Source organism: Mustela nigripes, chromosome 5 (assembly GCF_022355385.1).
Source record: "Mustela nigripes isolate SB6536 chromosome 5, MUSNIG.SB6536, whole genome shotgun sequence".
In the NCBI taxonomy this organism is placed as follows: Eukaryota; Metazoa; Chordata; class Mammalia; order Carnivora; family Mustelidae; genus Mustela; species Mustela nigripes.
The window spans coordinates 54122080-54194168 of record NC_081561.1 but is presented as its reverse complement, the minus strand read 5'-3'; the positions used below and the strand labels follow the sequence as shown (position 1 = coordinate 54194168).

At 35.8% G+C, this 72089-nt stretch overlaps 2 protein-coding genes across 2 annotated transcripts; both read right to left on the bottom strand.

Annotated features, from left to right (window-relative positions):
• Positions 1-12869: 12869 nt before the first annotated feature.
• On the bottom strand, positions 12870-40559 carry LOC132017260 (cysteine-rich secretory protein 2-like). Its single transcript, XM_059399052.1, has 9 exons — positions 40353-40559; positions 40182-40218; positions 33184-33254; positions 28660-28776; positions 27185-27272; positions 22032-22177; positions 21480-21577; positions 18134-18222; positions 12870-13538 (listed from the first exon to the last, which is right to left on the bottom strand). The coding sequence occupies exons 1-9, from the start codon at positions 40362-40364 to the stop codon at positions 13411-13413; spliced, it is 786 nt and encodes a 261-aa protein (XP_059255035.1). The 5' UTR covers positions 40365-40559; the 3' UTR covers positions 12870-13410.
• A 25239-nt stretch (positions 40560-65798) lies between these two features.
• On the bottom strand, positions 65799-67052 carry PGK2 (phosphoglycerate kinase 2). Its single transcript, XM_059399051.1, has one exon. It carries the CDS (start codon positions 67050-67052, stop codon positions 65799-65801), a length of 1254 nt encoding a protein of 417 aa, XP_059255034.1.
• Between the last annotated feature and the right edge of the window lie 5037 nt (positions 67053-72089).

Below are 72089 nucleotides of genomic sequence, written 5' to 3'. Positions count from 1 at the left end.
AATTTAAAAATTCATGGAAAGTAATGAAAATGAAAACACAACTGTTGAAAACCTTTGGGATATAGCAAAGGTGGTCCTAAGAGGGAAGTGCATTGCAATACAACCCTCTCTCAAAAAATTAGAAAAATCTCAAATATACAACTTAACCTTACACGTAAAGGAGCTGGAGAAAGAAGAGCAAGTAAAGCCCAAGCCAAGCAGGTGAAGAGAAATAATGAAGATTAGAACAGAAATCAATAAAATAGAAATCAGAAGTACAGTAGAACAGATCAATGAAACTAGGAGCTCATTCTTTGAAAGAATTAATAAGATCGATAAATCCCTGGCCAGACTTGTGAAAAAGAAAATAGAAAGGACCCAAATCAATAAAATCATGAATGAAAAATGAGAGATCATGACTAACACCAAGAAAATACAAACAATTTTCAGAACATGTTATGAACAACTATTTGTCAACAAACTAGGCAATATAGAAAAAAAAATGGATGCATGCCTGGAAGCTTATAGCCTACCGAAACTGAAAGAGGAAGAAACAAAAAATCTGAACAGATTCATGACCAGCAAGGAAAGTGAAACAGTAATCATAAACTGCCCAAAAAACAATCCAGGGCCAGATGTCTTCCCAGAGGAATTCTACCAAACATTTAAAGAAGAACTAATACCTATTCTTCTGAAGCTATTTCCAAAAAAGAGAAATAGAATAGAAAGTTAACAAACTTGTTCTATGAAGCCAGAATCACTATGATCCCATAACCAGATGGATCCCATCAAAAAGAAGAATTACAGACCAATAACCCTGATGAACATGGATGCCAGAATACTCACCAAGAGAGTAGCCAATAGTATCCACCAGTACATTAAAAGTATTATTCACCAAGATCAAATGGGATTTATTCCTGGCTGCAAGGATTGTTCAACATTCACAGATCAATCAACATTAATAAACAACACATCACATTAATAAAAGAAAGGACAAAAACCATACGATACAATACATGTTGAAAAAACATTTGATAAAATACAGCATAATTCCCTGCTTAAAACTCCCCACAGTGTAGGGATAGAGGGCACATACCTCAATATCATAAAAGCCATCTATAAAAAACTCACAGTGAATATCATGCTCAATGGACAAAAACTGACAGCTTTTCCCCTAAGGTCAGGAACATGACAGGGATGCCATGCCCACCACCACCACTGTTGTTCAAGTACTACTAGAAGTCCTACCCTCAGGAATGTGGAATCCCCAAAAGACTCCACCCTAAAATTGTCAGAACTCATACAAGAATTCAGCAAAGTGGCAATATATAAAATCAATGCACAGAAATAAGTTGCATGTTTATACAGTAACAATAAGAGAGAAGAAAGAGAAATTAAGGAATCAATCTCACTTAAAATTGCACTAAAAACCATAAAACACATGGGAATAAACCTAACTGAAGAGGTAAAGTTTCTTTACTCTAAAAACTATAGAACACTTATGAAAGAAAATCTGTGCTCATGGATTAGAAGAACAAATATTTTTAAAATATTTATACTGCCCAGAAAAATCTACACATTCAATGCAATCCCTATGAAAACACTATCAACATTGTTCACAGAGCTGGAACAAATGATCTTAAAATTTGTATGGAACGAGAAAAGGCCCTGAATAACCAAAAAAAAAAAAAAATGTTGAAAAAGAAAACCAAAGTTGGTGGCATCACAGTGGCAAACATTAAGGTCTATTACAAAGCTATAATCATCAAGACAGTATGGTACTGGCACAGAAACAGACACCTAGATCAATGAAACTGAATAAACAACCCAGAAATGGACCATCTACTCTATGGTTAGCTGATCTTTGACAAAGCAGGAAAGAATATCCAATGGAAAAAAAGAAAGTCCCTTCAAAAAATGGTGCTGGGGGGCGCCTGGATGGCTCAGTGGGTTAAGCCACTGCCTTCGGCTCAGGTCATGATCTCAGGGTCCTGGGATCGAGTCCCGCGTCGGGCTCTCTGCTCAGCAGGGAGCCTGTTTCCTCCTCTCTCTCTCTCTGCCTGCCTTTCTGCCTACTTGTGATCTCTGTCAAATAAATAAATAAAATCTTTTTAAAAAAATGGTGCTGGGATAATTGGATGGCTACATATGGAAGGATGAAACTGGACTAACTCCTTTCACCATAAACAAAAATAGACTCAAAATGGGTGAAAGACCTAAATGTGAGACAAGAATCCATCAAAATGCTGGAGAACAGTACCCCTGGGGATAAAAATATATGTTTATAAAAAATAAAAAATTAAAAAATAAAAATTAAAAAAAAATGCTGGAGAACAATATATTGAAATAAAGGGATTGAATTAAAAAAAAAAATCCTAGAGAACACAGGCAGCAACCTCTGTGACCTTCAGCCACAGCAACTTCTTGCTACATATGTCTCTAAAGGCAAGGGAAAGCAGCAAAAGTGAATTATTGGAACTTCATCAAGATCAAAAGCTTTTGCATGAAAAAGGAAAGAGCAAAACTAAAAGGTAAACTACAGAATGGGAGAAGATATTTGCAAAATACCTTATCAGGTAAAGGGTCAGTATCAACTTTTATAAAGAACTTATCAAATTCAACACCTCAAAACCAAAAAATCCAGTCAAGAAAGGGCAGAACACATGAACAGGAATTTCTCCAAAGAAGACACTCAAACAGAACTGGAACAAATCTTAAAATGGCCAACAGACATATGAAAAAATGTTCCACATAACTTGGCATCAGGGAAATACAAATCAACTACAATGAGATGCCACCTCACACAGGTCAGAATGGCTAAAATTAACAAGATAGAAAACAGAAAATATTGGCAAAGTTGTGGAGTATCCCAAAGATACAGATGTAGTGATCCTAAGGGGCACCTGCACCCCAATGTTCATAGCAGCAATGTCCACAATATCCAAACTGTGGAAAGAGCTGAGATGTCCATCAAAAGATGAATGGATAAAGAAGATGTGGTGTATATATTCCAGTGTGTGTGTGTGTGTGTGTGTGTGTGTGTGTGCATGCACGCATGCAGTGGAATATTACTCAGCCATCAGAAAGGATGAATATTTACCTTTTACATTCAGATGGATGGAACTGGAGGGTATTATGCTTATTAAAATAAATCAAACAGAGAAAGACAATTATTATATGGTTTCACTCATATGTGGAATATAAGAAACAGCCCAGAGGATCATACTGTAAAGAAAGGGAAACTGAATGGGAAGTTATCATAGAGGGAGAAAAGCCATGAGAGACTCTTACCTGTAGGGAACAAACTGAGAGTTGTTGAAGGGGAGGTAAAGAGGGAGATCGGGTAATTAAGTAATGGGTATAAAGGAGGGCACAAGATGTAATGAAATTCTCAACTGATACATTTTTTAACTGATTTGAACTGATATATTTTGAATACCAAGTCTGAAACTAATGATGTACTATGTGTTAGCTAAATGAATTTAAATAAAGAATTTAAAAAAAAAAAGAGGGGGGAGGAGTCAAGATGGCGGAGAAGTAGCAGGCTGAAACTACTCAGCTAGCAGGAGGTCAGCTAGATAGCTTATCTAAAGGTTGCAAACACCTACAAATCCATCGGCAGATCGAAGAGAAGAAGAACAGCAATTCTAGAAACAGAAAAACAACCACTTTCTGAAAGGTAGGACCAATGGAGAAGTGAATCCAAAGCGATGGGAAGATAGACCCCGGGGGTGGGGTGGGGCCTGCTCTGGGCAAGCAGCAGAGCACAAAATCAGGACTTTAAAACTCTGTTCCTCTGAGAGACATCGCTCCAGAGGCTAAACTGGGGTGAAGCCCACGCTGGGTCAGCGTGGCCTCAGGTCCCGCAGGATCAGAGAAGGATTGGGGGTGTCTGAGTGTCACAGAGCTTACAGGTATTAGAACAAGGAAGCCAGCTACAGAGACAGAGCTGACAGTGAGCTCACAACTCGGGAGTACCTTGAACCGGTCGCAGGCTCGGTGAGCTTGGAGCGCGGCTGGAAGTCAGGCAGACGGGAGTTACTGAGCGCTGTTCTCTGAGGGTGCACTGAGGAGTGGGGCCCCGGGCTCTCAGCTCCTCTGGGCAGGAGGCCAGGAGGCCTCCATTTGTATTCCCGTCCTCCGGAACTCTACGGAAAGCGCTCAGGGAACAAAAGGTCCTGAAAGCAAACCTGAGCGGATTACTCAGCCCGGCCACTGGTAAGGGTGGTGCAATTCTGCCTGGGCCAAAGACACTTGAGAATAACTACAACAGCCCCCCCCCCCCCAGAAGATCAACAAGAAATCCAGCCAAGACCAAGTTCACCTACCAAGTAGTGCAGTTTCAATACCAAGGAAAGCAGCAGATTTCCAGAGGAAGAAAAAGCAAAGCACAGAACTCACGGATTTCTCCCTATGATTCTTTAGTCTTGCAGTTAACTTAATTTTTTTTTATTTTTCATTTTTTTCATTCTTCTGCTAAAATTTTTTAACTTTTACCCTTTTCTTTTTTAACGTTTTTAAACTAGTTTATCTAATATATATATTTTTATTTTTTATACTTTACTTTATTCGTTTTCTTTTTTAAATTCTTTTCTTTCTTTCCTTTTTTTTCATTTCTTTCTTTATGAACCTCTTTTTATCCCCTCTCTCCCCCCTCATGATTTGAGATCTCTTCTGATTTGGCTAAAGCATATTTTCCTGGGGTTGTTGCCACCCTTTTAGTATTTTACCTGCTCCTTCATATACTCTTATCTGGACAAAATGACAAGGCAGAAAAACTCACCACAAAAAAAAAAAAATATAATAACAAGAGGCAGTACCAAAGGCTAGGGATCTAATCAATACAGACATTGGTAATATGTCACATCTAGAGTTCAGAATGACAATTCTCAAGGTTCTAGCCGGGCTCGAAATAGGCATGGACGATATTAGAGAAACCCTCTCGGGAGATATAAAAGCCCTTTCTGGAGAAATCAAAGAACTAAAATTTAACCAAGTTGAAATCAAAAAAGCTATTAATGAGGTGCAATCAAAAATGGAGTCTCTCACTGCTAGGATAAATGAGGCAGAAGAAAGAATTAGTAATATAGAAGACTAAATAACAGAGAATAAAGAAGCTGAACAAAAGAGGCACAAACAGCTACTGGACCAACGAGGGGAGAATTCGAGAGATAAGAGACACCATAAGATGAAACAATATTAGAATAATTGGGATTCCAGAAGAAGAAGAAAGAGAGAGGGGAGCAGAAGGTATACTAGAGAGAATTATTGGGGAGAATTTCCCCAATATGGCAAAGGGAACGAGCATCAAAATTCAGGAGGTTCAGAGAACACGCCTCAAAATCAATAAGAATAGGCCCTCACCCAGTCCCCTAAAAGTAAAATTTACAAGTCTTAGTGACAAAGAGAAAATCCTGAAAGCAGCCCGGGAAAAGAAGTCTGTAACATACAGTGGTAAAAATATTAGATTGGCAGCAGACTTATCCACAGAGACCTGGCAGGCCAGAAAGAGCTGGCATGATATTTTCAGAGCACTAAACGAGAAAAACATGCAGCCAAGAATACTATATCCAGCTAGGCTATCATTGAAAATAGAAGGAGAGATTAAAAGCTTCCAGGAGAAACAAAAACTGAAAGAATTTGCAAACACCAAACCAGCTCTACAGGAAATATTGAAAGGGGTCCTCTAAGAAAACAGAGAGCCTACGAGTGGTAGATCAGAAAGGAACAGAGACAATATACAGTAACAGTTAACTTACAGGCAATACAATGGAACTAAATTCATATCTCTTAATAGTTACCCTGAATGTTAATGGGCTAAATGCCCAAATCAAAAGATACAGGGTATCAGAATGGATAAAAAAACAAAACCCATCTATATGTAGCCTACAGGAAACTCATTTTAAGCCTGAAGACACCTCCAGATTTAAAGTGAGGGGGTGGAAAAGAATTTACCATGCTAATGGACATCAGAAGAAAGCAGGAGTGGCAATCCTTATATCAGATCAATTAGATTTTGAGCCAAAGACTATAGTAAGAGATGAGGAAGGACACTATATCATACTCAAAGGGTCGTTCAATGAGAAGATCTAAAAATTTTAAATATCTATGCCCCCTACATGAGAGCAGCCAACTATATAAACCAATTAATAACAAAATCAAAGAAACTCATCCACAATAATACAATAATAGTAGGGGACTTTAACACTCCCCTCACTGAAATGGACAGATCATCCAAGCAAAAGATAAACAAGGAAATAAAGGCCTTAAATGACACACTGGACCAGATGGACATCACAGATATATTCAGAACATTTCATCCCAAAGCAACAGAATACACATTCTTCTCTAGTGCACATGGAACATTCTCCAGAATAGATCACATCCTCGGTCCTAAATCAGGACTCAACTGGTATCAAAAGATTGGGATCATTCCCTGCATATTTCAGACCACAATGCTCTGAAGCTAGAATTCAACCACATGAGGAAGTTTGGAAAGAACCCAAATACATGGAGACTAAACAGCATCCTTCTAAAGAATGAATGGGTCAACCAGGAAATTAAAGAAGAATAGAAAAAAATCATGGAAACAAATGATAATGAAAATACAACGAATCAGAATCTGTGGGACACAACAAAGGCAGTCCTGAGAGGAAAATATATAGCGGTACAAGCCTTTCTCAAGAAACCAGAAAGGTCTCAGGTACACAACCTAAACTTACACCTAAACGAGCTGGAGAAAGAACAAGAAAGAAACCCTAAGCCCAGAAGGAGAAGAGAAATCATAAAGATCAGAGCAGAAATCAATGAAATAGAAACAAACAAAAAAAAAACAATAGAACAAATCAACGAAACTAGGAACTGGTTCTTTGAAAGAATTAATAAAATTAATTATTGGCCAGACTTTCAAAAAGAAAAGAGAAAGGACCCAAATAAATAAAATCATGAATGAAAGAGGAGAGATCACAACTAACACCAAAGAAATACAAACAATAATAAGAAAATACTATGAGCAACTCCACACCAACAAATTTGACAATCTAGGGGGCACCTGGGTGGCTCAGTGGGTTAAGCCACTGCCTTCAGCTTAGGTCATGATCTCAGGGTCCTGGGATCGAGTCCCGCATTGGTCTCTCTGCTCAGCAGGGAGCCTGCTTCCCTCTCTCTCTCTCTGCCTGCCTCTCTGCCTACTTGTGATCTCTCTCCGTCAAATAAATAAATAAAATCTTTAAAAAAAATTTGGCAATCTGGAAGAAATGGATGCATTTCTTGAAACATATAAACTATCACTACTGAACCAGGAAGAAATAGAAAGCCTGAACAGACCCATAACCAGTAAGGACATTGAAACAGTCATTAAAAATCTCCAAACAAACAAAAGCCCAGGGCCAGATGGCTTCCCAGGGGAATTCTACCAAATATTTAAAGAAGAACTAATTCTTATTCTCCTGAAACTGTTCCAAAAAAATAGAAATGGAAGGAAAACTTCAAACTCATTTTATGAGGCCAGCATCACCTTGATCCCAAAACCAGACAAGGATCCCATCAAAAAAGAGAGCTATAGACCAATAATCTTGATGAACACATATTGAAAATTCTCACCAAAATACTAGCCAATAGGATTCAACAGTACATTAAAAGGATTATTCACCATGACCAAGTGGGATTTATTCCTGGGCTGCAAGGTTGGTTCAACATCCGCAAATCAATCAATGTGATACAACACATCAATAAAAGAAAGAACAAGAACCATATGATACTCTCAATAGATGCTGAAAAAGCATTTGACAAAGTACAGCATCCCTTCCTGATCAAAACTCTTCACAGTGTAGTTATAGAGGGCACATACCTCAATATCATCAAAGCCATCTATGAAAAACCCACCGCAAATATCATTCTCAATGGAGAAAAACTGAAAGCTTTTCCGCTAAGGTCAGGAACACAGCAGGGATGTCCATTATCACCACTGCTATTCAACATAGTAGTAGAAGTCCTAGCCTGAGCAATCAGACAACAAAAGGAAATTAAAGGCATCCAAATCGGCAAAGAAGAAGTCAAATTATCACTCTTCGCAGATGATATGATACTTTATGTGAAAACCCCAAAAGACTCCACTCCAAAACTGCTAGAACTTGTACAGGAATTCAGTAAAGTGTCAGGATATAAAATCAATGCACAGAAATCAGTTGCATTTCTCTACACCAACAACAAGACAGAAGAAAGAGAAATTAAGGAGTCAATTCCATTTACGATTGCACTCCAAACCGTAAGATACCTAGGAATAAACCTAACCAAAGAGGCTAAGAATCTATACTCAGAAAACTATAAAGTACTCATGAAAGAAATTGAGGAAGACACAAAGAAATGGAAAAATGTTCCATGCTCCTGGATTGGAAGAATAAATATTGTGAAAATGTCTATGCTACCTAAAGCAATCTACACATTTAATGCAATTCCTATCAAAATACCATCCATCTTTTTCAAAGAAATGGAACAAATAATTCTAAAATTTATGGAACCAGAAAAGACCTCGAATAACCAAAAGAATATTGAAAAAGAAAGCCAAAGTTGGTGGCATCACAATTCCGGACTTCAAGCTCTATTACAAAGCTGTCATCATCAAGACAGTTTGGTACTGGCACAAAAACAGACCCATAGATCAATGGAACAGAATAGAGAGCCCAGAAATAGACCCTCAACTCTATGGTCAAATAATCTTTGACAAAGCAGGAAAGAATGTCCAATGAAAAAAAGACAGCCTCTTCAATAAATGGTGTTGGGAAAATTGGACAGCCACATGCAGAAAAATGAAATTGGACCATTTCCTTACACCACACACAAAAATAGACTCAAAATGGATGAAGGACCTCAATGTGAGAAAGGAATCCATCAAAATCCTTGAGGAGAACACAGGCAGCAACCTCTTCGACCTCAGCCGCAGCAACATCTTCCTAGGAACAACGCCAAAGGCAAGGGAAGCAAGGGCAAAATGAACTATTGGGATTTTATCAAGATCAAAAGCTTTTGCACAGCTTTTCCTTGCACAGGAAAGGAAACAGTTAACAAAACCAAAAGGCAACTGACAGAATGGGAGAAGATATTTGCAAACGACATATCAGATAAAGCACTAGTGTCCAGAATCTATAAAGAACTTAGCAAACTCAACACCCAAAGAACAAATAATCCAATCAAGAAATGGGCAGAGGACATGAACAGACATTTCTGCAAAGAAGACATCCAGATGGCCAACAGACACATGAAAAAGTGCTCCATATCACTCGGCATCAGGGAAATACAAATCAAAACCACAATGAGATATCACCTCACGCCAGTCAGAATGGCTAAAATCAACAAGTCAGGAAATGACAGATGCTGGCGAGGGTGTGGAGAAAGGGGAACCCTCCTACACTGTTGATGGGAATGCAAGGTGTTGCAACCACTCTGGAATACAGCATGGAGGTTCCTCAAAATGTTGAAAATAGAACTGCCCTATGACCCAGCAATTGCACTATTGGGTATTTACCCTAAAGATACAAACGTAGTGATCTGAAGGGGCTCATCCACCCGAATGTTTATAGCAGCAATGTCCACAATAGGCAAACTATGGAAAGAACCTAGATGTCCATCAACAGATTAATGGATAAAGAAGATGTTGGTATATATACACAATGGAATACTATGCAGCCATCAAAAGAAATGAAATCTTGGCATTTGCGACAACGTGGATAGAACTAGAGCGTATCATGCTTAGTGAAATAAGTCAAGTGGAGAAAGACAACTATCATATGATTTCCCTGATATGAGGAAGTGGTTATGTAACATGGGGGCTTAAGTGGGTAGGAGAAGAATAAATGAAACAAGATGGGATTGGGAAGGAGACAAACCATAAGTGACTCTTATTCTCACAAAAAAAACTGAGGGTTGTTGTGGGGGGGGGGGGGGGGATAAGGGGGGGGGGGTTATGGACATTGGGGAGGGTATGTGCTTTTGTGAGTCCTGTGAAGTGTGTAAAGCTGGAAATTCACAGACCTGCACCCCTGGGGATAAAAATATATTATATGTTTATAAAAAATTAAAAATTAAAAATTAAAAAAATAAGAAAAAGAAAGTACATTTTGTTGGGGTGCCTGAGGTCCTCAGTCAGTTAGAAGTCTGCCTTTAGCTTAGGTCATGATCCCAAGAAGATGAAAAAGTTGACAAAAAACAAAACCCATCTATACACTGCCTACAAGAGACTGATTTCAGACCTAAAAACTCCATGTCAAACAGCATGGGCTGTTTGTTGTGCTTTTTTAAGGCCAAAGACTCAGGTTCCTACCTCTGGACTTTACCAGAGACAGAGACCACTGATTTCTAAAAATTCTACACTTCAAACACTCCTGCTGGTTGCAAGAATTCATGAAATCAGCTCCTCTTGATTTCAAAGGCAAATGCTGTGGGGATTTGTCCTCTGTATTCATGACTTCCCCAGTATGAAATGTTTTTGCCTTTCTTCATGTCACTGGCTCCCTCTTCATTGTGATCAGCCATGGCCCATTTCATTCACAAACCATGTCTTCACAAGTCTTATCTTCTTTGATGTGGTCTCATCTTTAGTTGTGGTGTTTGTTCTGCCCATTTTTGAATCATTTTCTGGGTTATTTACACTAGTGGGAATGTTATCTAGTTGTATCTGTGTTATATCTAAGCCAAATTTAGTCTCCACCTACCCTGCCCTATTACCCCAGGGTTAGATGCAAGCAGCCCAGTGGGGAGCATGACTGGAAGCTAGGTCCCTGAATACCTAAACAGTGCCCTTTTCCACATTAATTTTTTTTTCCCTTCTCTCATTCTCTCTCTCCCTCTTTTTTTTTTTTTTTTTGTTCCCTGCATTGGCAGTATACTTAAAATGTGAACAAAGTGGTGCAAACTGAGAGTTTTGCTTTATTCCTGAGAGAATCCAGATTGGAAAAATACTGTAATACTGTTTTCCTCTGTAACATAAAGAGAAAGCATTCATTCATTAATTACTAAGTAAAGAGTTAGCTGGAGAATTTTGTAAAATATTTCTTATTAATATGAAGAAGTTACCTTCTATTCCTAGCTTTTTGAAAATTATTTTCATTAAAGGTGTTGGTTTTTATCAAGTGCATTTTTTGTATTTTTTTTTTGATGACCACATGATATCTTTATTTTGATATAGTATATACATTAATTGATTTTTGAATACTGAAACATTTCATTCCTCACTTTGTCATGGTGTATAATATTTTTTATATGTTGGATCTATGTTCATGAAAAATTGTAGTCTATAGTTTTTTTTTTTTCTTATGATGTCTTTGTCTGGCTATGGTATAAGTTAATGCTACCTGAGTTGGGAAATAGTTCTCCTGTTTTCTGTCATGATATAAATAAATATTATCCTGAGATTGCACAATATATATTTTATATTTAAGGTACATCCATAATCTAGTAAAATTTAAGTCAACCTCTCTTCTACTCAAAAGTCTCTTAACTGGTTGCTTGCATTCTTGTTCTTTTACAATTTATACCTCATCATATCACCATCTTCTTGTTCTTTTACACTCTTGTTCTTTTACAATTTATACCTCATCATACCACCATCTTCTTTAATATATTCTCATGGCTTGTTATCCTACTTATAACAATATCCCAATTCTTTATGTGCCCTAGAGCACAGCATATGACTAAGTTTCTGCTTAACTCTCTGGCCTGCTTTCAAAATGATCTTTACCTTGCTCATTCTCTTCAACTATGTTAACTTTATTCCTACCTCAATAACTTTGTATTCACTATATTCTGTTTTCTCCTTTAAATCATCTTGTCCATTGTTCTCTTAACTTCTAGTGTGATTCTAACCCATCCTTAGAGAGGATGCACCTGACATTCTTATTAACATTTTCCCAGTCTATCCTCACTATTCTCTATTCTGTTGCCCATTTTAGTTCATAGCACTTACCACTTCCACTATTATCTTAAATATTTATTTGCAAAATAACTTACTATTTCCCTTATGAAAGTATGAACTCCATGGAGTTCAGAACTTGGTCTCTTTTGTTAATCACCTTATTTCAAAGGTCCCTAATTAAACACCTGAGACATTTTTCAATAAATATTTGTTGGATGCAGGAATGAAATGCATTACATTGTGAAGAGTATTATGAAAGAAAATACAAGGAGCTATGAGAGAGAATGGGGTGAATTCTTCAGATTAAATGCACAGAGGAATCTCTTGGATAAAATGACATTAAATGTGAAGAAGTTATTCTAGCAAATAATAAAAGGATGACTCGTCCAGACAGAGCTAATAGCAAACACAAATGCCCATAGGTAAGGAAAACCTTAAGGAACTTGAGAGAATTAAATAAGGTCGTTGATCATTATTGGAGCATAAGAACTAAAAGAGAGTGGAATGAAGTGGGATTAGAAAGGAGCGTTTAAAAACATCATTCTACTTCTTGCAGATTGGTATAAAAGTATAAATATTATCTAAATGCTTAAGAAGTTGACAGAAAGGTTTTGAAAGACTAATTAAGAAACATTTCTCTTTAGAGGATAGGAACTGTGCTCCAAAAATAACATCCAGGAGCTACATTGGTGGTCTTGAACCTCTCCTTGCTTTCCCTTTATCCCATAACTATACCTGCCCTTGATATAATTTGTGAATCCTGACACTGCATAAGGATGTGAATCTAATATGACAATCCAATTATTGGTGTATCTGAAAGGTCTATGAAAAAGATAAAATCAAATATTTAGCAATGAAATAAAGGAATTAACACTGGGTAAGGGAGTGGCTGAGAAAGAATAACCAGATAATCAGGAGAAAAATTTTCCAAGCATTATAGAGCCAAGAAAAAAAAAAAGGCGTTGTTGTTGTTGTTGTTGTTTTAAATGCATTTTTTATTTTGGAGTACTTTTAGATTTACAGAAACTTTGCTAAGATAGTACAGAGAATTCCCATATACCCTTCACCCAGCTTTAGTTTCCCCTAATAATCATCATCTTGCATTACTCTGGTACATTTGTCAAGGCTAAGTAATGGGTGTTACTATCAAAACCAATTCAGACTCTATTTAGATCCCACCATTTTTTCCCACTAATGACCTTTTTGTGTTCAAGGATCTGATCCAGGAGACCACACTCCATTTAGTTCTCATATTTTTGTAGTCTCTTCTGTCCTGTAATGCTTTCTTGGAATTTCCTTTTTGCTCATGATTTTTACATGAGCAACAGATAATCATGGATTATGTTATTTTTTAATCCTTTGTATGAAAGAGATTTCTGTAAAATAAAAAGTAGATCCAAGAGAAAAAGTCTTATTATTTGGAATAAAATTTATAGCTAACATGCTTACATCTGTGCTAATGTCAAATCTAAGTAGATGATGCCGGTCTGCTTCCCTTAGCCCTGCTCAGTCTGTATTGGCACTTAGTAAATTTTGTCTTCACATTCGCAGGAGGCCTTGCAATTTTTCTTGACAAAATCATGTTCACAGCTATAGTTTTTCTTCAAAACATCACAGTTAGAATATTCATTTTTATATTCACAACTGTTGGCTGGAATAAAAACAAAGAAATTAGTCAGTTCATTATTGTTTTCCTCCATAGCAACAATGCAAACAATAAATTCAATGCAAATGGGGAGAAGACAATTGAGCAAACAAGTTGGTATAACACTACGATGTAAAGGGACACATTAATCCGTCACTTCTTTTAAAATTTGAGCTTTCTGGAATGTTTCTAAAATGAATTGACATACTTTCTTTTCTCAGAAAATAAAGTAAAATAAACTTAAATGAGTTTCTCTACAATTACACTGTCCAAAATTATAACCTCTAGCCATGTGGTTGTTTAAACACAAGCTTAAATTAATTAAAATTACATAACATTAAAAAATAAATTTTCAGGTCATTGGTGATACTTGTTACACATCAAGCACTCAATGATCAATTTGTCTAGGGGTTACTTTACAGGACAATGGAAATATTGAATATTTCCATTATTGCAAAAGATTTTACTAGACACTCTTGCTCTATCCAGACTTTAGTGACATTAGTCTTTCTTTCAAGAGAAAGAAATCATTATGAGAAAATGTAAATGTAAAACAGGAAGGAATTTCACTATGATTATCAGATATTTCTACCTTGAAGTTCCTCATTGGCCACAAATTCAATAACTCTCAAACTAAATTCATCATTCTACTCCCAAGTGTGGCATTTCTTTGGAGTCACTCCCCAACTCCCAACTCAATTTCCCCAGTATCAGAGAAATGAAATTCCTAGTTACTAAATAATTCAAACCAGGAACTGGGAATCAACATGAACTCACTGCTTTTTACTTTTTGTCAGCATTTGCCAAGTACAAGAAACAAACACCGGGTTTGCTACTTCCTATGGCTCATTACTGTCCATTTCTCTTCATTAAGTTTGTCCTAATGCAGTAAATACATCCATTTGTTTTTTGAACCCCCATTTTCAACTGTCTCCAAGCTGGCTTCCATTCACTACTGCCAGATTTTCATAAAACACAATTCTGATCTCATTACTTTTTTGTTGAAAAATCTTTCAGTTGGTTGCCTCTTGCTAACAGGATAGATTCCAAACCCCTTAACAAATAGTATTCAACAGAGGAGTAATATGTTCTTCTTTAATGGATGTACAGCTTTAATATCATTCAATATTCTGAACTAGAGCTACACAATTCACTCAGAAAGAATGGTGCAGAACAATCTAGTGAATGCATTTGAAAGTAAAATTTCAGTTAATGGGTTAGCTGCATTATTCATAATAATTTTTTTCAACTTATTTTAATTTTAATTTCAATTAAATTTACTTTTTTCAATTTAATTTGTGTTTGAGGTCAGCTTTAGTTTTATTTATATTATAATATTTAATTTTAACTATTTAACTCATTGAATTTTACACATATATATATGTTTACATTGCATTCACACTAGATATATTCACTTTTGTTGGCTTATGAGGTTTTTTCTTTTTTAAATTAAATTAAATATAATTTTTTTTCAGTGTTCCAAAATTCATTGTTTATGCACCACACCAAGTATTCCATGAGATATGTGCTCTCCATAACACCCACCACCAGGCTTAATAATTTTGATAACATATCACAACTAAACAAAAATACCAATTATTTGTATTTAAATCCATAACACTAAACATGAAATATTATATGACACTAAATTTAATCTTTTGCTATAGTATTTTGAGGCTTCTGTGAGTTAATAATACTATATGCAGATTTGATTGTCATTTTAAAAGTATGTAAAAATTACTAGCAAACACAAGTGTGAGTGCTTATTAAATTAAACTTGAAAAAAATAAACTTGATTATTCTAAGTATACTGAGGGGAAATGAAGAATTTAGCATGATAAACTCATTAATTATATAAAGACAGGTGTCTGATCTGTGTCTGTTCTCATACTGTTATATCTTGTACATATTTTCTCTTTATAAAATCTTACTTTTGATTTAATTGCATTAACTTTGATAGAAAAAAAAATATTTAATTGCAATGAATTATTTCCACAGAAACATTTTTATATATGCCCATATGTAACAAGTGCTTATATACTGATGGTAGATTTTTTTTAGGTTACACGTGGTAACAGGAATTTCATTGCAAATAATACATAGATACTGTGTATCTATGTAAAATTTTTGATTAGACACATCTATTGCATACTTTTATTTTTGTCTTTTGCATGAAGACATTAAGTTGGTTACAATTAGAAGCTTTCCTAGTTCTTAAAAAAAAAATTTTTTTAAAAGGGTCTATGGCTTTTATGATATTGAGGTATGTTCCTTCTATCCCTACTCTGTAGATAGTTTTTATCAAGAAACAATACTGTATTTTGTCAAATGCTTTTTCTGCATCTAGTGAGAGGATCATATATGGTTTTATCCTTTCTTTAATTAATATGATGTATCACACTGATTGATATGCAGATGTTGAACCCTCCTTGCAGCTAAGAAATAAATCTCACTTGGTCTGGTGAACAATCTTTTTAATGTACTGTTGGATGCTATTTATTAGCTAAGGTCTTGGTAAGAATTTTTGTATCCACATTCATCAGATGATGCTCTATGTAGACAATCCAAAAGACTCCACCAAAAATTTGTTACATGTAGGAATTCAGCAAATTAACAAGATATAAAATACTGATTTTGTTGATTTATTATTCCTATTTCTAAGCCCTAAAAATGAGGCAGAGGAAAGAGAAATCAAGGAATTCATCCCATTCAACTGGACCAAAAAACCATAAGACATTTAAGAATAAACCTAATCAAAAGGTAAAAGCTCTGTACTCTGAAAACTAGAGAACATTTATGAAAGAAATTGAGGAAGACACAAAGACAAGGAAAAACATCCCATGATCATGGACTGGAAGAACAAATATTGTTAAAATGTTTATGCTCCCCAGAGCAATCTACACATTCAATGCGATCCCTATGAAAATACTATCAACATTGGTCACAGAGCTGGAGCAAATAATCCTAAAATTGGTATGAAACAGGAAAAGACCCAGATAGCAAAAAAAAGTGTTGAAAAAGAAAACCAAAGCTGATGGTCTCATGGTGCCAGACTTTAAGTCTTATTACAAAGCTGTTGTCATCAAGACAGTATGGTACTGGCACAAAAACAGACACCTAGATCAATGGAACATAACAGAGACCTCAGAAATGGACCCTCAACTCTATGGTCAACTGATCTTTGACAAAGTAGGAAAGAATATCCAATGGGTGGGGAGACAGTCTCTTCAAAAAATGTTGCTGGGGAAACTGAACAGCCACATGCAGAAGAATGAAACTGGACCACTTTCTAATACCATACACGAAAATAGACTCAAAATGGATGAAAGACCTAAAGTTAAGACATGAATTCATCAAAATTCTAGAGAAGAACATAGGCAACAACGTCTTCAACCTCGGCAACAGAAATTTCCTGCTAAACACATCTCCAAAGCCAAAAGAAACAGAAGCAAAAATCTATTGGGACTTCATCAAGATCAAAGGCTTCTGAACAACAAAGGAAACAGTCAGCAAAACTAAAACTGATGAAATGGGAGAAGATATTTGCAAAATATGTCTTATCAGATAAAGGGCTAGTATCAATATGAACTTATCAAATTCAATACCTCAAAACCAACATCCAGTCAAGAAAGGGCAGAACACATGAACAGATATTTACCCAAAAAATACATAGAAATGGCCAACAGACATGAAAAACTGTTTCACATCACTTGGCATCAGGGAAATACAAATCAAAACTACAATGAGATACCACCTCACACAGGTCAGAATGGCTAGAATGAACAAATCAGGAAACAGCTGATGTTGGCGGGAACTCTTTTTCACTGTTGATGGGAAGGCAAACTCTGGAAGACAATATGGAGGTTCCTTAAAAAGTTAAAAATAGCGCTACCCAATGACCCAGAAATAGCACTACTAGGCATTTATCCAAAGTCTACAAACATAGCTATTCGATGGAGCACATGAACCACAATGTTCAGAGTAGCAATATCCGCAAAAGCCAAACTATGGAAGGACCCCAGAAGTCCATTGGTAGATGAACTGATAAAGAAGATGTGGCATATATATCTATATTATGCATATAAATATCTATATTAGAATATAACCCAGCCATCGAAAAAAACAAAATCTTGCCATTTGCAACAACATGGTTGGAACTAAAGGGAATTATGCTAAGTTGCTAAGTAAGAGAAGTCAATCAAAGAAAGACAGACTATATGATTTCACTCATATGTGAAATTGAAGAAACAAAACAGATGAACATAAGGGAAAAGAAGGAAAAATAACATAAGTTGAAAACAGACAGGGAGGCAAACCATAAGAGACACTAAACTCTAGAAAACAAACTGAAGGTTCCTGGAGGGGAGGTGGGTGCAAGGACGGGGTAACTAGACGATGGGCATTAAGGGGGGCCCTTGGTGTAATGAGCATTGGTCACTATATGCAACTGATGAGTCACTAAATTCTACCCCTGAAGCAAATATAATGTTGATTAAATTGACTTTACATAAATAATTAAAAAGATAAGAGGTACCCATAGAGAAAAAAAGAGCCAGGTTATTTTATTATATATATTAACAAACAAATGACATCAAACTTACTGCAGAGTCCATTGACACAGTGATGAGGACAGCGGGCACAAGTTTTTCCTTTCAGGTAAGGGGTATTTATCTTGCTAATAATATTACCACTGAAATTTGAAATACAAAATGTCAAACATTTTTCATTTTTCAGTTTAGTTTATACTTCCAGGGTAGCATCTATCACCATATATACCTGAATATTTGGTCACTGTTTTTCATCATATCAAATAACTGAAAAAGTAAAATTCTCAGCATGTACTCAGGTATCAGTGTAAAGAAAAAAACTGACACATTCACTCATGTCCTTGACCATAATTTAACAGCCTGAACAACTGAAATGGGATTAATAGGGTCTAAAATATTCAGAGTCCATTTTAATATGACATTCTTTCTTCCCCAAAAGATTTGGTCAGATTGCTAAATTAGTGAACCCCAAAGTGATGGATAGTGATAAAACATATCCTTTAGAGAGAGATCACAACTTGGGAGCAAAAGGGTTGCAGTATGTAAATGCTTAAAGTTACATATAATTTTATATTAAAAATGATAATTTCTATAATATGAGCTAAGGAAGGCAAAGCCCCTGGATAATTTTGGCTTCAAGATGGTGGTATTGAGGGCACCTGGATGGCTTATTGGGTTAAGCCTCTGCCTTTGACTCAGGTATGCTCTCAGGGTCCTGGGATTGAGCCCTGCATTGGCCTCTCTGCTCAGCAGGAAGCCTGCTTCCCCCCTATCTCTGCCAACGTTTGATCTCTCTCTCTGTCAAATAAATAAATAAAATCTTTTTTTTTTCTTCTTTTCCTTGTTTCTTTTTTTTTTTTTTTTTTCTTAAGATGGAGGTATTGATTTGGGGTACCTGGATAGCTTAGTAGGTTGTCTGCCTTCAGCTCAGATCATGATTCCAAGGTCATGGGGTCAAGCCCCATATTGGTCTCCCTGCACTGTGGGGAATCTGCTTGTCCCTCCCTACTTCTTGTTCTCTCTCAGTCACTCTCTCAAATAAATAAAACATTAGCAAAAAGATGGAGGTAGTGATTTTAAAGTAGTTTTTGATGTGTGTTTTTGGTAGTAGGGATGCTTAAAGGTTTTTGAATGTCTAGAGGATTTGTGTGTGAGATTTTAATGCTTATGAAATATGGGAATGTTAGAAAAAACAGTTTTATTAACACTAATCACAAATGTATATTTGTCTTACAATAACTAACCTATATCTCATTGATGAATATTATTCAAGAGAGTCAAAGTCTCAATAGTACCAAGTGGGCCAAAAATACAAAGCCATGCACCTGAATCTCACTCCCGGCACAGAACATAATAACCATGTGTGAGTCCCTGGAGAATCGTGAAATAAGACACAAACATGTTCTGGAATTTCTCTCATTCCTGCTTTTCCTCATTATTCACTCCAACTCTCACTTCAGATGACTGGCTCCAGATCCTCCTCTCTTAGAGCCAGCCAGTGAGTTTGGGTGCCTTCTCCTAGGACCTTTCAATTCTTTTTCTTTTCTTTTCTTTTCTTTTCTTTTCTTTTCTTTTCTTTTCTTTTCTTTTCTTTACTTTTCTTTTCTTTTTCTTTTCTTTTCTTTTCTTATTTATTTATTTTAAATCTATTTTTACTAACTTATTTATTTATTTATTTATTATTTATTTGACAGACAGAGATCACCAGCAAGCAGAGAGGCAGGCAGAGAGAGAGAGGAGGAAGCAGGCTCCCGCCGAGCAGAGAGCCCGATGTGGGGCTCCATTCCAGGATCCCGGGACCATGACCTGAGCTGAAGGCAGAGGATTTAACCCACTGAGCCACCCAGGTGCCTGGACCTCTCAATTCTTTCTAGTAAACCTTAATAAGTGCTTGCAGGAAAATGATATTGGAGGTCATATTTCTCACCCTGGAGATTCATATGCTCAGGTTATCTACAGTCTCAAATAAATCCTGTAGGAGCCTTGGTTCTAGGGGTCCTCTTGTCTCCATTGGCAAGAAACGTCAAACATTAAAAGAAATTAATGTTAACAGAGATATTGAGATTGGATCATCAGTATATCCACAGAATTTATTGTAAGTTTAGACATAATCCTTGATGAAATAACATATTTCCTGCTATAGATCAAGACCTTAAAGTATGGTTCATTATAGAGATTTTATGAAAACTTCTGAAAAATAAAGACTAGATTTTGTTCTTTTCTGGACTCTGAAGTACATTAAGGATCTCTTGAAAAACCTTTGAGCTGCAAAAGAATGAATAATTTGTGAGGTAATAATGTGGTTGATTTTTTAGATAAATAGGACAAGGGATATTTTAGCAGGAGAAGCTAAAATCTCAATCTGCCATCCCCTACTTGCCATTCCACTACCATCACTTCTTAACCATCAAGTTGTCACCCTTCTAAAGTGTGAAGTTAGTGAGAACCGATGATATCAAATCTAGAGTATTGCTCATGGAATAGCTGTGGGCTCAAGGGAAGGGCAACTGATAGAAAAGATGCCACTTTGAAACTGAGAAAAGAGAGTTTCAGATTTTATACTTGGAATTGAGAACCTGGTCTCTTCCCTGAGAAGTTGAATGTATCTCAACTTAAAAGACATTTCCAAAGATGTATTGCTTCTGGATGGACCCAGAAGGTATTATGCTAAGTGAAATAAATTGAACAGATAAAAACAAATACCATATGATTTCACTTATATAGGGTTCTAAAAAAATAATAATAAAAAAATAAAAACCACAAATATACCATAAGTACAAGAACAAACTGATGTTTGACAGAGGGGTGGCAATGGGGGGGGGGCAAATAGTTGAAGGGAAGGGGCACCGGGCGGCTCAGTGGGTTAAAGCCTCTGCCTTCAGCTCAGGTCATGATCTCAAGGTCCTGGGATCGAGTCCCACATTGAGCTCTCTGCTCAGTAGATAGCTTGCTTCCCCCTCTCTTTCTGCCTGCCTCTCTGCCTACTTGTGATCTCTCTCTCTCTCTGTGAGATAAATAAAAAATCTTTAAAAAAAAAAAGTTGAAGGGGAGTGGGAAGTACAGGCTTACAGTTATGGAAAAGTAAGTCATGGGAATAAAAAGTAGAACATAGGGACTATAGTCAATAATATTACAATAGTTATAACAGCATTATATAGTGACTGGTGATAGCTACAGTTTTGGTGAGCATAGCATAAAGTATAGACCTGGTATTATGTCATATACCTAAAATAATATGACATTGTGTATGAACTATGCATCATTTAAAAAAATTAAAAAAAGGATTTATTCCTTTTCATTACTGAAATTTTTTATATTCTAGTTTGTCTACTATACAAGAATTTTTAAAATATTAAATTGCACATAGGATTATCACATGAACGCTAAAGTGTATACTTACGCAGGACAATATTGGCAAACATAGTAGTATCTTAGAGTCTCTTGATTGGGACAATAGGCAACCCCACATCCAACACGGTAAGAAGAATACCATACAACCTACAATTTCAAAAAGGAATATAGGAGAGTACATTAAGGAAGAGGGAAAATACTGCAAAAAATTGTAGCAACTGTAACACTGAAAAAATGATACTATCATAGTTTGTAGCCAAGTTCCTTTTGAAAATATTTGATACTATCATAGTTTGTTCCTTTTGAAAATATTTAATTCAGTTATTGAAGAAAATTGCAAATTTTAAAATGTTAAATCTTAATATATCTTTACTATTTTACCCATTTCTAATTTTGAAAAAAATATGGAGTATGCTTCCTTACCAAGAGTTTTGCAAGTGATGGAAAAAAAAGACAACTCTAGATGAAGTACCAGCCAATGCCAGGGCTATCATATCTATTCATGCTCTTACCCAAATTGAACATTGGACTTGATCATAATTTAGAGATGCTTTCATGTTAGAGCATTTGTGGTCAAAGTATTTTCATTTTTTTGTCTTACCTGGGTGTAATGTCCAACAACTGCTTTGGAACTCTTTGGTCCTACACCATAGACAAAATCATGGTACTCATCATACCAGTTTTGGATTGCATCTGACCAGGAAGCAGGGTAACTTGACATAAAGAGATTCTCACCACATTTTGTATCTAAAGATAAATGGATTATTCTTGAGGAAGCAATAAATCATGCAATGGCAAAAGAAATCAACTACATGGTTTCACTCATATGTGGAACATAAGGAATAGCATGAAAGACCAGAGGGGAAGGAAGGGAAAACTGAAGGGAGGGCCGGAGAATCAGAGGGGGAGATGAGCCATGGGACACTATGGACTCCAGGAAACAATCTGAGGGTTTCATAGGGGAAGAGGATATGGAGATGGGGTAGCCCAGTGATGGGTATTAAAGGGGGCACATGTTGCAATGTACACTGGGTGTTATATGCAAATAACGAATCATGGAACACTACATCAAAAATGAATGATGTACTCTATGATGACTAACATAATATAAAAATATATATAAAAAAAGGAATCAACTACACGCAAGGATGTTGCCCTTCAAATACAATGTCTGTATTTATAATTGTAATACATAATTAAAAGGGCTTCCGTCCTTCTCAGCTCTAAAGCTGAATGGAAGTCAGATCTGTCGGGGGCACCTGGGTAACCTAGTAGCTTAAGAGGCCAACTTTTTATTTCAGCTCAGGTCATGATTTCAGATCATGAGGTCAAGCCTTGCATCAGGCTCCCCACTCAGCAGGGAGTCTGCTTGGGGTTCTCTCTCTCTCTCTCCCTCTCTCTCCCCCTCTGCCCCTCCTCCAGCTCATACTCTCTCTCTCTCTAAAATAAATAAATGTTTTTAAAAAGATTTTATTTATTTATTTGTGAGAGAGAGTGGGAGCACAAGCAGGGGAAACTGCAGGCAGAGGGAGTAGTAAGCTGCCTATTGAGCAGGGAGCCCGATGCCAGATTCGATCCCAAGACCCTGGGATCATGACCTGAGCTGAAGGCAGACGCTTAACCAAATGAGCTACCCAGGTGTCCCTAAAATAAGTAAATCTTAAAAAAAAAAAAAGATTGGTCTAGGATGCAGAGACAGGCATCAATATGCAAGCTTGCATAGGTTACAAAGACCTTATTATTCAAAAATAAAAAAAATTATTAAAAATCTTATAACTCAAAAATATTGTTTTTAAAAAAGAAGGCTACTTCTCCACATTGTAATGATGCCTATGCTCTTAGCTTTGTACTGCAAATTCTCAAAAAGCAGTGACCAACTTTCCTTTGCACAGTGTTGCTCCCTGAGGGAGAGCAGAAATGGTAGTTTGTATTGATAGAAGCCATAGCTCTTCTTTTCAGTTCAGTATAGAACAAGCCAACACCACTGCTGCCTGTTTCTCCCTAGAGTGGGGCAGATTTGGTCTATGCATTCAATGTCACAGATTTTCCAGAGGCTACCCCAAAGACTGCCAAAAACTGTCCTTCCCTCTCTGAGAACGCTAATAAGATCTAGCATAATCTAGCTGCCTGGGGCAAATGAGAAGAGATAGAGATTTGGGTTCACAGTTGCCTCAGTTTCCCTTCCTAGTTCAGCACAGAATGAGCAGATTAAAACAAACAAACAAACAAACAAACAAACACAATTTCAGCCTCTTCCTGAATAGGAAAAGAGTTGAATGAAATGCCCAAAAATCTTTTTCAGGGGGCTGCCTGAGGAACTGACTATAGATCTTTTCTGATCACAATGAACTTGAACATATATTTCTTCAAGGAAGATGTACAACTTGAACAACAGGTATATAAATGGCCTTGGGTAATATGGACATTTTAACAACATTGGTTCTTCTCAATAAGCAAAAAATACTTTATTCAATAAGTGATGACGAGAAAATTGGACAGATACATGCAGAAGAGTAAATTTGGACCTCTATTTTATAGAACTCACAAAAATTAACTCAAAACAGATTAAAGATTTAAACGTAGAACTTGAAACTGTCAACCTCCTCCAAGAAAATATAGGGAAAAACCTCTTTGACATTGTTCTTAGTAATTCTTTCCTGGATAGGACACTAAACGTTCTAGCAACAAAAGCACAAATAAATAAGTGGGCCTGAATAAAACTAAAAAGTTTCTGCACAAAAAAGAAAAAATCAAGAAAATGAAAAGGTAACCTATGGAATGGGTGAAAATATTTACATAGCAACAACCCAATAGCCAAAATTAACCCCATTTTAAAATGGGCAGGGTTTTTTTGTTTATTTTTTCTATTTTTTAGTTACCACTTTTTATCTAGCATTTATTTATTATCATTATTTTATTTTATTATTTGTAATGTAGTTAACATACAGTGTTATATTAATTTCAGGTGTGCACTGTAGTGATTCAACAATATTCGACATCACTCTGTGCTTATCACTAATGCCCTCCTTCATCCCCATACCTATATCACTCCTCCTCCCACCCACTTCCCCTCTGGTAACCATCAGTTTGTTCTCTTATAGTTGAGTCAATTTCTTGATTTGTCGCTCTTCTTTTCCTTTGCTTATTTATTTTGTTCCTTAAATTCCAAATATGAGTGAAATCATATAGTATTTGTCTTTCTCTGACTGATTTTGCTTAGCATTATACACTCTAGTTCCACCCATGTTGTTCCAAATGGCAAAATTTCTTTTTTTTTTTTTTAATGGCTGAATAATACTTTATCATATGTTTGAATGTGTATATTCATTCTGTCCTATCAATGGACACTTGGGTTGCTTCCATAATTTGGCTATTATAAAATAATGCTGCTATAAACATAGGGGTGCATGTATCCCTTTGAATTGGTGTTTTTGATATGTTAGGGTAAATACCCTGTAGCACAGTTACTGGATTGCAAGATAGTACTATTTTTAACTTTTTGAAGAACCTCCATACTCTCTTCCACAGTGGTGGCATCAGTTTGTACTCCCATGAACGGTGCATGAGGGTTAATTTTTTTCCACATCCTCTCCAACAGTTGTTGTTTATTGTGTTTCTTATTTTAGCCATTCTCGTAGGTGTGTGATGATACACCTCACTGTGGTTTTGACTGCATTTCCATGATGAGTGATGTTGAGAGCCTTTTCATGTCATGGCTGGCCACCTGTAAGTCTTTGGAAAAATGCCTGTTCAAATCTTCTGCCTATTTTTTGAGCAGAAGACATCAAAAGGTATTTTTCTAAAGAAGATATACAAATAACCAACAGGTATTTGAAAAGGTGCTCAACATTATTAGTCATCAGAGAAATGTACATCAAAGTCACAATGAGATATCACCTTAAACCTATTGTGATGTTTATTATGAAAAAAAGAAAAAAGAGACAAGTGTGATGGTGAGGATGTAGAGAAATCAGAATCATGTACACTGTTGGTGAGAATGAAAAAATAAGTATAGCTACTGTGGAAAACAGTATGGAGTTTCCTCAAAAAATTAAAAGTAGAACTACAAAATGATCCAGCAATACCACTTCTGAATATTTATCCAAAAGAATTGAAATCAGCATCTTTAAGAGATATTGACACACTCACGTTCATTGCAGCAGTAGTCAAAATAAGCAACATTTGGAAACAATCTAAATGTCCATGAACAAGTGAATGGATGAAAAATCACACATGTGCGCACACACACACACACACACACACACACACACTGGAACATCATTCATTTTTAAAAGAAAGGAGGAAGTTTTGCAACATGTGAAAACATGGCTAAAATTTGAGGACATGATGCTAAGGGAAATATACCAGCCACAGAGAAATTACTGCATGAATCCATTTATATGAAATATCTAAGAGTCAAATTCACAGAATCGGAGTTCAATGGTGGTGGCTGAGGATGAGGGAAAGGAGAAATGGGACTCACTAATCAATGAATTTCAGGTAAGGAAGGTAAATACGTTCTAGGTATCTGTTGTAAACATTGTTCCATATAGTATTTTTAAAAATTGGTCAAAAGTGTAGGTCTCATGTTAACTATTCTCACAATAGAACTTTTTAAAAAAGCATTGTTGCTACAATAAAAGTAATAAAAAATAATGAAATGTCTTGCAGCTCAGAAACATTTGCCTCTTTTCAGCTCTCACTGAATAATATCTAGATGCCGCTTAAAGAGAATATAAAGTATTCTTGGTACACAGTCTATGCAAACTACTTGACTATTATCAAAGAGTAAAAACTGAATGAACATACACAAAGTATTCATGATGATATTTAAAGTTTAAGTATTTTTATAACAGAATTCAGGAACTTGTCTCATAACTCAGTATATTTATGAATACAAAATAAGGAGATATTTAAGCACCAAGCAGATCAATTTGCAAAAGGGCAGTGGGTTAGAAATCAATAAGCCTGTCTTTCTTTGACTGAGTTATTTCACCTAGCATAATACCCTCTAGTTCCATCCACATCATTGTAAACAGCAAGATTTCATTCTTTTCATTTCATTCACTCATTCAAACACTCATATGTGGAATTTAAGAAACAAAACAGGCAAACATAGGTAAAGGGAAGGAAAAATAAAATAAGATGAAAACAGAGAGGGTGGCAAACCATAAGAGACTCTTGACTATAGGAAACAAACTCAGGGTTGCTGGCAGAGAGGTGGTGGGGGGTTAGGGTAACTGGGTGATGGGCATTAAGGAGGTCATCTGATATAATGAGCACTGGGTTTGTATGCAACTGATGAATCACTGAATTCTACCTCTGAAATTAATAATACAGTATATGTTAATTAAATTGCATTTAAATAAGAGATTTAAAAAAATAAATCAATAAACCTGGTTAACTTTTCAGTACATGACACGACTTCAGGATGTGCTCCTTGGTCTTTTTTCCCATGTCCCTAAGCTTGGAAGCTGGAGAAATGACGCTGTATGACTTGTTAACTCATGAGCTTGTTGAGGGGACAAATGAAGTATTGCTTCAGGAATTATTTGCATAATGTAAATAGTCAAGAAGCCTAAAATACTTATAATCCTCCCTCCCTCTATAGATAGTTTGATTTTAAAACAAGCAGTATAAGCAACATTTATTTACTAAGTCTTCTTACAACATCCCAGAATGTTCCATTCTATTTTTTTTCCAATGTTATTTTATTTGTTCATTCATTCAACAAATATTTACTCATTTACATACTGGTTTTTCGGTCCTCTGGCACACTGTGTTCTAAAGTGCACTTGTTTGCCCACTTTTGGGCATTTGCTGCTGCTTCTGTGCTCCATTCCTAAATGCCAAAAGAAAAAAATAAAACACTTAAAGCTTCAATTCCAATGAAACATATGCTTTATAATCTGATTGGTAGGTTGATTTGCACTACTTTAAAACTTCTATAGCTATAGTAATTGTCGTCGGTTTGATGAGGTCTTTTTGTTAGGGAGGTATGTGTGTGTTTATCTGCTCCAATGCCCATTTCCACATGAAGAGAAGTTCATAAATTATGTGTCTACTGAGAGAAACATCTAATACAATATCTGACAATTTGTGATAGTACAGGAGCCACACCTAGGATTTTTAGTAATAGTTCTAGTCTAAATACTCACCAATATGTGAAGTCTTTAAATTATATTTCAATAGTAATAAACTGTCCCAGATTACTCCCAATTCCACTTATAGCCCATCACATTCAAATGGGAGACATCTAGCATTTACAGATTGTGTCTTAGAAAGTGGACTATTATTTACCCCAAATTACACTGATTTTTTTTAAAAGACTTTTAAAATTTATTTAACCAAATGATTTGTGGTTTTCTAAGTTTTACATTTTTGTTAAGTTTATTCCTAAGTATATTATTTTGATGCTACTGTAAATGAAATTGTGTTTTCATTTCATTTTCAGGTTGTACATTACAAGTGTATATAAATACAACTAATTTTTTTCAATAACAGAACTCAATATTTGTATATATTGTGAAATTATCACAAGTCTCATTAACATCTATCATTACGCATTGTTACAAGTTTCTTCTTGTGATAAGAATTTTTAAGATCTATCCTCTCAGCAACTTTCATACAAAATATAATAGTTCTAACTATTGTTACCATATTGTATATCACATCTTTAGGACTTATTTATAACTGGACTTTTGACCACCTTTCCCCATGTTATCCCACATCCCTCACCTCTGGCAACCACCAATCTGTTCTTTGTACCTATGAATTGTTTTTTTTTTTTTAATAATATTTAAAATTTTTTAAAAAATTTATTTTCAGTGTAACAGTATTCATTCATTTTGCACCACACCCAGTGCTCCATGCAATCCGTGCCCTCTCCAATACCCACCACCTGGTTCCCCCAACCTCCCACCGCCCACCGATTTTGAAAGAAAGTAGATAGGACAGATAGTGACAGAAAGTGCAATGGCTTCACATTTGATGTCTGAAGATCTGTCTTCTAATTTTGCCTTCCTGACTTAATAGCTCTTTAAACTTGACAATTACTTAACCATTATAAAGAAAAATTAATTTTTGCCCTGCCCATAATACAGTTCAAATGAAATAGCAGAATGGAAGCAAAACTTTGTAAGCACAAAGTTCTTAAGAGATGTTGGTTACCAGCTGCCTGCTCTAATCACTGCTGATTCATACCATTAGCCTTTATCACTATCTCTTACCATCTTTAGCATGTTGCTGGCAGGTGGAGAGACCGATTTCCTTAGTTCATTGTGTTTATTTACAATCTTTTCTTGGACTTGCTTTTGAGTGGCTAACAAAGTTTTAAAGGACAGATCCTAAAGGGAGATAAAATTAAGGTTATCTTTTTAACATTTGTTAAAATTGCATTTAAGAGTACATAAGTGAATTTGAGGGAGCCAAGATCATTTTAGAAAGCATTCAAGTCAATATTAGTTGTTAAGCATTGCCAATGAACCTGAGCCAAAGCTATGACAAGTAGGAAAGAAGTAATTTGAAGTTTTAAGAATGAAGATGGCATGACAAATTGAAATCTCCTCTGAGGCCACCAATGCCAATTTCTAGTTTCAAGGGAATTCTTACTGTATCTTTTCTAGCCATTTGAGAGATAATATTTTATAATCATAAAGGAACACATAGAAACATTAAGATATTCATTCAAATTCACAGGCTGCAGCAGATGGGATAAGAGTAGACCTCAAGATTCATCCTAGATGTTAAGGAAACTTTGACCTGATATCGTCTGTATTTAGAGGAATAGTGTATTTAGGGAAGGGATGTTCAGGTTCAAAATATATTTAGTAATCATAAAATTATTCTTCCTATTATGGTATATTTAAGGATCTATTTTATTATGATCTGCTTTCATGGGATCACTCAAAAGGTAATTTTGCAGTATTAAAGAATTCCAAGGCCATTTAGAAGGAACAAAATCACCCAATTAATGGGCCATTGCTAACTCTGGTTCTTTTTCAGTAACAGCATAAACTATTAAATCAGCTGCTGGGGGCATCTGGGTGGCTCAGTGGGTTAAGCCACTGCCTTTGGCTCAGGCCATGATCTCAGGGTTCTGGGATTGAGCCCCACATTGGGGTTTCTGCACAGCGGGCAGCCTGCTTCCCCCTCTCTCTCTGACTGACTCTCTGCCTACTTGTGATCTTTCTCTCTCTCTTGAATAAATAAATAAAACCTTTTAAAATATCAGCTGCTGAAATTTAGGTATATTTTATTATTGTGCATGTGGTGGGGGAGGTGTCTAGCCTGGAGGTAGGGTAGAGTGTGTGAACTTTTCCCTCAAGATTGTCTACGGCCATACCACCCTGAATGCACCCAATCTCATCTGTTTCCACAAAGTCTAAGATATATGATAACTTAAAATTACACATGAGTGTTATGTGATATGAACATGACCAACAGTTTAAAGTCTAAGTCTAAACAGACAGGGCCCTTCATTTCGCCTAGTTGCTTGTATGTTCCTAAGGACAGGGACCAATAGTGAATTTTTTTTTTTAATTTGAATTTTATTGTACTCACAGATCTGGCACATTCCCAGCTACTAACTCTTAGGCTAGAAAGGATACACATGTGAAATATTAGCAGTGGCCCATCTCTGCTTTACACTAAAGCATAAAATAATATCCTTGGATATTTCCCATTGACCCTCAAAAATCTGCTTAATAGAATTTCATTTCAAAACACTCTAAAATTTGGTCCCTGAGAAAGAAGTAATTATTTCCTCCTTCTTACCCTATCTTATTATGTAGATATAAATCCTACGGAAGACATGTCTATTTTTTTAAAATGAATTTCAAGAAAGTTTTTATTGGGTGACAGGGAATATGAAAAGTGTTGAGCATTAAATGGATCTAATAAGGTATCTATCCCTAAAAAAAAAGGAAGAAGATTTTATTTATTTACTATGTCAGAGACAGTACAAGCAGGGAGAACAGCAGCCAGAGGGAGAAGCAAACTCCCGACTGAGCAAGGAATCCAACACGGAACTCAATTCCAGAATCCTGGGATCATGACCTGACCTGAACACAGATGCTTAACTGACTAAGCCACCCAGGCATCCCGATATCTATTCCTAAAAAATTTATTTTGATTCTTTCTCCCTCTCTCTCTGCCCATCCCTGCTCTGCGCTGTCATTCTCTCTCTCTCTCTCTCTCTAAAATGATTAGAAAAAAAATCTAAAAACAGAATTTATTTCAATAGACTATATGACATGAATGATAACTACAATACCACATGATAACTGAAGTGATAGGTGGATTCTGCTAGATACATAAAAAACAAGGGATTAATTCTTGAGTCAGGTTAGGAAAGCTTTGTAAAAGACAGTCTGGATTGACATTATAAAGGATGAATAGTGTTTTTTATTAAGAAGGTGCAGAAGCTGGTGCAGCCACTCTGGAAAACAGTATGGAAGTTCCTCAAAAAGTTGAAAATAGAGCCACCATATGACCCAGCAATCACACTACTGGGTATTTACCCTAAAGATACAAATGTAGTGATCCGAAGTGTTTATAGCAGCAATGCTATAAACATGCTCCTGAGTGTTTATAGCAGCAATGCACAATAGTCAAACTATGGAAAGCATCTAGATGTCCATCAACAAATGAATGGATAAAGAAAATGTGAGATATTATATATATATATATATATATATATATATATATATATGCGCACAAAATAGAATACTACACAGCCATCAAAAGAAATGAAATCTTGCCATTTGCAACAACATGGATGGAACTAGAGGGTAACATGCTGAGAAAAATAAGCCAATCAAAGAAAGACAATTATCATATGCTCTCTCTGATATGAGGAATTTGAGAGGCAGGGAAGGGGGTTGTGGGGGGTAGGGAGGGAAAAAATGATACAAGATAGGATTGGGAGGGAAACAAACCAAACTGAGGGTTGCTGGGGGGTGGGGGGAGTAGGGAGAGTGTGGTTGGGTTATGGATACTGACGAGGGTATGGACTATGGTGAGTTCTGTGAAATGTGTAAGCCTGGTGATTCACAGGCCTATATCCCTGGGACAAATAATACATCATATGTTAATAAAATAAATTAAAAAAAAGAAAGTGCAGGAAATTGGGGCACCTGGGTGGCTCAGTGAGTTAAGCCTCTGCCTTCAGCTCAGGTCATGATCCCAGAGTCCTGGGATGGAGCCCCCCATCCATCGGACTCTCTGCTAAGCAGGGAGCTTGCTTTCCCTGCTCTCTATGCCTTCCTCTCTGCCTCCTTGTGATCTCTCTCTCTCTGTCAAACAAATAAATAAAACCTTTAAAAGAAGAAAAAGAAGGTACAGAAAAAAAAAAGGATGAATAGTGTTTTTTATTAAGAAGGTGCAGAAGGTATGTAGAGAATCTGACTAGCAAATATTTGGCAGTGCAAAAGAGAAAAATATATCTATATTTTAAATCATTTTATAAATGAAGACCAAGAGACAGACTAGAGAGATAACAGGGGATTGGAAAGGACCATGAAGAAAAATCTTTAGGGGCACCTGTGTGGCTCAGTCTGTTAAGAGTCTGCCTTTGGCTCAAGTCATGATCCCAAGGTCCTAGGATTGATCTCTCCTGAAGTTAGTTTCCTGTTCAGTTTCTCCCTCTCCCTCTACCCCTCCCACTGCCTGTACTCTCTCTCTCTCTCTCTGTCAAATAAATAAATAAAACCTTTTTAAAAAAATCTCTAGGAAAGAGATTGGGAAGGTGGCAAACTTTTTGAATGAAGATGTACGTGATGCATAAATTGTCCGCAGATTGAAAATTAATTATAATAATATAATGACTGTATTTCTGAATACTACCTGAGTATTGGCCTAGTCTAAAGTCTGATCTGTGGAGTCTTAGCTATTCTTGTTAGCTCAGAGTTAAGGGAGAATAAGGGAACAGACAGCAATGACCAAACTTCACATTCAGAGTTTTTCTGATCAGAAGATAGACACTTTATATAGACACCTACCCACCAAACATTTAAGAGAAAGGTTAATCTTGTTCTTAAGATTATTAAAGTGCAGCAGCATATTATAAATAATTGGATCATCTTATTCTTTATATACTAATTGTAAGACCATGAAAAAAATCCAAATACTTAATTCCCTTACCAAAGTTTATTTTTATAATTTAAAAAATAGGTATAATTATTCTTATACAATGACTATGAAAATAAATGTGATATATGTGAAGAAGTTTTTCTAACTCTCTATGAGGATCACATTGTAATGAATTAAATAAAAGGAAATCAGAAAACATCTCTAGACAATGTGATAGAAATATAATGATAGCATCAAACGTAATTCTAATTTCTGAGTGGCCACTTTGAAAAAGAAAAAAAAAACAGATTGAATTGATATTTATGATATACTTATTTATCTAATAGATTCAAAATTTGTTTTCATCATGCAATCAATATTAAAATTACTAATGAAATATCTTACCTTACTTCTTTACTAAGTCTTGAATTCTGCAATGTATATATGCAGATCTCAGTTCTGAAAAATCTGTATTTCCAGTGTTCAACACCCTCATGTGGCTAGAGGCTACAACATTGGTCACCACAGCTTTAGATTTAATTGCGCTATGTACTTGAGCAACCAGTGAGTACTTTGTCATGTACCAGACTCTCTATTCCTTTTCATTTATGGAAATTGATCTATTAGCTTTCTATGTATAGATTGCTTCAATTATTCTGAAAATATTTCAACCTTGACCATACCTGTCCATTTGCAGGAAGGAATGGAAGCAGCACAACAGCCAGGAACAGCAACTTCAGGAATAAGACCATTGCTGGGAAAACAAAACAAAGGGAACAAAGACCTGCATTGGATTGTTTAGTGTATGAACTTCTGAGGAATACAGGGGGAAACCAAAACAAAACAAGGTAGTGATTTCAGTTGTTCCAAATTCATTAGTAATATAGCCAGAGGAGATTTGTTACATGATGCCACTGAATGATAATGAATTCACCCAGAAACCACCCTCCAATAGGGACCTAAAGAACAAAAGGAAGTACTTGATTGAAGCCTTCAACGTACACATATAAATGTCAAGTATATAATGCCCATTTCACCCTAGTTCCACACTCTTGCCTATGTAGCAACTCTTGGTTCTAAGAATGGCTTCTTCACCCTGCGCACTCAGAAGTAATAGCTCCCAACTGTTAGTAATACAGGGGTACTATTGTATTAGGTCTTAATGGTTTCCTTAAACCCTTCTTAATCCTTTATAAATATACCTTCATTAATATCTTTTCAAATCACTAATGATCACTTGCCATTTCTTTCCTGCCATGAGTTTTAAGATAACAAAATAAATTTTATTGCTTAGTGATACTGACAACCCTCATGTGTTGGGAGATATACAAAAAGATGATAAACTCTTGGGAAAGTGCCTCTGATTTTGTCTAACGTATTAGTTTCTTTTTGGCAACCTGGTGTAGCCAAAAGTTTAGGCATTATGGTGATTGTGTAAGATAAGAACAGAGGCACAGAGGTGTTAAGTCACCTCCTGACGGTATCATTGCTAGATAGCATATGGCTAGGACAGAACCCAAGTTTCTCTTAACCTCAAAATGCAGTTCCCACCAAATTGTATTATACTTTTTGGGGCATGGAGTTCCAGGTAAGAATGGAAGAATTTAATGAACATACTGCCTTGACGAAAAAGGCTTACATTGTTATAAATATTTTCATGGCTATTAAATAGCTGGTTTATTAAACACATTTAGTAGATTACTAAACACATTTGACAATATTAGAAATTAGAAAAAATTAGAAAAAAACACAATATTAACAAATAAGTCAATCTTTTTTCTGTTATTCTGCAAATATAAAATAAAGCTCATACAACTTAGCTCAAATAATATTTTCTTAGAATATCCATCTTGTGTTGAAAATATTGAAAAGATAGCCTTTATATATGTAATTTTGTTGATATAATGGAGAATTTTATTGGCATCTTAATGAGGTATTTTTGTCCATTTACTAACTAGAAAAGGAAGGGAAACAATTGGAATGAAAAATCACAAAATTGGCAACATATTCCTATAAGGGTCCCATAAGGTATACAAATTATGCAGGAATTTCTACAATGCTTTGGAAATTTAAACTCTTCTATATCATTATAATATTTATAACATTATTGTTATAATATTTATAACAATAAAAAGTTGATTTTGTTTATACTGTAATTTTTAGGTAGAACAGAGGAAGAGGTGGGAAAATAAAATGAAAAACTGAAAACAGAAATGAAAGAATATGGACAGAAAAATTAACTTAATTATGTATAAAACAAACACATAAATCTAGTGTTCACAGAGGCATTTTTGTTTCTCAGAAATACCTGGTCCCATACTGAGCAAACTTAAACACCTAACCTTGGCACCTGGTATGTGAGAATGGGAAGAGTGCATTATAGGTGTTAAGAAGCCTGTGTTTTTGTTGTTGTCATTAATTCTATTTTACCCAGCTCCTCTTCAACTAGCGATATGAAATTGAAAATCTTTATCAAGTTAGACTACGGTGACATAGGATCACTTCATACAGTTCTTGAGAATGAGATAAGTAATGTTAGAGCAATTTGAAAATATTTTTAAATGTATGCATATACATACATAAGACATACTGTCTTAGCATTAACATTAGTGTTACCATTTGGGATGCTTGTGCCCTCAGCTGGGAGCGTTGACAGCAGAAATCTCTCAGCACTTCAGCTGATTGACTGAAGCCTCCCATAAGACTCTACCACAGCTTCACCTCACCTTAAAGTACCTTGGTTCTCTTTCCATCCTTCCTAGGGAATTCATCCCATATTCTTCAACTTCCTGGGTCTCAGATTTTGTTACCCGGGGAACACAACCTGGTACATTATTCATTAGATAATCTTTTTTTCCCCCATAACTCTAGTCAGGATGGGCTCCTCATTAATAACCTCATTATCCTTTGGGCATATGTCCTTTGATCAGGTTAATCCTTAACCTGGATTTTAGCCACATCCTTCAAGACTGTGAACATTTCTGAATCCCTTCTCCAAAGAAAGTCATAGCTAACTCCCAACACACTAACCTTGTCTCTGGGTAGGAACATTTAAAGCCCACCCAGTAAATTTTGATTTTATTCAATTTTTTCTGATCCATGTTCATGGTCTTATTTCCCTCAATTTCTTTATATTTGATTTTTTTTCTGAACTACATTGTGAGTAGCTATGACTAAAGACACCTCACTCTGTACTTGCTCAGTGATGGAGTGATAGGAGTTTGCAAAGTCTCCAGGGGACTCTCTCCTACACTAGTAACCTTGGGCATGCGCATCCCTCTGTCATGGCCTCAAGTGGGCCTCCTAGAAAATGTGAGAGCAAAATACAAAAAGGATCCTCCCTTTTTTTGCAAGTCAGTGTCAGTCAGGTACTGTTCTTTCCTTTAATAGGCATCCATCGGGTTTTCCACACTTTATCCAAGATAGCATGCTTGATATTATTGAGCATGGTCAAGTGAATACGACAGAATTCCTGCCCATCCTCTGTCTTGGCATATCGTTAGGGGAGCCCATCATTCTAGTGCCCACACTTTGAGCTTGTTGGATTTTCCCATTTGTGAAAAAGTAAAATGTAAAGTTTTATCTTCTTTTGCTTTGATCCCTTCTGGGACTTTGGAGAAGGACAGGGAAGGACCCAGTATAAAACAAGGCTCTGGAAGTAAATATTTTAGATACAGTAAATATGATAAAAACCTGTTATCAGTTGTAAGAGCAATGCATTTAGTTCTACCTCATGTCTCTCTCCCAGGGAACTCCCTAAATAACAAGTGTAAATAGGATATGTTTTATTTGCACATCCATTTGGTAGAGTTACAGAGAAAGCATTAGGATGAATTAGGAAAATAACTGCCTTTTCCTGTCATTTACTTACATGTAGACAATTTCTAAATGTGTAATGTTATATGTCTCCACTGTTATTTCCTTAGGAACAAACTTTGATTCTTTCTAAATCATTTCCCTAAAAAGAGTTATTTTGCTACATGCATGTTACCAACTCTCTTCTTTTATATAGTTTTTCTGCTCTGCCATTCATAATTTTCTTTTTTTCAAGAGATCAGTAATTACTCATAAGTGTGACTAGAGAAAAGTCAAAGATTTACAATTCTAAGTGTTGATGGTTTACTACTAATTACAGACAGCAGGGGAAATTGTGTCTTTCTGAAGCATAAACTTACATATACAATTAAATTATAGCATATTGCTCCTTCTTTACATTAATGTTAGGGCCACCATAAGTTAGAAACACTCACTTGGAAATAAATAAGTTGTTCTCTCTAATGACATCATATCAATCAATGCTTACTAATTAATAAAAACATATATTTAAAAAATTATATAGGCTTACCTTGCCTGAGAAGTCTGTTTTATGGAAACAAAGATTTTTATGATCAAATAAATTTTATATCAGAACTGTAAGAATAATTCAAAAATTTAAAAACAGAATAATTCAAATTAGAAAATGTCTTGGTCCAATTCTTCATATCACTGTACTAAACAAAAATCATGTGACAAAATATGTTGTGAAATTTAACTCCTATTATAGTTAAAAATAAGAAGAAGGAAGGAAGAGATTATTAATTTGATAATAGAAATATAACCAAATATCTCTAACAAATATAGTTATTGGAGAAACTCTAGATGAATTCCTTTAATATTGAGACCAAAAAAAGAGTGAGCAATGTCACTAGTACTGTTAAACATCATATTGGAGAGGTCTTGATCCAAGCCGTACAAAAACCCCACACATTTGTAAGTCTTGTAAAGGAAGAGCTAATATTAGTATTTAAAAATGAAATGGCCGAGGCACCTGGGTGGCTCAGTGGGTTCAGCCGTTGCCTTCGGCTCCGGTCATGATCCCAGGGTCCTGGGATTGAGCCCCGCATCGGACTCTCTGCTCAGCAGGGAGCCTGCTTCCTTCTCTCTCTCTCTCTGCCTGCCTCTTTGCCTATTTGTGATCTCTCTCTGTCAAATAAAATCTTAAAAAAAAATCTTTAAAAATGATATGGCCATTTACCTAGAGAATACATCATAATCAAAAGTTTGCAAGATGTAATATCAACCAATAAAAATACCATTGCCATATATTAACAACACTCAAGTAGAAAATCAAATTAAAAAGAAAACATACAACTCACAATAATACAAAAATGAAATAACCAGGAATAAAAAATCTTTTTGGGAAACAATTTTAAAACCCCAGAAAGAGGCATTAAAGTAAATCCACATAAATTGAGAGATTTTCATGCTTTTAAATAGTATGTGTTAATATAATAGAGATATCAATCCTAATTAAATTAATATAAAAATATTTATAATCCCAATAAAAATTCTGATTGGCCCATGAATAACTAATATACCATTTATAAGAAGGATTAATTTGAGTATCTTTTCATATTAGTTCTTAAAATAGGCTTCAAACATGTATTGACAAAATTTGGATATTATATTAGAAATGGACAAAAATGGGCCAATGAAAGTAAATAGAAAATTTAAGACACAGACCAAACAAGGTAGCATAAAAAAACATTAGAGGAAGAACAGATTGTCTGGCATATGGTTCTGGGAAAATTACCTTGTTATGTGGAGAAAATTAAAGCCAGAACCTTCTTAAGCATTACCAATAAAAGTGAATGTAGAAGGAGAGGAATTAAATTCATAAATAGATAAAATGCTTTATATGAAAATTTTCGGGGTCATATTCCTTTGCCCTTAAGTGAGCCATACAATAATGCATTCATATGGTGATTCTGCGTTTTGTGTGAAGCACTGTGTCACTCTTTACGGGCTCATTAAAACTCCTAACAATCTAGAGAGTACATAATATTACTCAATACCCCAATTTACAGATCTGCAGTCCCAAGATCAGATTTTTAATAATGCAATGTCATGTGGTTGCATGCAAAAGAACCCGGGGATAAACCCAGACAGTTTGGTCTTAAAGCCCTAGCTCCTGAAAGGAGAGATGGAAATGTTTCAAACAATTAGACCAGAATAAATACCATTAAAGACATCAGCTTGGGGACATCTGGGTGGCTCAGTCAATTAACTGTCCTACACTTGAATTTGGCTGGGGTCATGACCTCAGGGTAGTAGGATCCAGCTCATTCCCTCACCCCCATCAGCTCTGGGATCAGCCCAGAGTCTGCTTGAGAGTCTCTCCCTCTCCCTTACCCCCTCCTCCCACTCTCTCCCTCTCTCTCAATAAATAAATTATTTAATTAATTAATAAAATCTTTAAAAAATTAAAACCATCAACACAACATGTGTAATGTGGGCATTATGGGTAGTCAGACATCTATGTATCAATCAGCACAGAAAAGTGTTTGATGCAATCTTTCAACCTTATATGTCATATTAATCTTCCTTCTGGTCACTTTCAGTCATCTCAACCACTTTTCTATACTACAGGAAGCAGCCGTTGACATTATACAGAGTTTGCCAAACTTCTAGACTTCACCACCTAGGACATCTGTAAAGATATCTAAATAATAGTAGCCACCTTGACAGTTCCCAAAAGCAATGTTTTTTTTTTTTGTTGTTTGTTTGTTTGTTTTGTTTTTTTCATTTCTACATATGATTTTCTGCTCCTTACTTGAATTTACTAAATGGCATTATTAGAATTATTAGCACTATCTAATTTAGATCTTGAGGTCTGACTCTTCCTCCTAATTTACTTCTTCCCCTTACAAATCAGGGGCACAAACTGACCTTCCTACCCGACATTATAGAGTAGTTCCTGGCTTTGCAACTTGACATTGCTTTAATATCCTTTGATGATCCTCCAGAGGGTGAGTCATTCGAGCAAATGTAGGCTTTGGTTTTAATTGGCAAAAGACACAACACCAGATCTTCTCTGGCACAGTAAAATCCTCCCTAAGCTCCCTGCATGGCACCTAGCTGTAGAGAAGAACATTAATAAAATATTTTGAAAATCAAATCCTCCCTCTGCAGGGTAAATATCTCCTTGTATGTTGTCACTAGGTATCACTTCTTATTTGCTAAAAATAAAAGTTCTTTGTGACAATTGCTTCCTTATAAAATATCCTCAGTAGATAATTATATTCAAATCTTCATATAAATGTAGCTGCTTGTGTAGATTAACTTTTGATCGGAAAACTTCTAAGTCTTCTGTCTTATTTTGGTTTGAGTGAATTTCATGAGGGAAATTTTATTTTGCTGATAATTGCTAATGGAATTTTTTTTATCTCTAGGTCTGTGTTATCATTTTGTTTTGATAGATTGAAAATTATTAGCAATAGCTTCTGCTCCTTATTTTAATAATGTCTGTATCAACACATATCTATATATGTGAATATTAGTAAAATTATTAAAATGGAAATATGTAACACATATATCCTTAGTTTTTCATTTTTCTATTAAAGGCAGTTTAGTACAATTGTTTGCAAAAGTTATAGATATGGAAAATATATACTTATTTTACAATGAAAAGTGAAATTTAATTTAGATATTAAATTAGCTAAAACTGTGTTTGGAATAGTAAAGCTACATGTTACTTTCTGAGCTTAAAAAGAGTATGAAAGTTAAGTTCATTACTTTCAGTAAAGGTTATTAGCAGAGTTTTGAAAATCATAGATTCTTATACAATATATCATTTACCACCAAAAAAGCATAAATAATATTTGCACGATAAAATGTTCACCTTAAAAAATACATTACTTACTGTTGATTCTCAGAGCCAGGTGAAGCATCGGCTTTATCTGTAGGAGGAAGGAGGGTGGAAAGATAGAAGGTCAGAGCAGTATATATATATTACCCTTATTTCCTGTTTTTGGCCAATTATGGTTGTGCAAGTAAATCTAAGTCAACAGGTCTGAAACAGGATTTGTCATACCAATAGTCTCATTGCTGATTGTCTAACTGCAGTTTTGGCAATATCTTGTGATTCTGCACATGCCTTTTTTTTTTTTTTAAATGGCTTTTCTTCAGCTCAAGTGATGTCCTTAGATGTCCCCTTTGCTGTGCATTTATTCTCAAGTACTCCTTTGGTTCCTAGAACTGAATTCTCTGCAGACTTGGGTGGAGCGTATTTAATGTTTCCTGCATCGAGAGGAAGGCAGGTAGAAGACTGTGTGCAGAGCTTTTCCTCCTGTGGAGCTGGGAAAGATATTTCCTCATTTAAAGCAAACGTCTTTCTTCTGGATATTTCCCAGGATGCAGAATGAGTCCATAAATTGACACATTTACTTACTGGGAGCTCTGACATGGCCAGTACTGTGGGAAATCTCACAGAAACTAAATGTAGACACTTGTTTGTATGCATACATTTCTGCAAGTAAAACTAGCTTTGCTTCAGTGTGCATGCTGTGTGGTCATTATTGTAATAGGACTTGATTTGTACAGGGTATCTAAAATTAATGTTGAATTTAGTGTACTTATTTTTAGACTTCTAAATGTATTTGTTTATATTGGAATTTGGTCCATTTTCTAATGGAAAGAATAACCTAGAAACCTTGATTTAAGGAATGCAGGTGGGGTGGAGAGTGCATCTCACACAGGCCTGTTTTACTGTGTTCCTTTCTTTCTTTTCCTTTTTTTTTTTTTTTTTAAGATTTTAATTTATTTATTTGCAAAAGAGAGACAGAGTTAGACAGTGAGAGAGAGAGAGAGAGAGAGAGAGAGAGAAAGCAAGAGAGCGCATAACCCAGGAGGAAGAAGAGACAAAAGTTTCCAAAGAAGCAGAGAGCCTGATGCGGGGCTGGATCCCAGGACTCTGGGATCATGACCTGGGCCGAAGGCAGATGCTTAACTGACGGAGGCACACACGTGACCCCATTTTACTGTGTTCTAAAGCAAATTGCACCTACTTTGGCATCTTTTCAGGCTTGGTCCTGCAACATGAAGTTATGAGAACATTAACTTAACTTTTCATATTGAGTTTGTACTTTTCTGACTTGGATAATTTTAAGGCAGAAAGATTTTATCTCCTTGCTGTGAAAATTTTAAGGCCTTTAAAATAGATAATGCAATGCATTCTGATTCTAACTAGATAGACTTGCTGCGTTCAAAAAACGAATTTAGTTGTTAGTATGTGTGTTACATGTAGATGCTGTGTGGGTGTTCCCACTTCTTTGCATCTCCTTAGGAGGGTTTGGCTCCAAAACATTTTTTAAACCTCATTCTTGATTTCCTGATTTTCAGGTTCTGGATTTCTTCTTAGCAGATAATATTAGGAGTCCTGATAAAGCATGTGGTGATATGAGGGGCCCAGAAGAAGGAATATCAGCCAGCGTGTCTTGAGCAATGGTTCAGATGGTCAGTGGTAAGTCAGGGTTTCTGGACCAGGTGGGTACACACCAGTGTTCCTCACTGCTTGGACCACACCTGCCCAGTGGTTCATCACTGTTTAGGAATATGGTTTTGGGGAAAATCCTCCCTTTCTGATGCATTCCTGATGGGGAGCTTGTAGCTTCAGGTATTATGTGTAGTTAATGGGACCAATGAAGAAGTTGGTTATTTGGGCCTAGGATTTGTTCATTCTCAAGACTCACCAAGTAATTTGAGATAAACCATCACGATATGTTCACTGTACTTGTAGCTTGTTATAATCTCTGTACTATAAGTAAGTTGTATGCATTTAAGTTCGGGTACAACAAAGTTGAGAGTTTCTGGAATGTTAAAACAAGGGATTGGTTCAAGATGACACGTGGTTGAAGCAGGTCATTGACCATGTTTCCTTCTCTTCCAGACTTGTTAGGTCTTAACCTGGGTCTTGGGAATCTATCACCTAAAGTTTTTCATAGCTTTCCTTGCTTTCCTTTTCCAAAAGTGGATCCTTCTTTAATGTAAGACTCAGATAGAGTAGAAACTGTCCACATGGCTCTGTTTCTTTGGGGAGAGTGGTGTTTTTGTAGGCTTCATAGGATTGCCCCTTTTCTATAGAAACATTTGGAATACAAACTTTGAAACTGTTCTCTCCGTGTTTAAAAGGTTCCTAGAACTTTGGTGATAGTCATAAATTTGTATGTGGAATGACTCAGGAAGCCTTCTTAACAACCACATGCGGTGAGTGCTCCTGTTACTTCATTGTACAGATGAGAAACAAAGGCACATGGAGTTATAGGACTTGTCCAAGGTCACGTGGTAGAGTGCATGGGACCAGGGATGGCATTCCTTCCTGATAGCTTCCTGAGTTCTATCTACACTTATCTGTTAGGTCCCCTTCCCACAGTAACCAGAAGTTTTAACAGAGGCAACTCTGTGACTAATCAAGGCCACTGGAATCCTGCTGCCAACAGTAGGGTCCTTTTGAAGGACCTAATTTCCCAGAAGAATGAATTGAAAAATTCCTTGCTCATGCTACTTCTGGCCAGACCTGGGCCAGGTAAGAGGGTCCAAGTCCACACGTGACCAGCCAGCTTAGCTGGGGAAAGAGAAAGCTTACAAACCAATAGGAAATCAATTATTCCTGTCAGCACATATGTTGCTGTGATTAAACCCAGAGAGGTCCATGCCCATGGAATCCTCCTTCTGATGGGAAAGACACACTTTCTGTGTACAAGGTGTTTTCCACAAGACTGTTCAAATTGTGTACATGACTTTAAACACAACTGTCATTTCAAATTTAACTATTGTATATTTATTCTTTAGAGCACTTTTACTCTTAGAATATATCTACATTTTTGGCAATCAATACAGATATTCTCCAAACAAGACATACGAATGGCTCACAGACACATGAAAAAATATTCAACATCACCAGCCATCAGGGAAATGGAACTAAAAACCATGATGAAATACTTTGACAATTCTTAACCAAAGTATTCTCTGTACAACTTTAGGGTTTTCAAGATTACTTCTATAAGAGTAAAGCTAAGCTTACATTTGTGAACTATAGAGATCTAAAGTAAGTAGTAATCTATTGTACCTTATTTTGGAGAATATTTTGGTCTTTTTTCTTTGTAAATGGAAGTACATAGGGTCTTTCATAACATAATGATAAAAGACCCCAAAACTCATTAGTATTTTTAAATTCCAAGTTATGATATTAAATATTTACTTTGTATAAAATTCAGTATATAACAATGATCTACATTACATACTAAATTATCATCATTTGTTTCTGTTCATCTGTGGAGAGTTTTACTTAACTGTTCCAGACTTACTTCTATGTTTCAAAAATGAAGAGAGTTAGATTAATAATTTCCTGCTCTCTACCTCCAAAATGTCATGATTCCAAATACCGCGTTTTATAAATGAGGGAATATGAATTAATAAATCACATAACACATTCATAGCACTGACAGGCATTTCTGAGTGTTCACGTTAGAATGTAGATTGCACAAAGTGGTGAGTAATTCAGTAATTTCTGTTCATATTCATGTGTATGCTAGCTTTATGAGTTACGTGATTAAAATGTACTAGAACTGACTAGTTCCTGCTCAACAGATATAACATTTAATTACAGTTCATCATTAAGTTACATAATTGAATTTTACTCTAGATGTTCTTTAAAAGAGAACTTAGAACTCAAGATAGATTGCACAATAAAATAAAATAAAATAAAGTAAAATAATAATCAAACTCTGCTAACCAGCTGTCATGTATCCAGTTAGTTCCTAAAATGTATTTTATTTTTACATAAATGTGAGGTGAGATGAGAGCATAGCTGAATCAGCCACTTGGATAAAATGGCCTTGGAAACATCTGTGCACCCATTTTCTATATTGGATTGGCAGTTTGACCTTAATCTTCCAAAATGTTAGTTTGCAATCATCTTTGTTCCCTCATCTGCCATGATTAGTTTGTCTTTTTCTATATTGACATCCACCATTGTCATTGTTGGTCCTTTATGACCCATCCCTCCCAACTTTATCAGTGAGTACCTTTCATCTTGTTCTTATTTGCATATATAAACTTTATGTTAAAAAAAGAAGTCATTTGCTCCTGTTTCTATATTTCAAATCCATTCCAATGATTCTGCTGGAACTTGCAATAGAGTATCTTAGTGACCATTGCTATTAAACACTACATCTTGTTTCGAGAATATTGCATTTCTTCTTCCTTAAAATTAATCTTCTATTCTTGGGTTTTACTCATTCTACTCTAACTGGGTTGGCTGCAACATGAAATAAATAAAGCAGAGCTTCTCTCCATCCCTGACCAGCCCTCCTTTCATCTTAGTCACAATCACAACTGTATTGTCATTTCTGTGCTGATCACAGAAACTAACTAATCACTAGAAAGATGAATAGGATTCCTACCTGAAAGCTGACCTCTCCTGGCCCAACTCTCTCTGACTTTCACTTCCTAGTAAACAGCTACCTATAGCTTACTGACTAAAAGCAGAATCTTTGGAAACTGTCAGCTTTAAGAAATCTTCTCCAAGCCCCAGTTTTTCTCTTCTGTAAAATGTAGATTTTCATATGATAGGTTGCTTTGATGATTAAAAAATTTATTGTACATAAAACTTTTAAGACAATCCCTGACATGTAATACTTAACAAATAAACATTTTTATTATCTTCTCTCAAGTGTGATATTTTCTGACCACATAAAATATTTACTGAACACATAAAATATTTCCATAAATGCATTTCATTTGGTTGAACAGTTAATGCGGGGTATTTATAAGAAAAATTTCTTCTTTTAGATGTCATAGGAAAGAATCAGTATAATTTAGTAAGAAGTTCAAGTGTTTATGGACCAATTCTATCAGAGACCATTAAGAAAATGAATGATCATCTCTGTGTTTTTGCTAAGAAACTGAGGGCCATAGACATAGGTGCGTTTTAAAATTAGCATTATTTCATAAATAAAGACATGTTGCAAATAATCATCTGTAGTAACTCTTTCCTTTGTCTTAGAAGATGTTGAGGAAGATAAAAAATAACCTACCAGGGAAGGTTTTTCTGGTGTACAGGAAGACTAAGAGAGTGAGGGGGAAATAGCTTGTTCATCCTCTATCCTCTTCACTAGCATATATGGGCTTCCCATTGCTGAGTGCATACTTCTTTACATAAAGATTCATAGGTCATAGCAGTTAAACAATTTAAAAAGACTTTTGTGATTATACATTACTAATTTCATAGTAAACTTTTTGTATTTTGAGATTTCAGAAGTGCTTAGAAAAGCTAAGTGGGCCTCTATAGTATCTAATATATTAACTTATAGATGCTTGACATCCTTTATGTTTGAAAGTCCCTTAAAAGAGAGCACAACTGTTCATCATTCATTGGGGACAGAGTAGTGGAGCATGGATGACAAAGATGCACTGAGGGGTGATTGGGTCAAAATGTTTGGATTTAAAACCATGCTTTTTTTTTTTTCTCTTGACTATTAAGTCACTTATCTATGAATAAGAAAAAAGATGTGTGAAAGTAGGTATTTCATAAAACTGTAATTTCAGATTAGAAAAGGTAGATGTCACTGGGCAGTTTTACACAATAAGAAACTAGTCCATCAGATTAAAATTACAGATAATTTATTTTTCCCTGGATGGGGAAAGGCACCCCCATAGACAGTAATCTTTTGTCTACAGGCCATTCTTTTTGTACATATTAAAATGTGTGCAATCCTGACATGACAGTTTGCTCTCTCAGCTATTTCTGCCTGAATACCACCACATTTACGCTCATCCTGTCCTTCTTAAATGTCGTTAAATCCAAGTCATTCAAAGCAGAGAGCTTGGTTAGGATAGAGGGTTTTCCACTGCAATAAGTAATAGTTCCCAGGGTCCTCTGGAATATTTCTGAAAACTCTGACACTGCCTTGGTGTCATTAGAGCTTCATTCATCATTTCAGTCAAGGACAGTCCACATTCTGCTTTTTCTCTGCCTGGGTCCTTTGACTCTGACACATGTCACTTTATTACATTTCCTGAGAAAGAGCGGTCATGTTGAGAATGTGCTCAGGTGACCTGACATCTTGTGTTCTTTCCAATGGTACCAGTCCATTTAGTTACCACAGGTAGTGGTGCAGTTTAATGAACAGTCATAGCCATGTAGATTACCATGACAATTATACAAAAGTAATTTCAATTTCTCAAGGAGGGTTTTGTTTTTTAGCCAGTTTCTATAAGTTGGTTTTAAAAAAAATGCATGTGGAATTGTCTGCAATTCACACATTACTCACTAAATCTCTTCATCTCCTTGAGTTCCCCCCACTCCATCTTGTCATTCTTTCTGTTGTCCTCACTTAAGTTCACAAGCTGCAAGAAGAGAATAATTACAGTGTCCTTGAAGCTTTCTATGTGGCATGACACAAATGGTCAGGTCATAATTATTTCCCCAGGAGCACTTCAATTCTTGGTTATTTTGTTCAATACATGCATGAATACCTAAGCAATAAAAGCAATATATGATGTAGTGAGCATCTATTGTAGGTATAAATTATTCCATCTTCTGTGGGGTAAAAGAGAAAAGATAGTAGACAATCCATTTGGACATATTCATCCAGTATTGCTAATGATACAATCACAATTAACAAGGACACTGATTTTTTTTTTTTTTGAAAAAAGCTTATACATTTGTGTACTGTTGTATGTTTTGTTTCGCTTTATTTCATCCTCAACATACAGAATCAAAATCTCTGGAAGTGGAGTTCATATTTCAGCATTTTTTATAAGCTTCCTAAGTGATTCTTACATTTTAGTAACTCTTTCAAAGGCGATACATATGGGGAGTCACTTGAAAAGTTTTCTAAAGCTGGTTAGAATGGCCATATAATTTATGATACTTTGAAGCTAAAAGAGGACAATATTAAAAATTATTGTTTAGGGCAAGCTATGTATATCAGGGACTTCTTAGACCAAGAATTACTATTGTTCTAGTAAGAGCTGAATACTAAGGCACATATTTTGAATATAGAATCCAGGACAGACTAAAAATTTTGAAATGTATCCTAGACAGTTAGCTCCATATTATGCTGACCCATATCGAGTTAGAACAGCAGATTTTCCCTCCAAGTTATTGCTACTCCCAGCTCATCAACTGCATTCCCAGTACCACTGTTCTAGATCAAGCCCTCCTTTACCTTCTAGATCAAGCCTTCATTTAGCTTCTAGATCATGGTGTTGGCCTTATAACTGCTTTTGCTCTCCATGTTTGTCTTTCTTCCATTCTGTCTTCCCATCTGATGTCACAATAATGATGCATAAATGATCATTTTATTATCACGCTTGGAATTTGTTCATGTTTCTATATGATTTAAACTATAATAATAAACAGACTAAAATATAAAATATATGCCGTAATAATATTGACATGAACAAGAAATTATACAGTGTTAGACGGAACACTTATTTAGCCATTGTAAATGAAAACTTGAAATACCAGTTAGCAAATTACCACTCCTCTTACCCTTTCAAGTGCTCCTTGCTCCACTGCAGAACTTTCTTAACATCTGCCTTTAGAGCCCATGTGGACATTCTCACAATCTGGTGATAAACAAGGCTACACCTGGCATGGCATGGCAATGTCCTCTTGGACCCAGCTCCCCTGTTATGGCTTCAAAGAGCTCTAATGGGTCCATGTCTGTGTGATACACTTAGAACAATCTTTTCATGATGTACAGTTCTTCATGATTTGGCTCCTTCATACCTCATGTGCTCGAGGGTCTAACTACTCCCAGTCTGCTTCACTGCTCTGAAAAGCCACATCTTCTCCCATGTCTTCATGCTTGTGTACCACTTTGTGGACCACTCTCCTTCCCTACTTACATTCTTCCCAAATTCTTACTTATTGTTTGTATCCTAGCTTAATTTTTTGTGTGTGTGATGGTCTTCAGTAGGTCCTGTAGGCATATTTCAATATGTTTCCTATGCTCCCATCTTATTTTGTACATATCTCTAACTCAATAATTTTTTAAATGTGGCTTTTTATATAAATGTTCATCTCCTTTTTAAACAGTAATAATCTTGACCCTTGGATTTTCAAATATATTTGCCCCCAGTTCTTAGCTCTTTTACTGCATGTAGTATATGTCACCGTATATTGACAAAAAAAAAAAAAAAAAGAATTAATAAATAAAGAATGTTTGTTGGAAAGAATACACAATTTTTTAAAAAAAAGTTGGTTAAGATTTGTCAGTGAGGTTTTCATGAATGTGATGCATTTTGAGCTGAACTTTGAAGGAGTAAGGGATATGGAGGGTTGGGGATGAGGGTAATTCATGTTCCCAATGAGGCCACCAACAAAAGCAAAGACAGGAAGAGAAATGAGGACATAAGTGAGTGGAGAATGGCAACACTGGGTTAGTAAGCAAATGGCAGAGAAGGAAGAGAATTATCTCAAAACATTGTACATCAGTTTGAGGAGTTTAGAGCCATACTACTCAGACCAGTAAATCCAAAAGCTTTAGCTCCTCACAATAGACTTGGATTTGTAACAATTGAAAGTTTGTTCTTCCCTGGGGCTTGGTTCCAAGACCATACAATGTCATCATCTGTGTCCCAGAAGGATGCAAATCCGTGTTAAGTATTAACTAATCTTTTTGTGCACTCATAATGAACTCTCTGAGTTCATTACGTTTACTCAAAGGTCAACTGATGGCTGCTTGGGCCTGCTGGTTTATTGTTCCTTAAGCAAATGGTTCTTTGTCAAATGTTAATCCCTCTAAGTTAAGGCCCAAGGAATAAAGAAATCCATTTAGTGACCTATGTGGATTTGCTACCCCTGGCACAGTTCCTTGCTCTTTGCCATGTGACCTTTCTATGCTAGTTTTAATAATTCACTGGTGTTTAAAGATCACCTGTGACTCAGCAGAACCCAGTTCTTATGACTACGAAACCAAATTTCTGATTCTCTCATTCAGGAAAATACCTCATCTGCTTTTAATATGAAGCTTATAGAATAATTGCAGTTGTCTATATTATTATTTCTACCTTTCTGAGGTTAGAAATTGTCTCTAGAATACTGAGTGAAAGCAATCCACTCTTGATCAGGTTAAATAAATTCTAGTCCAAAATTTTATTTTTTCTCCCTAGTTATACAAAATTGTAATGACCTATGCTCATTTCATTTCATCTTAAGCAAAAGCAAAAGTTTTTAGGCCAATAGGATCCTAGACTGGGATTAGAAAACAAACTATAATTATAGGTCTACTCATATGAATAATTAATACTAATCTCTTTGAGTGGATTCAAATTATGTTATTTACTCAAGGGATACTGTCCTAGACAAATTTCCTTCTTACCTGGGGTAAGGACACTTCTGTTCTGCCTGCTGGACAAGTTTATAGATATAATTACCATATGCTGCTGGACAAGTTTATAGATATAATTACCATATGCTGTTCTCTAGTATTCTAGATTTCTCTCTGCCTTGAGTTGCGTCTCCAGCTATTCTTAGTTATTTATCCATGTGCTTTTAATGCTTGAAGGATACTACCTCCATCCCCACCCCAAGCCTAGGGAAAGATTGAGTAGAACACGACTTTTCTACCCATGTTTCTCAAGGTTAGTTCTGAGACAACTTTCCTCTTCATTTTATTGCCTAATCCGATTTTTTTTTTTTTGGACTTTCCCTCCATTAGCCCTAAACTCAGAAGGCTTCTTTTCTGCTAATAGCACATGTGATTCCCATGAAAATCACGCTCCCTCTCGTGATGATGCTCTAGCCACATGATACTTCTAACACTTCAGGATAAAAGTTCATTTCCACACTAGACACTTTATGCCTTCTGGGCTCTCTGCCTGGATTGCTCTAGCCTGGTCCTACCCCCTAGTCATAGCTTCATGACTAGCTGCCTCATGTCATTCAGCTTTTAGCTCAAATATTAGTTTTTTAGAAAGGACTTTACTGACTCCTGTAGACTCTTCTGCACATATAGGCTGAATATAAATTTGTTGGATAAGTGACTAGTCAAACCTGGTATTAAAAATGTCATATTTGAGAAAATGAAAAGATGTTGAAAGTACTGGAAATGTGTGGATGAGAGGAGAAGGTCAGAAATACATATTGATTTTCCACATTTGTTTAGCACTTAACAGTTCACAAAGCACCCTACATACATACATCATCTGAATTTTTGAACCTCCATGATGGAAAAGTGTTGTTCTCTCCATTTCATAAAAAATGGAGGCTCAGAAAAATAAAATAAAGTTTTAAGATCATACAGTAATAAATAGAAGAAGTGGGAAGTTGAAGCATACTCTCATCTCCAAATTTAATGGTTTGTCTTCTGTGACATATTGGAGTACCCTGACTTAAGTTGTGTGATCTATAGGTAAAATATCAGCAACATTAGGTGAATGGCAATTATCACAGTTGCACATTTTCATGGATGGAGATTCAAATTCCTTTCCCGCTGCAGAACACCAAATGTTCCACCTTCCATACAACTCTGGTGTAGCCTCTTCTCAGTTCGACCACCAACCACTAACTCCATACTTTAGTTTTGTTTTTTTTTTTCTATAACTGGGGTAAATTATGTACATATTTCACGGAGTGGTTGTGAGAATTAAACTAGTCTATACATGTAAATATTTTTCAGAACATAGTTTAAGACATGAAAACTCTTATGATTATCGTCATCATTATTATAAGTACAATTGTATATGCTTAATAAAGATTTTCCTTCCTCTTGAGAAAACACTAAAAGTACAATATATGTGACAGTTTTATCTATAATTAATTTTTCAGACCTTCCATCATTAATTGTATGAAAGAAGAGTTCTTTTTTATTTTTAATCTTTAGACACTTGGCTGAACATGGCTTGGCCCTTGGCACTTTTCTTCTGAGGTTGCAGCCAGCCCTAAACCAGAAGTGTTAGAATGCATCTAACTGATTCTGGATTTGTTTTGCAATTATAAGTTGCAAAAGAATAAGGTCTCACTGTGAAATACATCAGAACTTAAGTAAAATCATATTTTAGTAATTAAAAAGGCATTTTTAAAAAGGGCATTAACTATTATCTGATTTATTTATTTACTTGAGAGAGAGGGGGCACAGAGGGAGAATGAGAGGGAGAAGCAGACTCCCCACTAAGCAGGGAGTCTGATACAGAACTTCATTTCAGGACCCTGAGATCATGACCTGAGCAGAAGGTAGATGCTTAACCAATTGAGCTACCCAGGAGCCACCTATCATCTGATTTCTAACCCAGTTCTTAACATGAGTAAGCACAGTCCTTCTTGTAACTTTACACAGAGACAAGAAATTTTCTGCACTTGGAACTATTCTATACAGTGTGGGTTTTTAACTTTTTATAATTTGTTTTACTAGGGTTATGTTAGCTTTTTTCTCTTCACATTGCTCCAAAGCAGATCTTGCTCATGGATTTCACTAATATATAGTTACATTTTGAATATTGAGGTCTTCAACCAGGAGAATAGAGTCCCCTGGCAGATGCCAATGCTGTACCTTGTAGAAAGAATTCTTGGCCCATTTCATGACTTAGCTCTATTTGCAAGGGAATTTCTAGGATTCCTGGTATGAAGGGAAGAGCAGTGATTATGTTCTCCTTAGAGACTTTATACTCAGAAACTTTAGTCCTCATGCTCTGACTTTCCCTGATATCTTTAATAAGATTGCATATAGAATGAATCAATAAGAGAAGTGAGAAGAACAACATGGTTCTCTCAATTGATGCAGAAAAAGCATTTGACAATATACAGCATCCATTCCTGATTAAAGTGATTCAAAGTATAGGGATAGAAGGAACATTCCTCAACTTTATAAAATCTATCTATGAAAAACCCACAGTGAATATCATCCTCAATGGGGAAGAGCTGACAGCCTTCCCTTTGAGATCGGGAACATGACAAGGATGCTCACTCTCACCACTCTTGTTCAGCATAGTACTAGGAGTCCTAACAACAGCAATCAGACAACAAAGGGAAATAAAAAGTATTCAAATTGGCAATGAAGAACTCAAACTCATTCTCTTCACAGATGACATGATAATTAATATGGAAAACTCAAAAGACTCCAGCCCCAAACTACTAGAACTCATACAGCAATTCATAATGTGGCAGGATACAAAATCAATGTACAGAAATCCATTGCTTATACACTAACAATGAAAATATAGAAAGAGAAATTAGAGAATCGATTCCATTTACTATAGAACCAAGAACCATAAGATGCCTGGGAACAAACCTACCCAAAGAGGTAAAAGATCTGTACTTAAGGAACTACAGAACACTCATGAAAGAAATTGAAGAAGACACAAAAAGATGGAAGAGCATTCCATGCTCATGGATCAGAAGAATAAACATTGTTAAAATGTCTATACTGCCTAGAGCAATCTGCACTTTCAATGTCATCCCAATCAAAATTCCACTGGCATTTTTTAAAGAGCTGGAAAAAAAACAATCCTAAACTTTATATGGAACCAGAAGAGACACTGAATTGCTAAGGAAATGTTGAAAAAGAAAAACAAAACTGGGGGCATTAGGTTGCCTGATTTCAAGCTTTACTACAAAGCTGTGATCACCAAGACAGCATGGTACTGGCACAAAAATAGACACATAGACCAGTGGAACAGAGTAGAGAGCCCAGATATTGACCCTCAACTCTATGGTCAAATAATCTTTGACAAAGCAGGAAAAAGTATACAGTGGACAAAAGACAGTCTTTTCAATAATTGGTGCTGGGAAAATTGGACAGCTATGTGTAGAAGAATGAAACAACCATTCTCTTACACCATACACAAAGATAAACTCAATATGGATAAAAGACCTCAATGTGACGCAGGAATCTATCAAAATCCTAGAGGAGAACATTGACAGTAACCTCTTCTACATTGGCCACAGCCACTTTTTTCAAGATACATCTCCAAAGGCAAAGGGAAACAAAAGCAAAAATGAACTTTTGGGACTTCATCAAGATCAAAGCTTCTGCACAGCAAAGGAAACAGTCAACAAAACAATGAGGCAACCCACGGAATGGGAGAACATATTCACAAATGACACTACAGACAAAAGGCTAGTATCCAAGATCTATAAAGAACTCTTCAAACTCAACACACACAAAACAAACAATCACATCCAAAAATGGGCAGAAGGTTTAAACAGACACTTCTCCAAAGAAGACATACAAATGGCTAATGGACATATGAAAAAATGTTCATCATCATTAGCCATCAGGGAGATTCAAATCAAAACCACATTGAGGCACCACCTTATACCAGTTAGAATGGCCAAAATTAACAAGACAGTAAACAAGTGTTGGAGAGGATGTGGAGAAAGGGGAACCTTCTTACACTGTTGGTGGGAATGCAAGTTGGTGCAGCCACTTTGGAAAACAGTGTGGAGATTCCTTAAGAAATTAAAAATAGGGCTCCCTATGATCCTGCAATTGCACTAGTGGGTATTTGCCCCAAAGATACTGATGTAGTGAAAAGAAGGGCCATCTGTACCCCAATGTTTGTAACAGCTATGGCCACAGTCACCAAACTGTGGAAAGAACTCAGATGCCCTTCAACGGATGAATGGATAAAGAAGATATGGTCAATATATACAATGGAGTATTATGCCTCCATCTGAAAGGATGAATACCCAACTTTTGTATCAGCATGGACTGGACTGGAGGAGATTCTGCTGAGTGAAATAAGTCAAGCAGAGAGAGTCAATTATCATATGGTTTTACTTATTTGTGGAGGATAAGGAAAAACATGGAGGACATTGGAAGATGGTAAAAAGAAGTAAGTTGGGAGAAATCGGAGGGGGAGATAAACCATGAGAGACTGGACTCTGAGAAACAAACTGAGAGTTTTGGAGGGGAAGAGGGTGGGGGTTCGGTGAGCCTGGTGGTGGGACTTATGGAGGACACGTATTGCATGGAGTACTGGGTATGGTGCATAAACAATGAATTCCGGAATACTGAAAAAAAAATAAAATAAGAAAAAATCAATGCACAATTTGACCACTTTGGGCATTGGGAAAAAAAAAAAAGTCTGAACAAATAAGAAGCAAAACCTTCTTACAGAAATTTCAGTAATGCATAGTCTGATACAATGGTTCTTAACCCTATTGGACCCAATGCTCCCATTTTGTTTGTTTATTTTTTTTGTACATTATATCTCCTTTAATTACTTATTTTATAACTAGAAGTTTGTTTTCTTTGTTCCCAATGCTTCCCTTTCATCACAAAAATCTTTTTTTTTTTTTAACATCTCCTTTATTATTTTAAAAGAAATTCAGGGAAGAACATATCCAGGGAAGGTTTCCCCTAGAGTATGTGAAGCCCTGATAAAATACTTTGTGTGGGACCCCTTTCTACATAAACCATTCAGCTTACCTAAATCAGCATGTAAACACCATTTTATTGGCCCAATATCATTTGATCATGTAAAAAAAAAAATACTACACTGACAGGTGGGAGCTATCTATTCACCAGGCAGCTCACCTGGAACTAAGGCCTTGCCATGGAGCGTAAGGGACCCTATGGGTTCAGTTGTGTTTCTTTAGGGGACACCTATACCCCATGTATGGGGCTAAGCATTGGAGAGCAGCCCAAAGGGGAATAATAAGTACTGGGACCCACACTTCTGGGAAACTTAGATATTTTCAAGGGTGTTACTGTATACCACAGGAGCACCCTTGAGACCCAATTAAAATACATCCATGGGGCAGGAACCCTGCCAGCCCATGTCTAAAAATAGTATCAACCATATTTCTAGGCATAATTTTTTAGGAGATTGTTATTAATAATGCCCATGTATAATGTAACAGGAAAATAAAGTTATTCATAATTAATTACACATATTTCAATACAAAAATTGTGATGTGTGGCTATACCAGAAGACTTAATGAAATTGTCAATCTCAGCCTATTTTGAGGATACATTTGGAGTTAAAAGAATAGGAACATCATCAACCATTCAGTACAAAGAGTATAGGTAATGAAAGAACAGTTGTATAGATGGACACCAGAACAAAATAAAGTTGGGATAGTTAATGAGGAACCTGATAAATCAGTATATGATCAAAGAAAGAGGTAAATAAACTTAATGAATTTATGATTATGTAGCAAGACAAATTAAAGACTGGCAAACTGAAGAAATGAAAAGTAAGAATTTCTTAAACGTGAACTCAGCATTATTTGTAAATGCATTGTTAAAATAATTGTGCTATGACATAAGTCTCAGAGGACCACTGTGTTTTGAAGTGAAAATTATAAGGCTCCTTCCTATACCTGGAATGGTCTTCAGTGCCACTTTGGAAGAGTGCTCAAGCCAAACCAGTTCCTGTATGGGCCCAGTTCCCATTCTCTGCTTTGGGTTGTTGTCCAATCCTTTACATATGGAATGGAATTGAGGGAGCATCCCAGTACATTTACCTATTATCTTGGGATCCCAGCACATGTCCAGGCACACTCTCAGTCTCTGTTTTTTTTTTTTTTTTTTTTTTAATTAACATAGAATGTATTATTAGCCCCAGGGGTACAGGTCTGTGAATTGCCAGGTTTACACATTTCACAGAGTCTCTGGTGTTTTAAACAACCTTGCAAACCTTATTCTTGAAGAGGTAATGGGGACCATAGGATAGGTTAGAAAAAGAAACAGTAATTCAGGAGGCTGTGTAGAATTTGTGTGACACTTTGCTTGAGATGGTATCCAAATAAGATTGAATATGATCTCTAACTCTAGCAAGACAGCCTGTATTGTATTATTAGAAAGTTGACAGGAGCTAATGATTTTAAAGTTTTAAAAGAGGTGGTATGGGACAAAGGTTCAAGTATCTCCCAGTTTTCTTGTTCATTCTGGTCCTGTGTAGACAGTAGAATCAGAGATTCAGCTAAGGGATGACTAACTCACAGATAGTCTATTAATTTCATTACATATTTTGCTTTTAAATCCTGAGTTTTCCTAAACATTATTTAATTGGTAGCATGTTATTAACATATAGTACTCATTGCACATGATAAAGAAACTATGTATTTTTTATATAAATTTTTAAAAATTTATTTATTTTCAGCATAACTATCATTTTTTCACCACACCCAGTGCTGCATGCAATCCGTGCCCTCTATAATACCCACCACCTGGTACCCCGACCTCCCACCCCTCCGCCACTTCAAACCCCTCAGATTGTTTTTCAGAGTCCATAGTCTCTCATGATTCACCTCCCCTTCCAATTTACACCAACCCCCTTCTCTCTAACTCCCCATGTCCTCCATGCTTTTTGTTATGCTCCACAAATAAGTGAAACCATATGATAATTGACTCTCTCTGCTTGACTTATTTCACTCAGCATAATCTCTTCCAGTCCCATCCACTATACATTATTTTTAAAATCAGAAAAAATGTTATTTACATAATTTGTTTTTATTCAAATAAAAATATTTTAAGAACTGGTGGTAAAACACAAAAGAAAAATAATGAAGATTGTCTTCAGAATATGATGTTCTTCATATTAATTATTCTACTTTTAAATAAGGATAATTTCCAGTTATTGAAAATTCTTTTCAAATTCTTTGAAAATTCTATTGTGTAAATAAATGAATAAACTGTTTTTTATATATGTCAATCTGAAGCTCTAGACAAATAATTGTCTGATTTGATTCTCTCTTTAGTCTCATTCTTGTCCCAGCTGTAGAAAATGTCCTTGAGCTTGGAAGCCTTGTGATTTTTTGAACCATAATCATTAATTATTGACCGGGTAAAATAGTATGTCATATTCTTGCAAAAAATACACTTTTATATATTTTTCTGGCCTTTCCCATGTGTTTAGTGAACGTGGCTGAATTTTGCCATTATTTTGGGACTTTCCAAGTTTGGTATATCCTCCAAAGAACTACTGGCATTACTCTTCTAGAATATTTTGTTCCTGTTTAGATAGAAATATGAGAAGTGCAAACACCAACTTTTCTGCATTTCTGCCGACAGAAATGTTGCCTCAAACTATATAATTGACATTATACTATACTATCTAGTTCATTCCAGCCTCGGTTATATAATGCAAATCATACAGAAAAAAGGAAAGGAGGTATAAATGGTACTTCCTAGTTTAGCATAAACATGTTTTCAGATGTGTGTAATACTGTGGTCCTATAAAATCATTATACTAGTATTTAAACAGTGTGGTTGACTCAGGAAGAAAGACAGTGTTTTCTTTAGTTAGTTCCACTTGGAGTCCACTACTGAAATAGAGAGTATCTCCATACCTAAGAAACGAAATGAAATGACACCAACATTAATGACTTTATACACATTAATGACTTTATACACAAATTTTATAATATAGCTAAGAAACAATAGCTTATGTTATTATAAGTGATTGCAAGAATGAGTTCTGAAACACCACTGGGTGCCTCCAAGATGTTCACAACCCAAATATCGACATGTTAGGAGTAAATGTTCTAAATGCTCTAAATTCATTTTTGTATCATTCAAGCCTCTCAGTTATTTTTTATCTTGTTCCCTCTGTAGTCTTGGCTCTGTCTGCAGAATCTCGGTATATTTAACTACGTTTGGCTTACCTTCTCAGTGTGACCCTGCTCCAAGTACGATAGTGGAAGTGTGGGTTTCTGTTTGGAATATCTCCTGCAAAATAATAACTCTTGATCACCTCCTTTCAAATTATTTCTGTCTTGTTGGCAAGATTTTCTGCTGAATATCACCTTTAGATTTGAAATTCTTAGTCCTCCTAAACATGCAATCAAGCCTGTACTAGTTATAATGAGTTATAATGATCTTTCCAACCTAGGAAACCTCAATCATCTTGAACTTCTTAGAACCACAGGACACAGTCCTAGAGGACAACTAGTTATTTATTTTGGATATTTTAGCACTCCAAAAAATTCATAGGCATAGTTTATGTCAGTTTGGAGGGAACAATTCTAATTTCTCATGTCCTATAGATCTTCAGTTTCCTCACTAAGCACTAAGTCTAAGACTGTTCTGTTTGCTAAGTAGTTTTTTTCTCTGCCATTCTGCATTCATTTCTGAATCTAAATTCTTGAAGCTAAATAAGTGGTTTGTTAACATTCACTGATGCGCATGTGGACATAATCACATGTATGCAACAGAAATAGATCAGTTTGGACCACTGACAATGGTGTTTTCCAAAATGCAATAAAGATAACAGGACTAGTGAATAGTTTTGAGAGTAGTGTAGATCCATGTAGTTTTATGGGAATCCTCCAATGCCAGATGTGTACTTTTTCCTAAAAATGATCTTTCTGAGACTGTATCTACAGATTCTTGCTGATTTTGTGTTCATTGAAACTCTGTGCTGATTTTCCTTCCTTAAGTTTCTGCAGTGTCTCTTGCCCATCTTGAATGGTGAATTGTTTCAAGATGTAAAACCTCTAAGGACTCTGCAAAAGGGTAATCTAAATTATAGGTATCAGGGAAAGCCTTCTTTAATTAAGGCACCAAAAGGACAGTGCAGAGATAATTTTATATTTTCTTGAATCTCTACACTCAAGCATTAAATATTATAAATACTGTAAAAAGTCCACTTTTTCCAGAAGTATACTTGCCACACAATGTTACATTAGTTTCTGGTATTTCTACATTAAAAACCTTGCTCATACTTATGTGGTGATGTTTAAAAGAAATTATTAACCTCAAGGGGACTAGTCTGAGAATATTTTAACGAGAAATTTATTTTTCACAAACAGTGGACGCCTCCATTCTCAAAAAATTATAAAGGTAATGGCAATCTCAAAAGGTAATTTTTAAAAAAAAAATTTTTAAAAAAAAGGTAATTTTCCCCCCAGAACAAAAAATAAAACCTCTCTCAATGGAGCCATATGAACAAAAATGATCAGTTATTATCAAAACTTATAGGAAATATTGAAAAACAAAATATAGTAGAAAAATATAGATACATATATATGTATCTATATATATGACATATTTTTATGCTTTATTTTTATTTTTTATTGATGTATAATTGATACACAATATTAGTTTCAAGAATATAGCTTCTTAATTTTTTTCTCTCACATCTCTAAAAATCTTTGTGGATCATTGTTTTAGCCTGCCTGAATGAAAAAAGACCCTCTGAGGTGCACCCAGGTGCCTCAGTCAGTTGAGCACCTGACTCTTGATTTTGGTTTAGGTCATGATCTCAGGGTTCTGGGACAGAGCCCCAGGTCAGGCTCCATGTTCAGTGGGGAGTCCACTTCAGGATTTCTCTCTCCCTCTGCTCCTTCCCACACCTCTCAAATAAATAAATCTTTAAAAAAAAATAACTAACTAAATAATATATATATATATATATTTTAAATAAAGATCCTATGGGATGGTTCTCCATAATGGTTAAGCACAGGCTATAATCTCCAGTACTCAATCCTAGACAAGATGCTCATTCTCTCTCAGCTTAACATTTTTTACTTGTTAATGGGATGACTTTACCTGGTAGTATAGTTGTAAGGATTAAATGACTTACACCTGATGAAGTGCTTAGTCCAGGGGTTAAAGTAAGTTCTCAATAAATTGTAGATAAAATTTTCTTGATTGAAAAAATGATCAATGACCAATTTAAACTGTACAAGAATATACTATGATTTTTTTTTTACTATCTGCACTAGCAATCAAATGATAGCTTCAAAGAAACAAACAAAAAAACAAACTAGACCCTTAAATGTGCAGCTCTTCCTGAACTATCAATTTTCTCCTATAGACACAAACTTCAGATTTACCTTCCTTTTATCTAAATGAATCTAATAAGGTAAAAAGTAATTGAATCTATTTCATTCTATTTATATATTTTTACGTTCTCAGACACTGTAGTTTTGGGGACATCGGCTTTCATACATAGGAAGTAAGAGTCAAATTGCAAAAGGAATGGATGGCCAGAGAGCCAAAGTTCTGGTGTTCTGGTGTTCTTGGTTTTTTTTTGTTTTTGTTTTTGTTTTGTTTTGTTTGTTTGTTTTCTTTTAATTTAGACCTCTATGTCATTTGTCTATTAGCTTCTGAGCCACTTTTCTCTATTTGGCAAGATACTTAGATAAAAATTGTAGCCTATTGTCTCAAGTATACCAATCAGGGTTTCAGAGACATAATTTGGGAACTAGAAATAATCTCAGATTATATATAGATATCATTTTTCAAATGAAAAAATCCAGAGAAGTGAAAATGATTTGCCATAGTTAAAGCTAGATAGTGACATGATTATTCTTAGAACAATTCCTGTTTCCTTTTGTTTTTTTAAATGTCTTCACATGTTTATTGGTCATTTCTTTTTCCTTTTATAGTAAAACGCCCACATCCTTTGCCCATTTTTCTGTTTCCTTTTAGTGATCTTTGTTCTATACCAATGGTTCTCAAATTTTAAATGAAAGAAACACATTGAAGAACTTGTCAAAGCAGACAACAACCCCCAGCGGTTGTGATTCAGTAGGTTTTAAGGATACCCCAGTACTCTGCATTTCTTTATTTTATTTTATTTTATTTTATTTAAAGATTTTATTTATTTATTTGACAGAGACAGTGAGAGAGAGCATGAGCGAGGAGAAGGTCAAAGAGAGGCGCAGACTCCCCGTGGAGCTGGGAGCCCGATGCGGGACTTGATCCTGGGACTCCAGGATCATGACCTGAGCCGAAGGCAGTCGTCCAACCAATGGAGCCACCCCGACGTCTCAGTAATCTGCATTTCTAACAAGTTTTCTAACAAGTTTCTGGGTGTTGCTGCTGCTGACTGGGAAGCACACACATTGCTCTAACAGCATACATCTGAGACCTCTAGTCTACCTGATGTATTTTTAATCCCAAGCTTCTGAGAACCCATTACTGGGCATTCCTCACTACAAATCTATACTGCCTTTTTCGTTCTGATGGGACATATCATCTTTCTGTAGCATAGCTAGAGGCTTTATTTGCTGATGGCTTGGTTTAAGAACTGAAGATTTTCTGGGCAATTAGTTGTTTATCTAATTATAGACCAATAAATGTATGCATGCTTCTTTAAATAGACCACCATCTTGTGGTAACACCTTAATTTTAAGTTTCTACTTTGAATTAGTTTTAATAAGTAGAAAACTTTTAAGTATTTTTAAGGTACATAATTACAAAAAGTGACTATAAAAATAGGTGAAATAGGTGATGGGAATTAAAGAATGCACTTGCTTTGATGAGCACTGGGTGCTGTATGGAAGTGTTGAATCCCTAAATTTTTATACCTGAAACTAATATTACACTGCATGTTAACTATCTGGAATTTGAATAAAAACCTTAAAAAATAAAAATAAGTTTAAACAATAAAATAAAATTAATAAAATAAAATTTCAATTACAACTATATATATATGTATACATATATATATGTATATACATATATATAATTTTTTTTTGAGAGAAAAAGAGAGAGTATGAGGGGAAGTATGAGGGGAAGGGGCAAAGGGAGAGGGAGAGAATCCCAAGCATGGGGCTCAATCTCACAACCCCGAGATCATGACCTGAGCTGAAATCAAGAGTCAGGTGTTTAACCAACTGAACCACTTCGTTGCCTCCAAAATATTTGTGTGTTTGTGTGTGTGTGTGTTATATGTGTACGTATGTGATATGTAAGTATGTGTATATATATTCACACACACACAAGCAATTATTTCTTAACTTGTAGATCTTTACTAAGTTCGGATTTTTCAAGGCACTGATTCTTTTCCCTACAGTTTCATTTATTTTATTTAACTGTTCTAACACCATCAGATATTCTGTACTAGCAGTACTTGAATTTGTCACCTTTTTTTATTAACCTTTTGTCTGCTTATTTTCAATCTCATATTATTGTATTCTTAACTCATTTTAATTTCTTATATAATTGTTTCCCCATTATGTGTACTTATTCTTTAAAAATTCTTCTTTATCTTAGGTTAAATCAGGTACAAAAGGGACACCTGAGTGGCTCAGTCAGGTAAGGGTCTGCCTTGAACTCAGGTCATGATCCCAGAGTCATGTGATCAAACCCTGAATCAAGCTCCTTGCTCAATGGAGAGTCTGCTTTCCCCCTGCCCCTCATACCACTCGTGATCTCTCTCTCAATCAAATAAATAAATAAAATCTTTTAAAAAATATGTACAAAAGCATGATCTCCAAGATCTTTTGGTGCCTTTTAAGATTTTTAATAGGTCTTTCTGTTTGATGCTGTATTAAATTCACCTTTACTGTCTTTTTAGTAATAGTTTTTTTTTAAGATTTTATTTATTTATTTGACCGACAGAGATCACAAGTAGGCAGAAAGACAGGCAGAAAGAGAGGGGGAAGCAGGCTCCCTGCTGAGCAGAGAGCCCAATTCGGGGCTCGATCCCAGGGTCCTGAGATCATGACCTGAGCTGAGGCTTAACCTACTGAGCCACCCAGGCACCCCAGTAATAGTTTAACTAAGCCCATAATCACCCAGTCAAAGAATGCATTGTTCTTGTTCCCTATGAGCTAGATATGATCATTTGGCTAAGTTCAGGCCATAAGAACTTCCAGTTCTCTTTCTCAAAGACATGGTGCTTGCTCTGGATTCCTCTTTCTCTACCTAGTTGCCTGGAAAACATCAACAATTGAATTGATCTTCCTGCTTATAGAGATGGAAGCTGGGTTTCTTGCTAACAGAGCCATTTTGCTAGCCTGAGTCCTTGGATAAACTCAAGACGTGGCTACTTTCCCATGACCCTGGAATGTCACATAAGAAAGAAAGGCACATTTTTGTTGATATTTTGGGCTAGATGGTATCTTATTGTGAAGGTTATGCTATGTGTCATCTGTTGTTTAGTAGCACCCTTATCCATAGCTACAAGATGCCTATAGTACCTCTTCTCATCTCAGCTGTGATTAACAAAGATGTTTCCATTCTTTGGCAAATGCCCTGTATAAGTAAAAATTGTCCCTGATGGGGGCGCCTGGGTGGCTCAGTGGGTTAAAGCCTCTGCCTTCAGCTTAGATAATGATCTCAGGGTCCTGGAATTGAGCCCCACATCAGGCTTTCTGCACAGCAGAGAGCCTGCTTCCTCCTCTCTCTCTGCCTGCTTCTCTGCCTACTTGTGATCTGTCAAATAAATAAATAAAATCTTAAAAAAAAAATTGTCCCTTGTGAAGACCACTAGTCTAGAGACTAACTAATGTAGAAATTGTTAACTGTAAGTGAGATGCCTTAAAAAAAAAAAACCCTCAAAAACCATGGCATTTGCTTAGAAGTCAGGTGGAAGGAAATGGGTAAAGTGGCATGGAAAGCTAGAAGGTGCTGATAATTTTTATTTTTAAATTTAAATTTAAAAATTTAAAAATTCAAATTTTTAGCATTTGGTAAAACTGCTGTCTATGGTATTGTAGTAGGCAGAACACATTCCTATAGAGCCTAAAGCTATGGGAAAAGTGTTTAGAAAGAGGCAAAATATCAGTATGTTTGGGATGTAACATGCTGTTTTAAGCAAAATACCACAATTTTAAAAATGAACATATCCAGGAAATATTGGACAATCTCCTTGTTGCCTGAAACCTATTTTAGGTTAACCAATACATCAGGCACCTGAGTTTTCTCAGAGTTGGAAAAATTAACTGTCTTAATCTCACAAACCACAAAAGAAAGATTATAATAGTTTTACTCAAAAGCCTCCCATTCAGACTCCTCAGCCAAAAATATGAAGAGGTCAAAGATAAATAATCAAGTTATTGGTGTTGCCTTCCCACTCCTGCCTACTTTTTTAGAAGGTCATAAGAAAATGAAGAAAGGGAAAGTAAGCCCAACAAAGCCACCAATTAATTACAAGCAAGAGTCAGAGGATGAAGAAACATCATTAGAAGATATTTTTGAGTGAGCTGCTTTTACACAGGGATCTTGAGTCTTCCGAAAGTTAAAAAGACAGTAGCTTGGCCTTCAGAGGTTTTCAACTGTGTGATATATGAAGAAATCCTTGATTTCTTAACACTGCCTCAGCCGAGAGGAAGCCAAGAAAGCTGTGCAGTAGCCCAATGTGGCCCAACACCCCAACATCTGCTTTGGCAGATGTCAGGGAAGATGAGGAAACAAGGAAAATTTCCCAGGTGACAAAACATGGGGCCAAAAAAGGACAACGAATAAGAAACTTCCTCCCAGAGAACAAACCGAGCCTAACCACGGAAGTCCTTTCACTGCTGGTTCAGGGGGCTTTTGAAATTCTGAGCCAGTATCATTTATTTCAGAACTGCAATGAACTAATGACTTTTTTAGGTCAGGATTTTTAATTGCTGCTTTTCTATTTCTTTTCCACCATTGTATGTTCCAAATGGGTATCAGAGGTAGGAGAAAAATAAATGACTGCACTTTTCTGTTCACTAGACTGTTGGGCTCCTCACTGGACCACATGGAAAGATTATGCATCAACCAGAGATACCCAATTTTGAGTGGGATGCAGTAACTGGACTTGGATTATACCTGTTGGAGAGGGGGGGCAGAGTGACAGTCTATCAGAAGCCATTCCTGTCCCCTCAGTCTTTGTGACCCCTCCACTTTCTTTTAGTAATAGACTCTATTGATTTTTAGTTGTGAATTTTTGCTCTTAAATTAACAGCATTGCCTATGGCAGCTCTTTATCTACAGAACTAGACAAAATATTTTCCAATAAGTATTTTAATTTCTTCTACATTTCTGAGTATTTTCTTATTCTATCTTCTAATACAAAAGAATTTTTATATTTTTTAATGACTATTTACATATTTTTTTATCTTTAAAACCCAGTTTTAAGATTCAGTGGTTGTATTATCTATTTATTAAACAATATCTGCTTTAAAAATAAAATAATTTCTTCTTTATTTAAAGCCCAGATTTGATCTGTAGCTCCTATTCTTACAGACACACATGTATATTTTCACAGACACATATGTATATTCTCTTGTGTATCCACACACACACAGACATAATTCCTTTCTTGGGTTTAGTTCTTTCCTTTTTTTTAACTTCTTGAGTTTGATAAATACCTCTTACTTCTCTTATTCCTTATTTAGTAAGAAATGGCCTTTTAGCAGAGCTTTGTTACCCAGGAATTCTTAAATGTAAATATTTTTCTTGATTTATTTGAGCACTTTTATTGTTTAAAAGTTTGTTAGCTTCTATTCCAACCTTCCCCCAACAACTTGGGTTTTGTCTTATTTTCCATGTTTCAAGTAGTAAAACAATAACAAATCTGGAGTAAAATATAAAACAGGGATTAAGCTTATTCAACTCACTTTAATATGCAATGTAAGAGTATATCCTACCTATGAATCATAAATTCAACTAAGATCTTGAAGAGAGGCGGCAAATGCATGACAGAACTAAAATGAGTTGCGTTGTTGTATTGATGATAAGAGTTCCTGATAACTAATCCCTTAGCTATTGCCTAGGCCTTGGTAGGCATAAATTCTAACAAAAGTCAAGATGTAATGTAGAGCACTAAGTTGAATTAAAGCCTATGGAAAGGAAATAGTGGAAAAGAAAATTGTCAGTTATAGGTTGCTGAGGGCTTCTACTCCAGGAAGGACTTTACCTTCTAGGAGTTCCAGACTAGCACCTCCTCCAGTGCTCACATGGCTGACTTTATCTTCAGTGTTCCATTTGGCACAGCAGGTAGCAGTGTCACCACCTCCTATAATAGTGATGCAGCCCCTAGAAGTGGCTTTCACAATTTCATCCATAAGAGCTTTTGTTCCCTTAGCAAAGGCATCCCATTCAAATACGCCTACAGGACCATTCCACACAATTAACTTGGCTTGGGTCACAACTTGAACATTCTTCTTATTGGTCTCAGGACCACAATCCAAAGCCATCCAGCCAGCAGGTATGCCTGATGCTACAGTGGCGTGGCCAACCTTAGCATTCTCCTCAAATTTGTCAGCAGTGACAAAATCAACAGGAAAGGTAATGTTCACACCTTTCTCACTGGCTTTCGCCATGATATCTTTGACAATCTTGGCCCCCTCTTCATCAAAGAGGGATGCACCAATCTCCATGTTGTTTAGTACCTTAAGGAAGGTAAAAGCCATTCCACCACCAATTATCATCTCATTGACCTTATCCAGCATATTTTGGATAAGTTGGATTTTGTCTGCTACTTTCGCTCCACCAAGTATAGCCAGAAAGGGTCTCTCTGGGTTTTCCAAGGCTTTGGCAAAATACTCCAGCTCTTTTTTCATCAGGAATCCAGATGCCTTCTGGGGCAGATCCACTCCGACCATAGAACTGTGGGCCCGGTGAGCAGTGCCAAAAGCATCATTGACATAGACATCCCCTAGTTTGGAGAGTGATGCTCGGAAGGCTTTTATTTTATCTGGTTCAGCTTTAAGTTTATTTCCAGAAGGATCTTGGCCTTTTCCTTCTTCCTCCACATGAAAGCGCAGGTTTTCCAGTAGGATAACTGAACCAGCAGCTGGGTTGGCACAGGCTTTCTCCACTTCTGGGCCCACACAGTCCTTTAGAAACAGAACTTCCTTGCCCAGTAAGGATTTGAGCTCAGCAGCAACAGGCTCTAGTGAGTATTTATCGGGCATGGGAACACCATCAGGTCGACCTAGATGACTCATAAGAACTACTGACCTGGCTCCATTATCTAGACAGTACTTGATGCTTGGGATGGAAGCTTTGATTCTCTGGTTATTTGTAATCTGGTTCTTCTTCATGGGGACATTAAAATCTACTCTCATGATGACTCGCTTGCCTTTAACATCTAGCTTGTCCAAAGTTAACTTCTTAGAAAGAGACATCTTGACAATATAAAGACAGAAGCTGAAAGCTAGATCCCAGTGCTGTTGGATAGGTGGTACTTTCCAACGCCTTTCCCCTTGGCCCGCCCCTTTCTGCTCATCATTGTCTTCCATAGGGCAGACATCATTGTACTCGGGAAAAGGAAACCTGGCTCTGTGATTGGTTAATGGTCTTGTCCATTTGGATTTGGAACGTGTGGCCCTTGCAGATTCAAACTGCAAGCGTGACCCCGTAGTAGCGGTACCTGGCTTAAGAGGGAGAGCTGGGGAAGTGAAGAAACCGTGGAATAAGAATGTTTCTGAGGGCAAAGGTTCCTGCAGTTTCTCTTTTACCACATCTCTTTTGACACTTCCTCTTATTCTTAAAACAAAATGAAGCAAAACGAAACAAAAAACTTTCAGCCAGGTCAAATCTTAATTATATTGAGATACAAAAACTGTAGTACCAATAAAGAGATGGTTCTATGACTTCTTGTTTATTCAAGGCAATGTGTATGCTTCTGTTTTTGTATTTTTAAATATTTCTGTTATCAGCATAGCTTATGTCAGCCTTTGTTTTAAATATAATCTAGGGTAAGCAGGAATGATCTGTTTTTATTACCTTACTCTATTGTCAGACCACTGAGAAATTAGAAAATGCTTAGAAAAGAATGAAAAGACATATAATACAATTAAATTTATGGGTCACAAAAATGCAATGTTAAAGAGGAATTTCTAGTTCTAATGCTTAAGTTAAATAAGATTTCAAATTAATCTAACAAGGGACTAGAAAAAATCAAACTAAATTCACAGGTTGCAGAGGAAAGGAAATAAAGATTAAGACAGAGGTAAATGAAAGAAGATGGGATTGGGAGGGAGACAAACCATAAGTGACTCTTAATCTCACAAAACAAACTGAGGGTTGCTGGGGGGAGGGGGTTTGGGAGAAGAGGGTGGTATTATGGACATTGGGGAGGGTATGTGTTTTGGTGAGTGCTGTGAAGTGTGTAAACCTGGTGATTCACAGACCTGTACCCCTGGGGATAAAAATATATGTTTATAAAAATTAAAAAATTATATTAAAAAAATAAAAAAAAAAGACAGAGGTAAATGAATTTTAGGATAGAAAAAACAATGGACAAAATAAAAAATATGTTATCCTTTGAAAAGATAACAAAATTGACAAACCTTTATCTAAATGGACTAAGAAAAAAAAAAGGACTCAAATTACTAAGATAAATGAAGGTAAGAACATTACTACTGATGTTATAGAAAGAAAAATGATTAGAAGAGAACCTAAATAATTTTAGGTGAAATGGACAAATTCCTAGAAACACAAACCATACCAAGACAGAATCATGAAGAAATTAAAAAAATAAATAAATCAATGGATTTATAATTAATAAGGTGCTAGAATCAGTAATCAAAAATTTCCTGATAAAGAAAAGCCCTGGACTTTATGGCTTTACTGATGCATTCTACCAAACCTTTGAAAGAGAACTAATATGAATTCTTCTCTAACTTAAAAAAAAAAATGAAGAGGAGGGAGCACTTCCTAACTCATTTTACGATGTCAGAATTACTCTGATACTAAAATCAGATGAAGGCAATTTTAAAATAGAAAACTGTAGATCAATATCTCTTATGAATATTGAAGCAAAAGCCCTCAACCAAATACTAGCAAATAGAATTCAGCAGCATATTACAAGAATTAAACACCGTGACCAAGTGGGACTTATTTCTGGAACACAAGAATGGTTCAATATATGAAAATCAATCAATGTAATACACCAGATTAACATAAAGAGGGAAAAAAAAAGCATGATTATTTCAGTTGATTCAGAAAAAGCATTTGACAAAATTCATCACTGTTTCATGATAAAAACATGCAACAAACTAGGAAAAGATGGAAAACCACTTGAACATTATAAAAGTGATATGTGAAAAATTCACAGCAAACATCATGCTCAATGATGAAAGACTGAATGCTTTTTCTCTAATATCTGACATAACACTTTATTAAATGTAGTACTGGAAGTTCTAACTAGAGAATTTAGGCAATAAAAATAAATAAAACTTACTAAATTGGAAAGGAAAAATCATCATCCTCTCTTTGTAGAGGATGTCATTTTGATGCAGAAAGCCTTAAATAATGCACCAAAAACCCCATTCAAACAACAACAACAAAAAATGAATTCAGCAAAGTGGCAAGATATAAAGTCAACTTTCAAAAATCTGTTGTATTTTATACACTAATGATAAATAATCTGAAAAGGAAATTGTAAAGTAATTGCAGTTATAATAATATCAATAAGAATAAAATACTTGAGAATTAACTTAACCAGAGAGGTAAAAGACCTGTAAAATAAAAACTACAAAATATTGTTGAAAGAAATTTTAAAAGACATAAATAAATGTAAACAGAAACACATTTTGTGTTCTTAGTTTAGAAATTTTAATATCATTAAAATGTCAATGCTATCCAAATTTATCTACAAACTCAAAGCAATCCGTATAAAAATACCAAGAATGTTTTTGCAGAAGTAGAAAAACCTGTCCTTAAATTCACATGGAATTGTGAGGAACCCCAGAGAGCCAAAACAATTTTTGAAAAGAATAAAGTTGTAGGAATTGCACTTCCTTTCAAATTTACCACAAAGCTATAGTTATCTAAACACTGTGGTACTAGCATAAAAAGAGGCCAATGGATTAGAATAGAGATCCCAGAAATAAACCCTCACATGTATGATCAAGCAATTTTTGATAAGAATGTCAAGACCATTAAATCTAGAAAAAGACAATTTTTTCAATAAATGTACTGGGAAAATTGAATATCCACATGCAAGAGAATCAAGTTAGATCCTTATCTAACACTATACAAAAATACCACAAAATGGGTCAAAGGCCTAAATGCAAAACTTAAAACCATAAAACTCTTAGTAGAAAACATAAGGGCAAAAGTGTCATGATACTGAATTGGTAATAATTTCCTGGATCCGACACCAAAGTCATTGACAAAAAAAGGAAGAAAAGTAAACTAGACTTCACAAAAATTAAAGAAATTTGTTCATCAAAGGACACTATCATGCAGTAACACAGTAAAGATGTAACCCACATAATAGACAGTATTTTCAAATCATGTATCTGCTATTTACCTAAATATTCAGAATATAAATAGAACTCCTAAAACTCAACAACAGAAAAACAACCTTACAAAAATAGTCAAAGGACTTGAATACCCACTTTGTTAATAAGTACCTAAAGAGATGCTCAACATCACTAATCCTTAGGGAAATGTGCATCAAAACTATAATGAAGTGCCACATTTGCCCCTGAGGTGGGGTACTACCAAAGGAAGAAAGGAAAAAAAGGGAGAAAGAAGGAGGGAAGGAAGGAAACAAGGTAGGGAGGGAGGAAGGGAAAGGCAAGGAGGGAGAAGTGCTGGCATCAATGTAGAGTAAATGGAACTTCTGCACTGTGTTGGTGGGAACACAAAATGAAACACCTCCTGAAGAAAACAGTATGGTGGTTCTTCTAAAAAGTGAACATGTAACTACTCTGTGATCCAGTAATAATTCTTCTGGGTAAATATCCAAGATAATTGGAAATAAGATATCAAAGAGATATTTGTATCTATTTTCATAGTTGCATTAATCACAATAGCTAAAATATGGGAGCAATCTCAGTATCCATTGATAGGTAAGTGAATACATAAAATGTTTTATGTACATATAATGAAATAAAAAGGAAGGGAATTGTGACACATGCTACAACATGGATGAACACAGATTTGAAGATATTTGAAATATTTGAAATAAACTAGTCACAAATAGAAAAACACTATGTGTTTCCATTTGTACGATATACCTAGCATAGTCAAACTGATAAATACAGAAAGTAGAATGTGATTTCCAGGAGCTGAGGGCCCAGGGAAACGAGGAGTTAATGGTCTTCTGAGTACAGTTTGAGTTTGGAAAACTAAAAATTTCTGGAAGTGACGGTTGCACAATTATGTGAATATATATTATGCCACTGAGCATAAATGCCATGTAATTTTAAAGTGATAAATGTGGTATACTTTATGGGAATCTCTGTACTATGAAAAGAGTAGAGGTTATTATTTGTATTATTTATAAATATCATAATATAATTTACAAATAAGACAGATATTTTATGGTTTTATGACTTCCTAGAAAATCAAATGTGTAAAGAGAGGAACTCAGTGGGCCAAGAATACATGCGCATTAAGATGGCGGACTTTTAGCTGTTCCCACCTTTTTGTCACTCATGCTGTATCACTTAAACAATGTATGTATTTTCCAGCACACGAGTTACCCGTTTATAATAGTTAGTTGCTATGTTCTCATCCGATGACATCCATTCCTTTTTCTGGAAATATTTAGACTTATAACACGAGCTTTTAATTACATTTGACCGTGAAACTGGACAATATGCCAATTTCATATTTCCTCCACAAATAGTCTCTGAAAAAAGGAAATAGGGATTATCATGCTCTCCCTTGGGGCATCTGGGTCGTTTAGTTGGTTAAGCATCTGCCTTCTTTCTGCTCAGGTCTTGATCCTGGGGTCCTGGTATCAAGTCCCATATTTGGCTCCCTGTTCAGCAGAAAAACGACTTCTTCCTCTCCCTCTACTGTTTCCCCTGCTTGTGTGCTTTTTCACTCTCTCTGTCAAATAAGTAAATAAATAAAATCTTAAAACAAAAACAAAGGCAAAAAATCCAAACCTTATCTGAACTTCCACACCAAAGAAATTAAAGCAGCTTAGGAAAACCCAGGAAAGAGAATTCATCTCTGGTCCTTGACCCATTAAACAGCAGCAATGGCCAGCTCAGGTACTGAACTGCTTCTCTAGGGCAGATAATAGAGGCCACCTGGATTTCTGCCTCACATCATGAATTTGAATAATTGAAAAGCATGAGGTGAGCACATTATGTCCCCAGAGAGAAAATAAGACAGAGCACAGAAGTTAAGCAATGAATGAGTACAAAGACTTGATAAAGAAGGAAAACACATTCCATTAATTCATGTGGGACTAA

Coding starts and splice junctions, on each gene's coding strand:
- LOC132017260 (XM_059399052.1), bottom strand. Junction 21,578..22,031: donor TTGTTGGACATTACACCCAG/GTAAGACAAAAA, acceptor TTGAAATTGTAG/GTTGTATGGTATTCTTCTTA. Junction 13,539..18,133: donor CTGTGTCAATGGACTCTGCA/GTAAGTTTGATG, acceptor TTTTTATTCCAG/CCAACAGTTGTGAATATAAA.
- PGK2 (XM_059399051.1), bottom strand. CDS start 67,052: ATGTCTCTTTCTAAGAAGTTAACTTTGGACAAGCTAGATGTTAAAGGC.